Source organism: Myodes glareolus, chromosome 18, assembly GCF_982192425.1.
Source record: "Myodes glareolus chromosome 18, mMyoGla1.1, whole genome shotgun sequence".
In the NCBI taxonomy this organism is placed as follows: Eukaryota; Metazoa; Chordata; class Mammalia; order Rodentia; family Cricetidae; genus Myodes; species Myodes glareolus.
The window spans coordinates 20,283,917-20,336,889 of NC_142043.1; the positions used below are offsets into that span (position 1 = coordinate 20,283,917).

At 43.3% G+C, this 52,973-nt stretch overlaps 1 long non-coding RNA gene and 1 pseudogene across 1 annotated transcript; one reads left to right on the top strand and one right to left on the bottom strand.

Annotated features, from left to right (window-relative positions):
* Window positions 1–20,265: 20,265 nt before the first annotated feature.
* LOC146890739 (uncharacterized) lies at window positions 20,266–52,039 on the bottom strand. The gene is made up of 5 exons (XR_015735443.1): window positions 51,276–52,039; window positions 50,782–50,879; window positions 36,996–37,061; window positions 35,795–35,869; window positions 20,266–33,363 (listed from the first exon to the last, which is right to left on the bottom strand). It is a non-coding gene; the product is annotated as an uncharacterized LOC146890739 (long non-coding RNA).
* Window positions 52,040–52,181: 142 nt separating this feature from the next.
* On the top strand, window positions 52,182–52,700 carry LOC148119098 (protein tyrosine phosphatase type IVA 2 pseudogene; annotated as a pseudogene).
* The last annotated feature ends 273 nt before the right edge of the window (window positions 52,701–52,973 follow it).

Consider the following 52,973-nt stretch of genomic DNA (forward strand, 5'->3'; position numbering starts at 1 on the left):
AAGACCTGGAGCCCTGTGTAGGAAATCCCGTGTGAGAGGCCCTTCCTGATGCACACAGAAAATGGTTCTTTTCATGGGTTCTGTGTCTCCCTCCTTACAGCTATGAATGTCCGGAGTGCATTCAATTTCTTGGGCTTCTATGCACAATTTACTTGCTATAAAGATACTTTTAGGGGTAAACTCTTGTATTAAGACACATTTAACTCCACAACAGAGCAAACCCAGTGACCTTGCTGTCTGCCATCGTCAGAAGGCAAACTGAGCACACCCAGATGTTTCTGTCTGCCATCTTGTCCTTGTCAGCATGTATTCCTTGAGTTTAAGCTAAAGGATAACAAAAATTGTGTCCTTCATTTTCTCTTCTTGAGCTCTAACGCTAAACTAGGCATGCTCAGAAATGTGTTACTGTGTGTGCTGAAGAGCGTGCCCATACTCAAGAGTTGTCCTACATGAATATGCAGAGACTCAACTATAAATCCTGCACACTTCCTTCGTCTCAGGAAGACCTTCGACTCCACACCCCAGCAGTAGATAAGAAATCTTAGACTTTTAGTTATTTTTCTGATCTGCAGTGTCTTAAATTTCCTGACTTGATTGTCTACACACAGATGAAGTTGGTCCATTATCTGTGCATTTCGGTACTATCTACACAGTGTAGTAGATACTCTGTACTGCCAACCTCTCCCTCCCCACACCGTTCCCAGGCTCTGGTAACATTTTATCTTTCACGTGTAAGTGAGAACACACAGATTTGTCTTTCTGTGCTTAGAATAGCTGATGTGTATTGAATGCTCAGTGTCTGCCAGAGACTATTCTGGAGCTTGAATTCATTTTTTAAGTAGCCAGAAGAGCTAGACATTTATAGTTTCCTTCTGTGAAAATGGAGCAATTGAGGATGCACCATGGGATCAGCTTGATGACCTGGTATGTGGTCCAGCGTGGCTCATCCCTACATAGTACTAGGGAGGATTCAGTGTGCACTGTGTATGGGGCAGAAAAGTGTGAGTCACCAGGTGGATGATGCACTGTGCTCACAGGTGTGGGGCCATTCAGGAGATAAATTCATGGTGGAGAACTCTGAAGCACATCTCTTCCTCTGCCTGTTCACCTTGTTCAGCCCAATGACTCAGTTCTCAGGGATGCTATGACATAGTTTCCAACAACAAGACGTCCCTGGCTTTGAAATCTTTGCTCTTTGTGGTTTGGACTTTGCTTGCCCTCTCTGTGCCTGTTTCCTCACTTGGAACATACATGGTAGCACTTCCCTCCCACGTCCGCACAGTGATTGACTGGGATGGTGTGGAATCAAATTCTAGTAGCCCAGAATTATATTTCCCACCACCCCTCTAAATGTTTCTTTTTAATATTTTTCATTTGTCTATTTGTTTAATTCTTAAAAGTTTAATTAGTTCTATATTCCCCACTCCCACAGGAGGGTTCATACAGCACTGATGGCTTAGAATTCATCATATAGTTCAGGCTGGCTTCAAACTCACATAGATCCTGACTGAAATTTAAGGCATATGCCACTATTTCCCAGCCAGTGCCTTCCACATACAGTGTGTGTCTGTGTGTGTGTGTGTGTGTATCTGTGTTTGTGTGTATATGTGTCTGTGTGTCTCTTCTGTGTACATGCGTATCTGTGTGTGTGTTCATATGTGTCCGTGTGTTTGTGTGTGTGCTTACACATTTCTTGTTTTTGTTTTTTTTTCCACATCACAATTCTTCTCTAGTTTTCTGGGGGGTTTTGTTTGTTTGTTTGTTTTTTAATGTTTTGGGGGTATTTTGTCTGAATGCATGTCTGGACACCAAGGGAATTCCTGGTGCCCATGGAGACCAGAAGAGCGTGCCCAATCCCCTGGAACTAGAGTTACAGATAGATATGAGCTGCCCTGTTGGTGCTGGGAATTGAACCCCAGCATTATGGAAGAGTAGGCTGTGCTCTTAATCACTGAACTGTCTCCAGTCCCTGCTATTATTTCTTCATCTCTTTTTTCAGGCATCAACTATTTTTGAATTCAGGTCCTTCCTACATGTTATAGACCTTGGTGACACTTCTTGGGTAAAGATGACATCTACTGGATTAGTGCTTCATGTCACTGTGAGAGTTCTCTCCATGTTGCCTCTCTCTCTCTCTCTCTCTCTCTCTCTCTCTCTCTCTCTCTCTCTCTCTCTCTCTCTCTCTCTCTCTCTCTCATGTTCTTTCATGCGTAGTCGAAAGAAAACAGCAAGGTACAAACAAACCCACTTGTATGACTTTATTAGGGAGGGATGGGGACATGCCAGATTGTGAAGGGGGGGGGGGCAGAAAGAAGAGAGCGGGAATGGTGCGCCTGGCTTTTTTTAGAAGGACACCCAGGGCAGGAGCAACAAATGGTGTGTTCTGCTTCTGCACGCCTAGGGGGCGGTGGCTTTGCGTTGGACGCTGGGTGCGTGTCCTTCTGGGAAATGAAGTCTTCCGAGTCAGGCGGACTATGTTGTACTCTGTGCCTGCGCACAGGCGTGCTCCTGGGAAATGTAGTTCCCCAGGGAAATAACTCTCTCTCTCTCTCTCTCTCTCTCTCTCTCTCTCTCTCTCTCTCTCTCTCTCTCTCTCTCTCTCTCCCTCTTTTGTGCTCTCTCTCTGTGCATGTCTCTCTCTCTTTCTCTGTGCCTCTCTCTCTCTCTCTCTCTCTCTCTCTCTCTCTCTGTGTGTGTGTGTGTGTGTGTGTGTGTGTGTGTGTGTGCGTATGTGTGTGTGTGTGTTTGTTTTTGAGGCAAACTCTCATGACTGGCCAGGAATTCACTGTGTAGTGAGGTTAACCTGGAACTCCTGGAAATCCTCTTGCCCCAGGCTCCTATATACTGAGATTGCAGGCATGAGCTACTACATTTGGTTTACAGGACAGTTTAAGTGACTCTGAGATGAGTTTCGCACCTAACCTATTCTGAGTCAGTCTCATAAAACTGGTTAATCTAAAGGGGAGCAGTGAGAAAATTAAAGGACCACATAGGTGAGCCAGAGATACAGCTCCATAGTATAGTAGTATGTGACGACCTGGATTAGCTTCCCCATTAGAACATGCATGTTCTTACATATGCCCTAACACATAAATGCACAGAAAACCTCAAACACTATTACCCTTTTTATATTTATTAACATAAGTATTTTTCCTATGGACAAATAGATATAAAAATGGTAAAATATAAAAATGTAAAGATCCCGTGCCTGGATAAGTCCTAGGTCTTAGGGAGAGCCTCCTGCTATTACTCTGCTGAATGGAAACTGTATGGCAATGACTCCTCATAGCCTATTGCTGAACCCATACATTAGTGTGGTTTTCAGTCCTCATCAGAGAAACTCCCTGCAGTGGTCAGAGACTTCCAGTTGGTCACCATCCCGAAGATATGTGACCTGTGCTAAGCACTGAATGGGTTGCCTGTTGTACCCCTCCCTGCAGGCTCAGGAGTCATCCAGGAAGAAGGGGCAGAGAGACTGCAAGAGCAAGAGGTTGTAGATGCTGACAGTGTTCTCTAGACACAGCCGGGCACGTGTGAACTCACATCGATTCTCACAGGGTGCTCAAGGTCACAGCAGGGCATGTGTGAACTCACATCGATTCTCACAGCGTACACAAGGCCCATGCAAGCTCCAGTCTGACAAACCCCAGGATAGAGATGGGGAGATGGACACAAATTTCCGCCCTTACATGAGGAGCTCTTAGTATCTGATTGTTGTGTTAGAGGGAAGGTTAGTTTTCTAAGTATATGACCCCTGGCAGGTCTGCCACTGTCTAGGCCCCACATCCAAGAGCATTTTAGCAACACAAATTGGACTTTGTGGGAGAGAGAGAAGACAGACAAAGAGAGACATAGAGAGCTTAAAGCTGTGTGGTTAGGGAAGTGGGGTATGTTAGCCTTCTGCTGCCACTTTAAGAACTAACCACGCCCACCCAGCCACCTCTGACCTCCCCCTTCGCCATCTTTCTCTCTCTCTTGTGTGGTTGTCTCCTGCCCTGTGCACATGTTTTTCTCTGTCTCTGTGTCTTTCTGTCTTTATATTTGTCTATCTCTGTCTCTCTGCTTTTCTATTTCTTTTTAAGTAATAAATGTTTACCCTTATGTTTATTTACTATGTCTTGTGAGCCTTTTATCCGCCTTAACCGCCCGCCTGACTCCCCCTGCCGCATGGCACTGCAGGGACTCACGGCCATCCTTGCCGGACTCCGCGAGCCGCCTGGGACTTCCCCTCATCATATTTATCATAAAAGAACAAAAGGGTGGCTCTGGGGAGACTTGGGGGAGGTAAGAATATGTTAAAGATACATTATCTGGAATTCTTAAAGAATTAATAAAAATATTATTTAAAAATCAATCGTCAATTGAAGAACTACACATCATCTACATCGTCACTTTGGGGACATGGGGAGATGAAGGGGCCTTACCTATGGATCTACGACCACCTAGAGCAGTGGTTCCCGACCTTTCCAACACAGTGACTTTTAGCATAGTTCCTCATCTTGTGGTGACCCCAACCCTTTCATTGCTATTCCATAATTGTGATTTTGCTAGTGTTGTGAAACTTAATGTAAAGATCTGACATGCACATGGTCTTAGATGACTCTGTCAAAGGGTCATCTGCCCCCAAATAGTGTAATGACCCACAGGTTGGGAACAGCTGAGCTAGAGGCTGATTCCTTACCCCCTGGGGCTATCTCTCTTCTGTTGCATCTTGGGAGAATGAGGACAGGGTTTCACTGGAACTTCTCTCCATCACTGAGGGTGCTGTACTGGTCCCATGATTCACAGGACAATAAATTAATTCTGGGGAAGGGCATTATAATGCACAGTGATTTACTATTGGCTGCAAGTGGATGTCTTGCCCACTGGGATGTTGGTAACAAAGCATGTGGTCAGCGTGAACCCTCCTTTAGAGGAGTCAGAAGCCACCACTGCTGAGCCCTCTCCAGACAAAGTCCAAAGAGTCGGTGAAGAAGTAATTGAGAGCAGAGGCCGGGGAGATGGTGCGGAGGATGGTGGGCACAGGGCTGGCTGTGTCTCATAGGGTGAGGGGAAAAGGCCTTGCAGACCTGGAGTCGAGGATTAGTGGTGATATCTAGACTGCTGACCGGAGAGGAAGTCTCATTTAAAAATGAAACAGCAGAGGGTATGGCAGGTCTTGAAGAGGGCATCACAGAATAAGCTGACAGGTCCCCACTGCACATGCGTGTTTGGAGTGATGAGATGGGGGAGAGGAGCTGGGTGGTACAAGAGAGAAGATAGAGCTTCCTTTCTGTGGTGGGCCAGTGAAATCCCACAGCAATGTGGGATACCTATCATGTGTACACACATTTCTTCTCCAGAATGTTATATCATGTGTCCCTCTCCCTTTCCTTAGACTTGAATCCCCACCAATGGACCTGGTTGGTTGTGGTTATGCAGCCCTGTGACAACTGGAAGTATTTGGGATATAAGTGAGGAGATAAGCCAAAACTTTCCTGCTTTCCCACCCTCCCTCTCTCCCTCTTTTCCTCCCCGTCCCCGCCCCCCCAGCTCATTTCCCAACAGTGTTCCATGTAGCACAGACTGGCTTCAAACTCACTGATCTGCCAAGTGCTGGTATTGTAGGTAGGTACCACCATGCCCTGCACAAATTCAACAAAGGAACTTAGTGGGGGATTTGGTAACTGTAGTGAGGATTCGTTGGCTATAGTGGGGAGTTGGTGGCTGTAGTTTGGGTGGTAACTCTAGTGGGGAGTAGTGACTGTAGTGAAGAGCTGGTTGCTGTGCTGGGATCTCCTGAAGATATGTGAGCAGGACAATAAGCTGTAGATGTCTTTGTGCTGACTGAGAACTACATGCCTTGGGAGAGATTTATGGAAAGGAGGGAGTTATTTGGGACCAAGCATGGTAGATCCTTCTGGACTTCTGTCTTTCACAAAACTAATTTTACCAGCGATTATGAACTACAGAATGAATTAACCTTCTTCAAGGCAACTTATTCCTCCCACTTACATAAAAAGAAAAGATTTATTTAAAGATATTTAATTAAAAACAAAGAGTTTGGGGAAGTTAGATCTTGCCTGAGAATGTTCTATTCCACAATGTAGGGATTAGTTATATTATTGTTTTTGTAATAATTTATTATATACTTACTTATGCAAGAAAATATAAATAGATCGCTCAGTTTTTGAGGGACAAATCATAATTTTCCAACCCCATCAAAAATAACAAGGATATAAAGTACTTTACTACTTAGGTTTTATGGTTATAAATATTTAGGCTTTTCTGAACTTCATAGTCAAACTTCTATTGTTTGTAGATAAAGTCTTATTTTATTTTTAAATTTTTTTATTGATTTTATTGTGCTAGACATTTTTCTCTGCTCCTCTCCCTACTTTTCCCCCTCCTTCAACCCTCTCTCATGGTCCCCATGCTCCAAATTTACTCAGGAGATTTTGTCTTTTTGTATTTCTCATGTAGATTAGATCCATGTACATCTGTCTTAGGGTCTTCCTTGTTTTCTAGGTTCTCTGGGCTTGTGATTTGTATGCTTTTTTTTGCACTATGTCTAAAAGCCACTTGTGAGTGAGTACATATGCTATTTATCTTTCTGGGTCTGCGTTACCTCACTCAACATGATGTTTTCTAGCTCCATCCATCTGCCTGAAAATTTCAAGATGTCATTATTTTTCTCTGCTATGTAATACTCCATTGTGTAAATGTACCACATTTTCCTTATTCATTTTTTAGTCAAGGGGCATTTAGGTTGTTTCCAGGTTCTGACTATGACAAACAATGCTGCTATGAACACATCTGAACACATGTCCTTGTGGTATAATTCAGTATCCTTTGGGTATATACCCAAAAGGAGTATTGTTGGGTCTTGAGGAAGATTGTTTCCTACTTTTCTGTTCCAGTGGTAGGACTGGTTACCTTCGATTGAGTTATTGTCCATTAATGTCCCCAAACAACCTAGGCTGATTCTAGGACTCAGGTCATCCTCTGAAAGCTTACAATGTGGCTCCATTGCCAGGGACAACTTCCATACAGCTCACTGAATGCAGTTATGTTGAGCTGGTGAGGATTTGGAGCTTTCATCCCAAGGTTCTTTCATCTTTGGCATCAAAAGGTACTCTGTAGGCTATGAAAAGAGAAACCTGGACACCAACTGAGTCATAAAAGTCTGAGCATACAGCCTGTCCTGCCGGCAAGATATGCTGGAGCAATGGAGGCACGTAACTTGTGAGAGTGGCCAACCAATTACAGGTGTATCTTGAGGACCACACCACAAGAGGGAGCACCTCTAGGGAAACTCCTGAATGGCCAGAAGCCAGAGACTGAACAGCCCAGAGACCTACAATACAAACAAACACAACTGGCAAAAAAAATGATATGATTCCTAATTCCTAATATTGTGCTATACCCATAGATCAGTATCTTGTCCAGTTGTTATCAAAGAGGATTCCTCCTGCAGTCAATGACAGTGAATAGAGTGACACACAGTTAGACATTATTCAAAGAGAGAGTCTAAACTAGAGATCTCCATCTGGTTCAACCTTTTAGTGATTAGGAAACACCAAAGAAGAGAGGGAGTAAGACTTTCAGAGTCAGAGGGCATGGAGGACACCAAGAGAACATACAGCCTACTGAATCAACTAAGCAGAGCTCACATGGGCTCCCAGAGACTGAAATGGCAAACATGGGACCTGCAATGGTCTGAACCAGGTCGTCTGTGTATGTTATGGCTGTTAGTTTGGTGGGTTTTTTTCTGGGACTCCTTATAGTTGGAGAGGGAATATCTCTGATTTTTCATAATGCTTTTGGTACTCTTTTCCTCCTATTGGGTGCCCTTGTCCACTCCTGATATGGGGGCTTTTGTCTTGCTCATTGTTTCTTATTTTGTCCTTTTTGACTGTAGTCCCTTAGAGGCCTGCTCTTTTCTGAAGAAGAAATGGAGAGTGGATCTGGGGGAGAAGGGGGGATCTGTGGGGGAGTTAGAAGGAGCAGAGGGAGGGAAAATTGTTCTTTGGATGGATTGTATGAGAGAAGAATCTATTTTCAGTTAAAAGAGAGAGAGCAAGGTGGATGGTTAAAATAGAACTTCTTGCTTACTTGCATACCTTCACTCATCACACACACACACACACACACACACACACACACACACACACACACACACACTGTATACTGTAGTGTTTTGTTCTACAGGAACACATAAGGCTCCCAGCTAGCATACTTTCTTCAAAGTAATGTTGAAAACCAGAATTCCAGAGACAATGCCCCCTTTTCTGCCACTCTACTTTCCCCCACCATAAACCAAAATAAGACAAAGACATCCATCTGGTGCTGTTTGTGTGGCCAGATACCCTCTGTGTAAGTGTTCCCACAAAACTCATTCTGAAATAAATTTCCATTCTTAGCTACTTAAGAGGGTACAATTGCAATCTGACTATGGTTTTGTGGAAGTCAGACTTTTTGGGAATAATGATTAATAAATAAGACCATGAGTTAGAACCATTGTCCCAAGGGGCTGGTGGCTTTACAAAAGACCTAAACTGGAATGAAAGGGAGAGAGAGAGAGAGAGAGAGAGAGAGAGAGAGAGAGAGAGAGAGAGAGAGAAAGAGAGAGAGAGAGAGAGAGAGAAACTAGGCCTGTTGAGCATTTGAAACCCTAAGTAGCACCTCCAGTGACACACTTACTCCACCAAGGTCATACCCCTTCTTCCCTGTCAAGTAGCACCACTCCTAAATACCAGCATTCAAATCTTTGAGTCTGTGGGGCCTTCCCTATTTAAACACAAGGGGAGTCAGTCAGAGACACGGAATGTAATCAATGCTCGGCATAGTTCTCTTCAGTCAGGGTTCAGATGCTATCACTGAATAACAGGACACTCCCAACTGTAGGGTCCTTCAAGTGGATCCCAACAGTTAGCAGCTATGATTGTGAGCCTACCTCATCTGGGACTGAAGAATTTGATCTATCCTGTCTTCTCTCCACCCACCCATCCATCCATCCATCCATCCATCCATCCATCCATCCATCCATCCACCCACCCACCCATCCATCCACCCACCCATCCATCCATCCATCCATCCATCCATCCATCCATCCATCCATCCATCCATGCATCCATCCACCCAGATTAGTTAAATCTGTGTCTCTATAACCAGGCACTACCACGGGGAGGAAGGATTTGTCTTGGCTCTTAGTCTCAGAAGGACCATGCACTCAGAACATGACAACAGAAAGAATTTGTGGTGAAGGATCTGATCATTTTTTCAGACACAGAGCTGGGAAATGGGGAAATTGGGAACTAAACATAATCACATGTTCCAATGAGGTGTGTTTCTCCAGGGATTTCTCATATACACAGGTATCCATAGTCTTCCCATACAGCCCTGCCAGCCAGCAACTAGAGACTATGGGGAACATTTTAATTTTTTATTTCTTTTTATTTCTTCTCTTTTTTCTTTTTTATTACTTTAAAAATAATACCAATCAAAATTTCTACTTCCTCCTCTCCTCCCACATCCCTCCTGCTCCACACACATACCCTGTCCCCCACCCCCTCCAGTCCTAAGAGAGGGCAAGTCCCTGACATGTGGAAAGTGCAAGGCCCTCCCCACCACACCCAGGCTGAGCAGGGTATGCACCTAAAGAGAATAGAATCCCAAAAGCCAGTAAATGCAGTAGAGACAACTTCCAGTGCCTTTGTCATTGTCCCCTCAGTATGTCCCAACTGTCAATCACATTCAGTGCTACCAGTTTGATCCCATGCTCTTTCATTTCCAGTCCAGCTGAAGTTGGTGAGCTCCCATTAGCTTAGGCACACTGTCTCAGTGGGTAAACCATCCCTCCTTGTCCTGACTTTCTTGATCATATTCTCTTTCCTTCTGCTCTTCAGCTGGACCTTGGGAGCTCAGTCCAGCGCTCTGATGAGGGCCTCTGTCTCCATCGATGCCGGACGAAGGTTCTATGGTGATATTCATGATAGTCATCAGTCTAACTACAGGACAAGGCCAGTTCAAGCATCCTCTACTCCACTCCCCAGGATCCTAGCTGGGGACATCCACGTGGACTCCTGGGAAACCCTCCAGATCCAAGCCTCTTGCCAACTCCAAATTGGCTCCCTCAATTAAGCTCCTTCCTTGCTCCTATATCCATCCTCCTCCATCTCAACCATCCCACTCCCCCAAGCTCTCCCCAACACTCTCTTTCTCCCTTCCCACTTTCCCTCTACCCTCCACTCCTATGCTCCAACTTTTACCAGGAAATCTTGTGTGTTTCCAATTTCTGGGTAGATCTATATATGTTTTTCTTTGGGTTCAACTTATTACTTAGCTTCTCTAGGATCATGAACTATAGGCTCAGTGTCCTTTGTTTATTGCTAGAATCCACTAATGAGTGAGTATATACCATATTTATATTATTGGGTATGAATTATCTCACTCAGGATAGTGTTTTCTATTTCCATCCATTTGCATGCAAAATTCAAGATGTCATTGCTTTTTACCACTGAGTAGTACTATAGTGTGTAGATGTGCCACGCTTTCTTTATCTATTCTTCCATTGAGGGGCGTCTAGGTTGTTTCCAGATTCTGGCTATTACAAATAGTGCTGCTATGAACATAGTTGAACAAATGTTTCTGTAGTATGATTGGGAATCATTTGGGTATATTCCCAAGTGTGGTATTACTGGATCCTGAGGTAGGTTGATCCCCATTTTCCTGGGGAAACCGCCACACTGATTTTCAAAGCCCGTTGTGCTGCGGGAGTGCCTTCTGCTCCTTCAGCCAATAGCCACTGAAATACCAGCCCACTGGGGCATGGTCTGTTTCTCTTTTAAAAAAGAGCGGCAAGCCTCAGCTAGCTCTCTTGGTTCTGGTGCTTGGTTCCAGCTCCTGCTCCAGCAACTAGACTCCTTTCCTGACAGTTGGTGTTTTGTAAGTTTTACCCCTAAAATAAATACCCCTTTAAATCCTAACTGGTGTGGGATTGTTTCGCGCACTACTTATCGCGCATTACTTTACCCAGTCTGTGCTATTCTGTTACCCAGCAGGACACAGAAGCAGCTGGTCCCAGCATGCCAAGGATGCTGTGTGAGAGGATGGAATTGGGCTGGTGGAAGAACTCTGTGACGAGAAAGCGATGCATAGGAAGTAAGTGAAAAGTTCTCGTCCTGAATCTTCCTGGAGGGAGTTTTAGCCCTGAATGAAGACTGGAGACACAGGGGCTGCCTGGAACTCCATGGCTGCGTACCAGTCTCCTGAGCCCAGATGATCCGAGAACCAGACTGCCTGGCTTTCTGGAAGGATTAAACGGTCTCCAAACAGGAAGAGCTCTTTCCTAGAGCACACCCAGACCACAAAGGCATTGCCACCAATTGTGTTAAAAATAAAATAATGACATTTCTGATAGCAAAATGCTTTCTTTCATACCTGAGGGTGAAAGTTTTATTGGAAATTTATTAAACTATATGAAATAAATTAAAACGCTGGGATCTTCTGGCAAATGGAGGGGCCACCACCTTACCTGTGGATGTCTTGGCTTTGTACTAAGAAAGTGTCACATGTCATTTGGGTCAGAGAATGTAGCTATAGACCACCAAATGCTTATTAATAACCTCATATTGGATTAGTTCTGCCTGATAGTTTCATTAGGGAAAATAAATGAAAATGTGGAAAACGGTAAAAAAAAAATGGTAAAAGAAGAAGAAGAAGAAGAAGAAGAAGAAGAAGAAGAAGAAGAAGAAGAAGAAGAAGAAGAAGAAGAAGAAGAAGAAAGAGAAAGCGTCACTGAAAAAGACTTTTGAGGAGGAAGACCATGCTGTGCTCAGAGCTGGTGTGTGTGTATTTGGGCATGCAGGCAATAGTAGGGTCCCTGACCATAAAGATCAGTGGTGATAACTTGACAGAGTCTAGATTCACCTGGAAAGGATTCTCAGTGAGAGACTGTCTAGGTTAGGTTACTCTGTGGGCAAGTCTTGGGGTAGGGGTGGGGCATCTTGATTGTGTTAATGTGGGAAGACCCACCGTCTGCGGGCAGCAACATTCCCTAGGCAAGGGATTCTGAACTGCATGTGTGAAGAAGTAAGCTGGTCACAGCACACAGGCATCCTTTGCTCTCTGTCCTGATAACAGATGTGATGTAACTAACTCCCCAAGCTCAAGCTGCTATAGCAGCCTGGCTGGGATAGACTGGAACCTCAATCCTGATGGAAAATAAATTATTCTTCTTTGTATTATTTATTTTTCTGTTGCTTTGATAGAATAGCATGACCAAAAGCAACTTACAAAAGAAGGATTTTATGCACTTATGGTTCCAGAGGAATGAATTCATCATGCTTGGGGGAAACGGGAGCAAGCAACAAAAGACAGAAGCTGAGAGCTCACATCCTCAGATGCAACTGTGAACCAGAGATAGCACTCTGAAGAGGGGCAAGATTGGAAAACGTACAGCCATCGCCAGTAACAGACTTCTGAAGGTTCCATAAGCTCCCCAAACAGTGCCATCAACTGGGAACCAAATACGACAATTCTCAATTAAATATTATGGTGTTGACAGAGGTTTCTGTCCCACCAGGTCCCACATCCGTTTAGTCCCAAATAAACACACAGAGGCCTACATTAATTATAAACTGATTGGCCTATTAGCTCAGGCTTCTTATTAATGTTTATAGCATATATTAGCCCACATTCTCGTCTTTGTTAGCCACGTAGTTTGATTTCTTTTTTCAGTGTGGCAGTCACATCTTGCTTGCTTTGTGTCTGGCTTCCTCTGTGTCTGGGTGACAACTGCCTTTGTCTGACCTTTCTTCTTCCAGAAATTCTCTTTTTCGCCCCGCCCCACTGATACTTCCTGCCTGGGCTACTGGCCAATCAGTGTTTTATTAAAATACAATTGACAGGGTACAGACCATTGTCCCACAGTAATACAAGGATATTCTCATTCAGACCACAAGACAAACACTTAGCAAACACTTCCACCCCGATGCCCTGTGATTTTTGAATGTTGTGTTAGGGCTGGGGTGATGACTCAGAAAGTAACATTTGCTGTGGGAATATGAGGCCCAGAGTTCAAATCCCAGTACCCGTGTGAATTCCCGGTAGCTGTACTACCCCACCTCCAATCTCTCTGTCAGATCCCAAGACAGAGGATCCCTGCAGCAAGTTGGCAGCTAGGCTAGCCAAGTCCTTGAGCTCTGGGTTCTAGTGAGAGACCTTGCCTCAGTTTGTAAGGAGGAAAGCAATTGTGGAAGACATTCATCATCAAGATCTAGTCTCCAAATGCAGACACATGTACATGCACTCCCATACGTGTGCACACACACTCACATGTACAGTACACATGAACATACCAAAAGAAATTGGGCTTTGTTGTGCCCTAGCTCAATAATGTAAGGCTTGATAGCTTTTAGAAACTTCTATGGGTGCCTGCCATTTTTTATCTTCATGAGTTTTATGCATTTAAACATTAAACTTTAAGTGTTTAGGTTCAGCCCTGAGCTGGTCAACTAATCCATAAGAGAACTGTTCAAAGGGCTAAAGTTAGCACAGCAAGCTGCATTCTTGTGCTGTGTCTCACTATCCCAATCTGAACATATACTGTGTCCTGGAATCACAGTGAATTTTTCTTCAATTCTTTTAGTATTTTGTATTCTTTCCATACTGGCAAGCTTCTCCCTATTCTGTTTCCAGTGTGTGGATTCTTTATCTTCAAATTTCACCAACTTATCCCTATGTCACTTGGTTAATTCCCACTCACACAGTTGTTGTAGAATATCACCTTCTGAAGTCACTACCATGTTCATCAGAGCAGCTGTGACCACCCACAAGAGACCCTCGGTGTCACGCCTATTGACAGGCCCTTATAAAAGGGGGTTACAAGGAGGGTCATTGAATCCTCACTTTTGATTTCAGCCTTCCTCTCTTGTACCTGGCAGCCAGTGGCATCTAATTCTTCCCCAGCTTCATGTGACCTTAGAAGATGTTTATCCATATGGGGTGAATAGTTAACCCAAAGGTATTGGGGAACAGATGACCTCAGCATTGGGGAAATTATTATCGAAGGCAAGAAGGGATTTTCTGGGGAAGTGGCTGCCTTGGGTTCACCCGAGCCTCTGCTATAACCCCCACCCACTATCTGTAACTAAGCCCAAAAACTTAATAGTTCACCAAGTTACACTCAAATGAAACCATCAGTTTGGTCCGTGGTTGGTGCCTTATCTTGGATGAGTGGCCATTTGTTGACATTTCTCCAGAGCAAGAGTACGCAACATCTTCAGGTTTCAGCTTAGCTTAAATGTCATTCTTTCTGGCAAGCCTTCCTCCATTAATCCCAGGCACCAGACAATGGAAGGAGGCCCCCTTCTGCTTTCCAGAGTCAGGGAGATGCTATGTATCTTCTTCCTGAGGTAGACGCTGGTTAGAATCTTTGTCGGTAAGCCACTGCCACATGGCAATATACAAATTAATAGAAATGGGTTAAATTAATATAAGAGTTAGCCAATAAAAGGCAGAGCTAACGGGTCAAGCAGTGTTCTAATTAATACAATTTCCATGTGATTATTTCTGTTCTGGGCAGCAGGGACAAACAAGAGGGTCCTCCTCCAACAAGCACTGGGGTTGTGACAGCTCTGTGACTGCGTTTCCAGTGACCTCAGATCCTTAGGACTCTGACCCAGTCAATGGCTTAATCTCATGGCAGATCCATAACACAGTGGTGTTACTGAGAGTGGGGTTTACTAAGGCCAGTATGTCAGTGGGGACACGTCCTTGGGGGCTACCCCTCGCCCTGGTCTCTTCCGACATGCTCCTTGTTCGGCTTCTTTTCCACCATGAAGCCTCAATGATCTCCCTCCAAGCCTAGAAACAAAGGGAACCAATGACCATGGGATAAACCCTCTAATGCCATGAGTCAAAATACACATCCCTGGCAGTTCTTTGGAATGAGAAAGCCTATGGGAAGAAGTCCTGGTAACTTTTTACAGCCTATGTAGGAAAGCATTGCTCATTCCTCGGCTTCCTGTGTCTCTGTTGCTAGACTGCAGGGCTGTGTCTCAGAGATCCCCACAGCTGTCACACTAGCAGCCATGACACCCAGACCAGAGCGACCCAAGAGACAGAGTAAGAAGAGAGACTTGACAGCAGTTGCCTCTGGTTTGACTCCAGGATGTCAAATCGCTTACAGACACAATATGGTTGTCATGATTTATTTAATTCCTATGAGTGTGTGTCTGTATATGTGTTCCCCGGAGGCCAGAAGAGTGTGTTCAATCTCCTGGAGCTGGAGTTACAGGTGTTCATGAGTCACATGTAAACGCTGAGAACCAAATTCAGGTCTTCAGCAAGAGCAGCAAATGCTGTTAACTGCTGTGCCGTCTGTCTCTCCAGTCTACCTACAAATTAATTTATATCATTTTTTTAAAGATATGTTTTTTCTGTTGATGCTGCCTGCCTTGGAATCTGCTGTATACACTAGGCTGACTCCATACGTGTGTCATTCCTCCCATCTCTGTCTCCCAAATGCAGAGGTTCAGTTTCTCTGTCAATAAAATGAAGATGATGTCCAGCAAGGACACATGGAACTGGCTGATGTGTGTGAGGTCCATTGTGGTTCAGAAACCACAGAACTTCAGAAAATGGGCAGGTGTGTTCAGGTGTCTCTGGATGACTTCACTTCTTCACAGTAACTCAGTGCCAATGTGGAAATGGTGCCATTTCTTCTCCCAGTTGGCTGATTGGGACATGGGTCGTCAGGTAAAGGTCACTTTACCTGACAACTTGGCCCCAAGCCATTCATTTGTGATTAAAAAAAAAGATGAGTCTAAATGGTCTCCACAAACCCTGCCATTTCTCTACACGTGCTCAATGCTTGCTAAAGTCTTACAAAGCACACAAGCTGTCCCTGTGCTCAGAGGTAAGAAACTCCACAGAGGCAGGTTCTGGATGGTGCTGGGGAATTTGAGAAGTAAGTAAACACATCAGACTCTCTTGACCTGTGTGAGAAGGTTCATAGAACCTAAATGATTATTTTCTAATGATGAAACCCCCTTGCCAGTGTGTGTGTGTGTGTGTGTGTGTGTATCTCTGTGTGTGTCTGAGTGTCTGTCTGTGTGTGGGGGGGTTACTGGCCTTCTAATCAATCAAATTTGCAAAGAATCTTTTGAGAGTGGAATTGCAAGCATGAACCGCCATGTGAAAAACATTTTCTGATATGGAAGCAACCTTTTCTGTGCAAACTTATAAGAAATTTGACCTCTGAAGGTATGGAGCTGGAAAAAGTTTCTACAAAGCCAGCAAAACGAAGGAGTGAAGTGGGGCTTTAGGGTACAGACAGCATCTCTCCTGGGTTTGCTAATCAACAGAAAGAAGATAAAAACAAACAGGCAGACAGAGAGACAGACAGACAGACACACATACATAAATACACACATACACAGAGGGAGAAAGAGAGAGAGAGAGAGAGAGAGAGAGAGAGAGAACTGTAATTTGGGGGGAATGCTCCAGAATTCTTTCCTTGGGGAATGATGCATTGAGTGAACATAAATTCTGTCACCGAGAAGAAAGAATCCATACCTTCTTTTTTTTAATTTTTCCAATAAAAAATTTACACTTCCTTCCCTCCTCCCATTCCCCTCCCTCTCCCCTACTCACTCTCCTCCCTCTTCCTCCCTCCTTAAGAAAGGGCAGGGAACCCTAACCTGTGGGAAGTCCAAGGTCCTCCTCCCTCCATCCAGGTCTAGGACGGTGTGCATCCAAATAGACTAGGGTCTCAAAAAGCTAGTATATGCAGTAGAATCTAGTCCCACTGCCATTATCGATGGCTTCTCAGTCTACCCCCATTGGCAGTGACATTCAGAGAGTCTAGTTTGATCACATGCTCGTTCAGTTCCGGTCCATCTGGATATGGTGAGCTCCCATTAGATCAGGAACACTATCTCAGTGGGTGGACAAACCCATTGTGGTCCTGACTTCTTGCTCGTCTTCTCCCTCTTTCTCTTCAACTGGAGCTTGGGAGCTCAGTCCATTGCTCTGATGAGCAACACTCTTTCATTGCTGGTGGGAATGCAAACTTGTGCAACCACTTTACAAATCAGTGTGGCAGTTTCTCAGGAAATTGGGAATCAATCTACCTCAGGATCCAGCAATTCCACTCTTGGGAATATACCCAAGAGATGCCTGATCATACTACAAAAGCATTTGTTCAACTATGTTCATAGCATTATTTGTAGTAGCCAGAACCCGGAAACAACCTAGATGCTCCTCAATGGAAGAATGGATAAAGAAAATGTGGAATATATACACATTAGAGTACTACTCTGTTGTTAAAAAAAGCAATGACATCTTGAATTTTGCATGCTAATGAATCCATATCTTCTTAAAATACATGTGGTAAGGTCTTCAGTCACCCCCTCCCCAGGATACTACTGAGAATATCTAATGGACTGACTGAAGTGGCAAGGTTAAAGCTCCTCTTGTTCCCTCCCAGAAAGTCTTGCCTTTGAACCTATGATCTCCAGCCTCACTAGCTCTCTGGACCTGGGCTCTAGAGACCTGGAAGACTGAAGCCTAGGGCTGTGTCTCACAGTTCCTGATAACACTTCTACTAACAAGCATGGTTTAGTCAAAGAGAAGGACCCAGGCTCTCTCGCGGCAGGTGAAGGAAGAAGTTCCCAGTGCGGAGCCAGAAGCAGCCAGCAGCAGGCTCACCTTGGTACCGGACTTGTTGAAGACATTGATGGTCGATGCTGAGAACAGGAGGGGCTCACAATAGAACCGTTCTCTGCATGTGCCAAACGGCACTCAAACACCTCATCTCCATCACTCAGAGGCCACCTCCTCCATACCTTATGTGGTGACTTCCACATGTCCCAGACTCGGCACTAGGCACAGAGCAGGCAGATGGCAGAAGTGTCTCCTGTCACCTGCGAGGTCAAGGACAGTGGCGATGTAAGGAAAAGGGACTCCAGACCCGAGGTCACAAGCAGTGACCAGGTGGATGGAACATTACATTCTTCCACGGCTTTGCTAATGTCCTCTGAGTGAGTGAGTGAGTGAGTGAGTGAGTGAGTGAGTGAGTGAGTGAGTGAGTGATGGGTGTGCCAGTGAAGACAGATGTTCACCTGAATGCTTCCAAGGACCCAAGAACACAAGGATGACAGCAGTCTTGTCACTGTCACTATTTGGAGCAATGGAAGCTCTCCGGTTCTCACTGAGACCAGAGAAATCACTAACCACGGATAAGACACTAACTGGTGTCTCTGCACCCTCCCTATAAGCCAGGCCCCTGTCTGAGCTCTTGGTTATCCTACACCTGTGATCCTCATGGTGCCTTTAGATCCTCATGCCCATCAGCTACAGCTGCAGACTCAGAACCCGAGTGGAGAGACGACCTGCAAGAGGGAAGGTTGGGATTCGAACCCACACAGTCCAGCTCCAGAGTCCAGGCTCATCACACTGCATACTATAGTGGGTTTTAAAATCATAATTTGCTCATTCTCTGTGTTGTGTTTCTGGAGATTCTGAGAGAAGCATATTCAAATGTACAACTGGCATGATCTAGAAACAGTGGATACTCCCCAGCCCAGGGAATAGGGGGACACTGACATTCCCCAGCCCAGCGGATGGGGGGGGGGGACGCTGATTAACTCTCCACCCTGGGGGCTACAGGGACACTAGCTCGGGGGACGGAGGAGGGACACTGAAAGCTCCCCAGGTTGTGGTCTGGGGAGGGGACACTGATAACCTGGTGACAGAAACAGTCATGAAAGCTTCACCTCCAGCCTTCACTGTTGGTGTCAGGATGGTGCCCTCCATGTTGATGGTGATCTGATTCTTCCAGGCAGAGAACTACCAGGTTTGATCTCCACCAGAGCCTGCCAGAGTCACTGTAGAGGGAGCTGAGGGGCAGAGAGAGAGCCAGTCCTTCCTCCTTCAATGGCAGTCTCAGGGACCAGATGTGTCTCTGCTGACCCCTGTGCAGCCTGCAGATAAAGGAGACCCATGGTCTCTTGGGGCTTGAGTGGAGAAATGCTCAGAGTCATAAATCAATCCCCACCTACCTTCCCAGGCTTCTGTCTCCAGCTCAAGCTCCCAGCAGGGGAATCAAGCAGACAGGGTTCTCCTGGCCTCAGGCTGGGAAGGACTAATGGGTCTCTGCACCCTTGCACCTCCTCAACTCCTGCTTTACTTTAAGACTAGGGCTGTGCAGCAGGAATAATAAAATCTAGATATTGTTTTTGAGGTCCAACCCAAAAATCAGAAAAGCAAAGCAGCCAAGTCAATAGAGAAGTCTTTCTTATTCCATGGCTGGGCAGACTAAGCAGATTAAACCTCTCTATTCTCCCATTTTATATTCCCTCTAGTGCAGGATTAGAGGCATGACTCCCTAGTCCTGGGATTAAAGTTGCAGGCCACCACCACCTGGATTTGTTTCCACATTGATCTTATGTACTCCAGAGTAGCCTTGAACTCACAGAGATCCATCTGTCTCTGTCTCCCATATTTTGGGATTAAAGGTGTGTCATCTTACCTGACCTCTAATGGCTTTAGCTTTGCCTCTGGTCTTCAGGAAAGATTTATCAAAATACAAATAATATACCACTGTATAGCTGTGTTAAAGGGAAATCTGGGGATTGTGTTACCTTTTATTAATATCAAAATCCATGCATAATGATTACAGGACAAAAAGAAGATTTCAGGCCATGTCACCAGCTGCTCTGCAATCTCGTTTCCAAAGCATGGTGGTGAAGCTCCAAGCCATGGCTAGATGCCAGCTCAACCACCTTCCAAGAAAGCCTGACCCCTTGCTTCCAGGTCTTAGAGAAGACCATGCCCATTGGGCCAAGCTGCCACAATACAACTGGCTAAGGGAACAAATTCCCACAACACTGTCTCACATTTCTGGTAACAGCCACACTGTCCAGTAGCATTGGAGCTGCTTTGCAGTTCCTTTCTGGTAGCAATGGACCTACTGCACTCAGAAGGGCACAGTGTTGCAGTCTGCAGGGCTTGAAGACAACAAGGGAGGCGCCTTTCGGGAATGAGGGTGCAGAGCAGCAAGTGGAGAACTGGGTGTCTGGATTCTGTCTTCCCATGTGGGGTGGTCATTCTCTCACTCACGGGGGAGCCTCTGGTTCCCCTCCCACAGTGTTCCCCAGGATCTTAGACCGTCCCTCTGCCACTGAGCACACCAGCCGGATTGGGGTTTCTTGGGACATGGTTCCTGGAAGACTGGGTGGGTAAGGATTCGGCGGTGACAAACAGAAGCAAACACCGAGGCAGTTTGAATCTGAGTGTATTTTGCAGCTCTCAAGCAGGGCTTTATATACAAGAAAAACAGGTATTACAATTCTAAAAGATGTCTCCAGTGAAGTTGTCACAAAAAATAATTGTCATAATCATTTGGCACAAGAAAACACAAAATCAATCAGGTATTACATTTTATAACAGTGAGTTCAAAAAAATCAATTATGAATGGGACAGGTACCATCATAATCACTAAACAAAACAAAATACAAAAAATCACTTATAGTTAATAGCAAACTTTTAGAAGTGAGTTTAAAAAGTCTTTAAGGCACTTGGTTATGACCCCTAGGTCCTGATCAAGTTAATAAATTTCCATGAGTAATCCTTATCTAACATCTAGCTTCTGTCTCATTAAAAATCCTCAATGTTCAATTTAAAACTATACTTGAACAATTTTTTCTATACTACAATGTCAAAGCCAAACTCATCTAAACATGCACAGCCATACAAATTCATATATTGTAGGAGGATTTTCTACCAAAGTATTATTTTGTAATGATGTAAATGATAATGAAGCAAAGCATTGAATCTCTCAGAGAAGAGGTCATGGCCAGTGATCCCTTTTCAAGCGGTGACTTCTTATCCAATTTTCTTGCTTAAAATCGTTGCCCAGGCTATCAAGAACATCTCATAAATATAGAAAAGGAGTAGTAGATAAAGCAGACAAATGCCATGAGAACTATGGCTCAATATTTTTCTCCAGCAGGAGGGTTCCACAACCAATTCCAGAAGACCTCACCCCTTTGGAGTCTAACGCCTCAGTCTGAGGAACTTGTCACACAGACATACTCTCCTGGGGTTGGTGTGGCATCCCTTCATACCACACAGGCCTCTCTTCTGCTCCCCCTAGAGCTTGTTCTGTGTGCTCACCTGTAGGTGTTGCCCCCTCCAGTCACTGCCATGTGTATCCTCTGTGCTGTAGATCTAGCTACAGGGACAGTGGCCTAGTATCTGTGTGCTGGGTTCTCTATTTTGCCCTGATCTCAAACCCCACAAAGGTCTCCATTTCTGTGCTCCACAGAGAGAGGGAGTATAAATGTCAGAGGACATTTTATAATATTTCTGGAACTTTTTTTCTCTTTTTGAGTTCCCTTGTCCACTATTGATATGTGGGTTTTTGCCTTGATTATTGTTTCTAATTTTGTCCTGTTTGGCTATCATCTCTTAGAGGCCTGCTCTTTTCTGAAGAAGAAATAGAGCGAGAGTGGACCTGTGGGAGAAGCAGGGATCTGTGGGGGAACAAGGAGGAGTGGAGGGAGGGAAAACTGTGGGTGGGAGGGATTGTATGAGAGAAGAATCTATTTTCACTTAAAAGAGAGAGAGAGGTGAATTTTTCAAATACAACTTCTTGCTTGCTTGCGTTCTTTCACTAATCTCACACACACACACACACACACACACACACACACACTGCATGCTATAGCACTTGGATACAGAAACACATAAGAGTTGAAACCACCGACTATCAGAATGGCTCCCAACTAGCATGCTTTCTTCAAAGTAATATTGATAATCTAAATCTAGAATTCCAGAGACAATGCCCCCCTTTCTGCCACTCTACTTGCCCCCACCATAGACCAAACTAAAAAAAAAAAGACATCCATCTGATGCTGTTTGTGTGACCAGATACCCTCCGTATGCTTGTTTAAATGAATATATAAATATGGGGTATGAGGAAACTGTTCCTCACAAAACTCATTTTAAAATAAATTCCCATTATTAGCTACTTAAGAGGCTATAACTGCAATCTGACTATGGTTCCTCGGAAGTCAGACATTTGGGGAATAATGAGAATTAAATAACATCATGAGTTGGAACCCTTGTCACAATGGACTGGTGGCTTTAATAGAGACCACAGCTACAATTAAAGGAAGACAGAGAGAGAGAGAGAGAGAGAGAGAGAGAGAGAGAGAGAGAGAGAGAGAGAGAGAGAGAGAAACTGGGCCTGTTGAGCATTTGAAACCCCAAAACCACCTCCAGTAACACCAGTGACACACTTTCTCCAACAAGGGCATACCCCTTCTTCTCTGTCAAGGAGCACCACTCCTAAGTCCAAGCATTCAAATCTGTGAGTGGGGATATCGCTATTGAAAGCACAAGGGGACTCAGACAGGAACAGGGAATGTAATCAAGGCTCAGCATACTTCTCTTCAGTCAGGGTTCAGATGTTATCACTGAATAACAGGACACTCCAACTGTAGGGTCCTTCAAGTGGATCCCAACAGTTAGCAGCTATGATTGTGAGACTACCTCAGCTGGGACAGACAAAGGCTATCTAGCTAGTCATCTGTCTGTCCATCCACTCACCCACCAACCTACCCATCTCCCCCAACTACTGCTCCCGCCAATCCATCGATCCCTGCCTCCCTCCCTCCGTCCTTCCCTCCCTCTCACCTCCCTCCCTTCATTCATCCATTCATGCATGCATCCCTCCAGATTAGCTACTTCTGTGTCTCTATGACAGACACTACATTCAGGAGGAAGGATTTGTCTTGGCTCATAGTCTCAGAAGGGCCATGCACTTAGAACACAACAGCAGAAAGAGTGCGTGGTGAAGGATCTGGTCATTTTTAATAGACACAGAACTGGGAAACAGGGAAAGTGGGAACTAAACATAACCACGTGTTTCTATGGGGTGTGTTTCTCCAGGGACGCCCCATGGGCCGAGGTCTCCATGACCTCGTCAAACAGCTCTGCCAGCCGGCAACTAAAGACTACGGGGAACATTTCACATCTAACCCATAATACTGTCTATTTATGGATCTACAGACTATCTTGCCTCCAAGCCATCCAGGCAGTCTTTCCTCTTTTCTTTTTTATTATTGTTTACTCAATTTGGCTTCTAGCGGACAACAAGAGGGTGGGCATCAGAGGACAACCTGAGGTGATCAGTTCTCTCCTTTCACCAGGTGGGTGCAAGGGATCAAACATACGCCCTCCATTTTGGCAGTAAGTGTCTATACTTACTGAGCCATCTGGCCAGTCCTCTAAACTGACTTTTTTGTTCTTCCAAAGGCATCTTGATCATGAATAATGATCATTTTAATGTGTCACATACTGAGAAGTAATGATCCAGTACACTCCTTAAGGATAATCCCATGTTCTTAGTCAATGACCCTTTGAGATACTCAACCCATTTCAAGGTGTCTTTACTTGGCTAAAATGTAAGGGCTTTATAAGAAGAGTTTGTTTTGTAGAAAGATTTGAAAGTATGCCTTTCCTCAGTTTTATGAACTACTAGAATATTTGTAGATCTTAACAGTTATTTCTTTAGATTGTGGGATTCATCAGTGAGTTTTCCCGGTAACAATACAAGAGAGGGTAATCCCAACGGTTCTGTCAGATTATGTTGCTAAGTTTTCTATTTCAACTTTTAAGTTTTCCACAGATTCTTATAGCTTTTCTTGATATATAAGTATGCAGTTTTAGTAGGGAACAAGGAAAGTTAGAAGCTAAAGAGGGACCATGATGCTAGGAGAGATCCTCCATCCAGGCACAAGTACTCTGGCAATGATGGCCACGCATTGGGAGCAATTTCATTCCTGTCAGACAAAGTATGTCTCCACGGAATTCCTGGTTTCTGAGGGAAAGAGAGGTCCTATACCAACAGGAAGCAGGCTTATTTAGTATGATACCTGTGCTACAACTTAGAGGGCAAAACCTGGATTTCAGGCTACTTGAAGGGGTCACTCTTTATTTGTTGAAGCACGATGGAATAGACTGTGACAGCAGTGAGTCTGCATTGGCTTTGGCCAACATGGGTAGGGAGCAGAAGGGGAGCAACCAGTCTGCTAAGAACATGTTTATTGGCTACCATTCTGTTGTGATAAAAAGTTTATAAACATGGCATCTTAAGAAAGAATGGGCATAACTGTCTCTCTTAGTTTGTAGGGCTTAGAGTCCATGGGGTTGGGTCAGAGGCCTGGAAGCTAGCTAAAATTCTGAAGGCAAATGCAGGAGATTGAGATGACACAAACTCAAGCAAGGAGGAGGAGAAGACATGAAGACAGGAATCTAGGTGATTCGAACTCTGGCAACATGACAAGGACTAACTCTCATGGGGTCTCAAGCAGAGGACATGTAGAGCCAGGTCTACAGGTTCATGCCTGTAATCCTTGTCCATGGGGGCTGTGGAGGATTGCTGCAACCCTGAGGGCTACACAGTGAACTTGAGGCCAGCTGAACTACAGAGTAAGACTCTGTCAAGGACAAGAGGGGAGGAGAAAGAATTTAAAGAAAGTGGAGGGAGAGAAAGAGAAAGACACTGAAGGTGGTCAAGAGAATCTGTAAAGTGAACAGAAGCAAACATTAAATGTATTGGTCCATAAATAATGAGTTAATCGAGGCTTCAGGGATGAGCATTGGGCCAAGCTCCTGGAATCCAGTCGAAGACAGAGAGGAGGGATTACATGAGCAAAATCGTCAAGATCACAATGGGGAAACCCACAGAGACAGCTGACCTGAGCTAGTGGGAACTCTTTGATACTGGACTGACAGATGGGAAAACTGCATAGGACCACACTAGGCTCTCTGAAAATGGGTGACCGTTCTGTGACTTGAGCACAGTGGGTCCAGGATTTATCCCCATTGCATGAACTTGCTTTTTAGAGCCCATTCCTTATGGAAGAAACCTTTCCCAGTCTCAGTACAGGGGAGGCTTTGTCCTGCCTCAACTTGATATGCCAGGCTTCGTTCACTCCCCACGGCAGGCCTGACCATTTTGAGGAGTGGATGGGGGGCTGAAAGAAGAGATGGTGGGGGAGCAGGAGGAACTGTGGTTGTTATGAAAAATGGAAAAACCTTTTGAAATAAAAATTATATTTAAATGAAATTGAGACGGGAAACAAGCACAATAAAAACAGTGGTTTTGTCCAGGCATGATTGGCCCAGGGAAAGTGACATCACAGGGAGTCATTGTGAGGTCAGCTAGAGAACAGCCATGTAAGGCGCTATGTGGCACTGGGTTTTGTCCTTGTACTCCAGAAGAGGAGCTGTTTGCTGGATGAAGATTTGGACTCAGTTATTTCTCATAGACTTGGACATTTCAAAGTGGATGGATCCTGAAAAAGGGAGTTTTCCTTGTTTCCTGTTTGCCTTTCAGTGTTTGACACTTATTTATTAATTCTGTTTGATAAAATTCTATTTTGTTTTAAAATGTGGCTGTTATTTCTGTTCTTTCAATGACTGAGATTTTCATTTTTTTATCCAATATTATTTTTCATTCTTAGCAGTGCTCTTTTTTTTTTAAAAAAAAAGAAAACTTTGCCTGTTTGTAGGCACACAGTGAGAAATTTACTGAACTGTACTATAAGATTCGCCATCCGTGAGTCAGCTCCCTGCCCAAGTAATGTGACAAGTGCTTGTATTAACAAGAAAGAGTGAGCACATCTGTCTCCCTTAGTTTTGGAGGGATAAGAGTCTTTTGGTATGGGTTAGAGTCATGGAATCTAGCTGGATTCCTGAAAGCAAATGCAGGAGATTTAGATGTGACCAAGAAAGTCAAGCAAGAAGAAGGAGAGGGCACAAAGTCTGTGATGGGTCATCAAAAGACAGTTTCACTAATGGAGTTTTGTCACTAAGGTCCCACCATATAAAAGTCCCAAACTGGACCGTCAAGTGACTTGTATGTCCAAGTGTTCAAATGCCACATTTGTTTGAGACATTTCTAATTCAAATGACCACAGTATGATTGTTGAATGTATGTCAGATGTTCTGAGAACTTGGGTTCTAGTTTGGGAAATTGTGGAACACATAGATGTGAGGGAGCCAGAGGAACTGTGGACTTGGGAATTGACACCTTCTATTCAGTGTCAGCAGCCACCTAGTACCAGCTCTATTGGAAACAAGATGCTCCCCAACCATGGTTCAGCATATCTTGAAAGCACAGACACAGACACACACACAGGCACACACAGGCACACACACACACACACACACACACACACACACACAAACGCAAATCCTTCCTCTCTGGAGTTGATTTGGTACCAGCCATTAGAAAAATACTCAGGGCACTGGTTATGGTACAGAACCTAGTCTAACCATTGTCAGTAATGATAAGCCATGATTGGGCGACTCCTTGTGGTGACATCACAAGAAGGCATTATGAAGTGTGCTAACAACTACTCTGTTTCAGGCACTGCCTGCATTAGGCTCCTGTCCTTTTATCTCTGAGTGGCTGTCAGGAGTCTACAGAACAGTGTACTGAATATTGGCTATGATAGATTATGAATCTCCAATCTAGTGGACTCTGCTACAGTGAGTTCCTTTCCAGTTCATTGGTTTTAGTTACAGGGTTCTGTTTTGCTATTTCATGTTTATATTTATGCTATTAGCTCTCATCCTAGGTTTGATTTGTGAATGCCTTATCTATTTCTTTATTACCCAACTTCCTATTTGAAAAATTCATTTAGCCTTCATTTTTTCTACTGTGGTTTCAATTTTTTTCAGATAGAACACGTGTTACTGTAAACTACCCATAGCAACTTTATTATAGCATTCTATCTATGCTTAGCCAGCATTTTGGTCAAACTCTCCTACTTTATCACTTGCTCCACTCCATCTCTGTGACTAATACTCTTTCTTTGTTAAAGGCTCAGCTCTCTTCTTTCTCAAATGCACAGCAGAGGAAAATATCATATTTCCCTTTGTAGAATTTGTTTCTCTTAGATGAGAGTTTCTCTACTTGCAGCTACTTCTCCAGAGCAGAACAGTTCAGTGGCCATTGTGTCTGAGTATGGGCTCCTCCCCTGAGTCTCAACAGATGCTGCTACACTATTATTCAGTGTCTTGATGTGAATTATCCTCTGAATGATTCGTGTATTTCTTGGGCTTTAAAGGCATCCTTAGGTTGTTTAGGATTTCTCAGAAATTGAGACAGAGAATTCATATCTATAAACTTCCATCTTAAAACTTAATCATTTTTCCCCTAGCTTCGTGTGTCTCTAAATTTCCAAGGAAATACAGAGAATGTAAGGTGAGCATCATGGCCATTCACCGGGAATAAGACATCCTCGAGAAGGATTTTAAAATCCAAACATCTGTAGGTTGTGGTTCATTTCGGGAGATGATGCTTGCCAAAACCCTTCAAACATATTCATAGGGGCTGTCAAGGCACTCCAGAAAGCACATCATACTGTGGCAGATATCAGATCTTAAGTAACCATGTATAAATCTTTTCAACACTAACATCATTCAGTTCTTCCATGCCATTAACACTCTGAACAGCACGCATGTGGTTATGGAATATATTGAAGGAAAGACCTGGAGAAGTTCATCAAGGAGGAGGCTGTTTAAAGGAGGACAAGGCTAAGCTGATATTCAGTCATTTGTCATCTGCTGTGCACTTCCTGCACCAAAGAAGGATCACACACTGTGACATCAAGTTAGAGAATATCCTGCTGGGTGAACTTGGCCAAGTCAAACTTTACGATTTTGGGTTTGACACTCAGCTTTTGGAGGGCCAGATGCTGCAGGATCTCTGGGGATACTTACCATATTGGGCCCCAGACATCTTAGCAAGGAATTCACATCATGGTATGGCAGGGGACATGTGGAGCTTGGGCATTGTTCTCTATGCAATGGTGACCAGATACTTCCCCTATGAAAACTCCACCACGGAAGTTATGTAGCTCCTTATCACCACCACCGTGTGCCCCATTCCAAATCATCTTACTAAACCCTATTAGATCATCTTGGCAAGATTGCTCACGGTTTATGTCTGGTCCAGGCTTCCATCATCAAGGCTTGTCGAATGACCATGGATTGGCCATATTGAGAACACATAACACCTGACAAGGAAATCCTCACCAAGGTCATGGAGGTGTTGTGTAACACTGGCTACACCTGCAAAGAGGCTGCATTATCCCTAAAACATCAGCAGTCAAATAACTTAACACCAATCATGAACATCCTAAAATTCAAACTGAGCTCTGGGGATAGCAGTCTGCAAAATAATATCCCTGCAGTTGCTAGTAGCCTCCCTGACACCATGAAGAGGAGACATAGCGGTTTGGCTCTGCTGATCAGATGCAGAAGCAATGCAAGGCAACAAATATACAGCTGCCCAGAGGCGATGCACTACTCAGGTAACAGGGTTTCAGAAAAAGAGTCATTGTCTGTCAACACCACTAACCGTGCTACAGGGGACAACATGAATTCACTGAATAGCCTCTCTGAAAAGTTTCAGAAGATTCATTGGCCTCCAACACCATCAACCCTGCTATAGGAAACAATGCATTCAACTTGAATTCAGTGGATAGCCTTTCTGATAACAAAGTCCCAGAAGATTCATTGTCTGCCAACATCATCAACCCCACTACAGGGAAGAATGCATTCAAGGTGAATTCAGTGGATAACCTGTGTGAAAATTTCTCCACCCCTAAGCCACCTTTGAGAAATGCATAGAGTTTGTAAATTCAGCCTTCACTGAAGAGGAACAATTCACAGAGTAAGATATACCCAAGGAGCAGCCCCAGGTTGTACACACAGCCTCTGGAAGCAGGCCACACGGGGCTGGAAGCTGATGAAGAAGTGAATTTCCTCTGCACTCAGAGCACTGTGCTGCTGCTGCCTGCCCACCCCACGTGGGAAAATGGAAGTAGCCTGGGAGAATTCCAGGCCTGATAAGGAGTGCCTGATGCACAAGGGAGCCAGGACAGGAGCTCAGTTGCTGCGGCCCTGCAACCCAGAACAACAGGTCCCTGCATCCATACTCCAGCTCCAGGTTCTGAGCTGCCAGTCCATTTCTCCTTTAGCTTACTGCTGCCTAGGCACTGCTTTTCAGTTTCAGAGCTGGACAGAGGCACATCTGTCCACTATTCCTCTCTCTCCGCATCTTTGGTTGTGCTGTTAAGACCAGTACCCACAGTGCCTAAAACACATCCCTCGACAACCTGCAATGACTTGGATGCATAACTCATGTCTCATCATCTCGGTCACTTCATCCTCTCCAACTTAATTTGGGACTGTCTTCTGGACAGAACTGCAAGAATGCTCTTAATTCATCCAGGGTGTCAGTGTTTCCAGCAATTTCAATCCAACCTCCTTCCATTCTTTTGCCCAGGTCACAAAAGGATTCATAAATTTCATCTGACTGTCTTTAACATTGTTCAGTTCTAGTGTGGAAAGGGCAGCTTCCATTTAGGGTTCAGCTTTCTTAGTCATAGAAGTCTCCATATAGAAAAGAAATCCAGGTGCCCATTCTGTGTTCACTCTGGACCTGATAAGAACCTACTCACAATGTGTGAGGAACGTGCATCCCTTTAGATTTGTCTGCAAAAGAACAATGTCTGAGACACTAAGAACAGCACTCTCTGTGCCACACATCCCCATGATGAATGCGGACATTCCTTCTCAGCATTGGAAAGGAGTTCCACGTCCTTGGATCTCATTGAGTGGGAACAAAGTGTGCAGATGTGGAATTTTAGCTTTTATATCTCTAAAAAACTGTTTTCATTAGTATACCTTAGAAATCCTCAAGTAAGTTTAATTTAAATAGAGAAAGTAGTGCATATATGATTTCCCCCTCTGTTGATAATATTTCATTTGAATATTAGACACTCATTTGTAACTTTGAAAGTCCTACATAGATAATCAAATTTAATGAATAACTCAAAAAGAGAGAAGCTCCTGGTTCAGACTTGCAAGAGAAACTTCGCTCAGCCTCCCCAAACCTCAGTTACCCTGCAAAACGAGCCAACATGAGCATGCATGACAGGAACTTCCTCCCTGAGTCATCCTAAGGACTGCTGCTATACCCAGAGACTGCTGACCAAGAGAAACCTGACCAGAGATGCCAATGAAGGAAGGACAACACAGCAGAGTTGGCCGCCTGAGCCAATGGAACCTTGGGATAGTATATGAGAGGCCTGCCCATACACTCAACAAAGGTGTTGGCCTTTGTAGTTACCTGACTCCCAGAGTCTATGTGTCTGACCCCAGGCCTTTTGCCCCCTCCCACAAGTGGTGTCCCTTCAGGGTCACGACCAACACAGGTTGATCTTGGCTCAATTTTTATTCAAATCTCTCTCTCTCTCCCTCCTCCTCTTCCTCTGTATTTTCTTTTGTGGCCTCTGTTCACAGGAGGCTCTCAGAAGCTCCCCATCTCTGACTTGTCCCGATTTAGTAGGAGCCCAGGAAACATCAGCCCACTCTGTCCTCCCAGGTCACCTATGAGAAGAGGATATTAAGTCCCAGTCAACCGTACAATAAGTCTTATCAATCACTGAGTATCTTCAGCTCTAATTGCCCAGATTAGTCACGTGGCTATTATTGAGCTAATCATTGTATCCTAAGTAATGTGATGCTCTGATTGGCCAGGCTTGAGACATATTACCACGTAGGCTGAAGATGAAATTAATTTCTTTAAAACCATAGACATTGAGAGTTAAGGCAAAGCAAGGGACAGGAAAAGAAGGGCAGTTATCAGATGTGGGTGCAGGCCAGCTTCCTACCAAAGAAGGGAGCAGTCACAGGATACTAGTCACAGGGACAGAGGGCCGATTAAGTTGGAATGCTGTTCACACCAACTCCACTGGGAGACTGACACAAACCTTTCTGCCCAGAGAACACTTAAAATTTCTTTCTTCTTTTTTTGAGAATTTTAATTTCACATGTATGAAATTTATAGAATAAATGATCACCAATTCTCTCCTGCCATGTGTGCCCCAGGCCTTCACTTTGGCAGCAACAATATATACCTGGGGAGACTAGGGGCTCTGCCATGTGCTTGTAGCTCTGCCTTGAGCAGGAGAGCTTCAGTTTAGGTCACAGTTATCTCAGTTTTCTTTCCTAGCTACCCGAGAGGGGTCTTTTGTGACCACACATGGTTTAAGAACTACCCCTACTTTTTGTTAGATAAAATCTCTGGTAAAGATTGGAGGTTTATGAAATTAGAACTGTGATTAAAATATAAGGAATAGATTTTAATGGGCCAAAATGACTATGCTAAAACAAGCGACATAAATGAAGATACACTTAATGAACTTATCTCCCAAGAAAAGGAAAAAAAATGTCATCAGCCAGTCCTGAGCTCAGTTGAGGATGGAATAAAAAGCAATCCAGATAAATCAAACCATTAGGGAATCAAACATGAAAAGACATCTTTGTTCAACCGTGGCCTAATTTTTAGTCTCTAATTGTGAGGCTCCTGGGGGCAGCAGAATAATGTAGTCTTCATCTTCAGGTAGCAGAATGGATGGAGACTACACAATTGCTGATCCGGGACTACGTGAAACAGGTTTTACTTACTTTGAGACTTGATCTATGGCTAAAGGTGTCTCCAGTGTCTGCAGTATTTCACCAGTAAGAATATTGGGGATGTGAATACCAGATATCTGACTTTATTGGTTGAAACGAAGGGGTGTGTAGGAATTGCTTTTCTTCATAACAAAATTCTAAAGATTCACGTGATATCCCTAATTTACAGCTCATAATTTTGGCTTTTTCTTCAAAGTTTATAAGATGGCTACTTCAATAGCACAAACCATCACCAACTTGCTTTCTGCTTCTATGAAATCTTGTAGACCTGCGTGCAAGTCTCCAACCTTAATGTAATGTCAGAATCATTGGTTTGCGCATCTCTGATCCCAGCACTCCTACAGCAAGATGGGAGGTAGAAACAGGACAATCACAGCAGATCACAGACCACTACCCTGTATATACAGTGGCCATGAAACCCTGTCTCAAACAGGTGGAGGAACAACACACAAAGAGGTCCTTTGACTTCCACATGTGTACTGTGGCACACATAGCTCTGCCTGTACTCACTTATATTCTTCACACACACCTTCTCTCTATATTTGTCTTTCTCTGTGTCTCTGTCTCTGTTTTTCTTTCATACATGTACAGACATACACAGACATACACAAACACACACAGGCACACACACATACACCACTAAGAAGCAAAGAAGTAGAGAGAGGAAGAGGAAACACGTAATCAGAAAACTTCATTCTGCCATGGTGAGCTTATGTTTTGCCCCTCACCTCCATGTGCAATGTGACTCAGGGGAAAGTGTGAGAATGTGGTTTACCAGTTCTACCCACAGTTTCTGCATCACCTCCAATACCCATCTATGAACAAGATGTGGACAAGTTTTTTTTTTCGTAGCTAATGCATCCCAGGAATATCTAGACAGCCTCTATCAGTTTCAGTTTTCCAAGCCAATTAACCATTCACAGTTGGTCCTTGTACTTGTCAGCATTCTCCAGAGGAAGAGTTGTGCATGGAAGGAGATTTACTTATCTTTCTTGCTATTAATATGTCAGACAACAGTTTAATTCTTATTAGTATTTTGCTATTGTGTGTATGTAAGTTCTGGAGATCAAATCCAGGACATCAGGCTTGGTGACAAGCATCTTTACCTAGTGATCCATCTCACTGCCCCTGAAAATTTATTGAACTGGGAAAAGGTTAACAGAAGGGTTGGCATAGTCCAGCATTGATAATAGACATGCCTAATGTGGAAGCTGGATGCCTCCACAGTTCCAGTCCTCTGGATACATAGAATCTCCCTCATACTGAGTTCCCATTGAAGGAAAAAGGAGTTGGAATGATGTCCTTGGAGGATTGGTACAACACTGGGCAAATTCCTCAAAGAAGGGGCTTGCATACCCAAGTCTTCCTCTTCCCCTAATCTCCGCCCTGGCCTCCCAGCCCTTTGGATGGTACCATTCACAATCAGGGTGTGTCAAATCCAGTCACTGTACCACATGCCAACCCTCTGGAAATTCCCCTACAAATGCACAAGTGTGTGCTTCCCATCCTAGACACTCTTCCAGCTAGGTTGAGAACCAATATTTCTGCCTATTAGCTTGAGAAATTATTACCCACAAACTCTTGGTGGCAATGATTACCACAGAAAAGATCCATCCACGGGACTGGACACATGACCTGAAGTCCTAGTAATCTGAAGACCTGGTCCTGGTTCTGATCTTCTAGAAAGTCAGGTGGTCTGGGCAGGCCAATCAGCATCCCTCCACAAGGCTTCTGACACAGAGAAAGAGACAGATCTCCCCATTTTCGGTAGTAGATCCAGAAACAGAATCTTCTGGTAGAGAAACTGAAGCCCTAGAAGGGAAAATTGAGGGTGGGATGTTCAAGAATTGCCTGCAGTAGACAGCAGCCCATAACAGACCAAAGACAGGCTTCACCCAGGCCAGAGTGGTGAAGCAGGAGATTCCTGGGGTTATTTATGGGAGCGAGGAGGATGCACAGGCAGCTACAGTAAGCTCCGCTAGGTGCCATGCAGGCAGCTACACAACTGAAGATGCCCCACTCTGATACCCCAACAGCTGTTTGCCATTTATATGACCCCAGAGAAGGAGGGCTTTGTGGGCCTTTCCTCCCTCCTCAAAAGAAAGTGGAAAATGCATGGTCTTGTGAGGATTTTCTTTTTTGGTAAGAACAACTTCTGTGTTTCCAGATGGCATCATTCATGTTCAAGCCGGAGAAAGTAACCACAGTACCAAGGCTCCCATCTTACAGACTAAAGAATTTAAGAGAACCATGGACAAAGTAGAAAGGGCAACCTTGAATCTGATTGTGAATGGACCCTTGCAGGCCCAAAGATCCCACTTTTGACTTGTTGGTATTAAATTTCTGCGCACTGTGGATAAGAGTCATGATTGTGTCAGAATTTGTACAAACACTCTGAATGTAAGTGCAACTGATGTGGATATGAGGGGACAGGTTGTCACATGACAGCCGGGGATACAGGATGCATTTATGGTTATGCAGTTGGTGCAGGTTCAATGGTGCTACAGCACGCAACTGCAGCCTTGGTTATACTTTGGGAATTGCTCTTCCTTTCTCCAAGGTTGTTAAGGATCCCTGGGACAGCCTACACTTGCCGGATGCCCCACTGTAGCAATTGTGTACATAGTGGACACATTACTGTAAGGACTTCATACGACTTCCTGGTCCAGTGCCAACAAAGGAGCCAGGAAGTGTCTCTCATCTCTGTGGTGTTCTGTGAGGGCTGTGTTTGTGTGTCTGAGTTGCTGCCAATCTGGGCTACAGCTTTTCATCTCCTCTTTTGCAGTCAGGGTTCCTGAGGCTTGAGGAGCCTCACTCCTGTACAGTTGACCTCTTGGGACTAGCTGTTACCTTGCATGAGGTCAGGGGTCTTCTGAGGTAGGACAGTCTGGACACAGTCTCCAGGGAACGCCTCCTGACTGCCTTATAGATGTCTTGTCTGCACCAGAAAGGGGTTGCTCTACTAGATTGTTGGGACTTCCCAAGTGTGGTTGCTGAACCTGTTTCCCATCAAGAAGAATGTTACCAATGGCTACACCAGTCCCTACACAGACAACTTTTCTGTATCCACAGAGACACCCAGGAGGACAACTGCAGTCCCCTTGACACAGAGGCATGGAGAGAAGAGTGTATATTCTATAGATTCACTGGGAGGTAACATTGAAAAAAATGTGATATTCATATCCAAGGTGCAACTGGAAGGGACACTTAAAATGACCATGCGAGAGGGTGATCTGATAAGAGATGATGGACTCCTCCTTCACCCCTCACACCAATGAGGTCAGTGTGGTGAGGAAGCCATGGAGCAGAGTGAATCTGGCCACTTCTTCCCCACAGCCATGGCCAGGGAAAACCACTGTGTTCCAGTGCACATGGTCAATAGTAACAGGCAGAGTTCTCAGTGTTCCCACAAGTTAAAGAACTTGGGGTGTCTCTGTCTAAAGATGGAACCTATAGACATCCTTATCAAGGTTCTGCAGGTTTCTGAGAGCACAGGCCTCTCATTCACTGTCTAACTACATTTTAGTGAGCTGTTACCTGAAAAGAGACCGAGCCCGTGAGGTGTCTGTGTATCTGTGTTTCTGCATATGCACTGTGGCTGCGTTCTGCATCCAGGGCTGTGGTCAGAGTGGCACAGTGAAGGCTGGGATGTGTGTGACCTACTGTGACCTTCTAGACAAACACACATTCCTGTATTCTAACCACAGATCTTAAAGCCTCACCTTCTCAATACCTGCCTCTTATCAACCTTCTGTGATGAAGTAACAGGTCTCTGTGTGTCTATGTATTTGTGCGTGTATGTGTGTGTTCATATCTCTAATTGCAATCCTTTCTGTAGTTAACCTTTTGACTAACCCTTACTTACCCTCAATATCCCCATTAGAAAGATTTTCAGGGACTCTGAGGGTTTAGCCTCTGCTTAGTAGGTGTGCTGGATATTTTTATGTCAACGTGATATAAGCTAGAGTTATCTGAAAAGAGGAAATCTCTCTAAGATTTAAGGTATTTTAAAATTAAATTTCATAGGGGGCTATTAGCCAGTAGTGGGTGATGCCCCCTGGGCTGGTGGTTCTGGGTTCCGTGATAAAGCAAACTGAGCATGCTATAAGGAGCAAACCAGTAAGCAGCACCCTTCTATGCCTCTGCATCAGTTCCTGCCCAGATACTGCCCTGCCTGAATCCCTGTTCTGACTTTCTTCAGTGATGAATCACAAGGTGGAAGTGTAAATCAACAAATCCTTACCTCTCATAGTTACTGTGGTCATGGTGTTCCATCACAGCAATAGAAATCCTAACCAAGGCAGTACGTCATCTAAAACTGAAATGTATTTTGAAGATGTGACTCAGTGAATAGAAACTCTTGCAGGATAACCATGAGGCCCAAAATTCTACCCCCAGCATCCCTGTAAATCCCAGGCATGGAGGTGTGCATCTGTAACCACGACACTAGGAATGGAAACAGGTAAGTCCCTGCAGCTCACCAGCCAGCAAGTCTAGACAAATTAACGAAATCCAGGCTTAATGAGAGACCCTGTTTCAAAAATAAGGTGGCAAGGGAATGAGAATTAAGCAGGCTGTTCCTTGACCTCCCTGGTTTATCTCCTTTAGAATCACGGGGTAGACAAGCCTCTGGGTGTGCCTGTGAGGGAGTTCTATATTGGGTTGATTGACAGGTAAAACCCACTGTTAATGTCTGTGGCAGCAGTCCGTGAGCTGGAGACCTGAGCTGAGTCTAAAGGAGAGGAGATTGGAGGATGCGTTCCTACAAACTGAGGAACACTGGCTCTTAATGAGACCTGAGATCCTGCTGTAGAATATTATTTTAAGATGGGTTACATTTGTTTGTGTTGAGGAACATTTGTTTAATGATGCAAAGATGTGCTGCATTCTTTTAAGTTGCATTTGTTTAACTCCATGAAGTTGTGTTACTTTGCCCGTCTAAATTACTTGATTGATCTATTAAAGAGATGAATGGCCAATAGCTGTGCAGGAGAAGGGACAGGTGGGGCTGGCGGGCCGGGAGAATAAATAAGGGAAATGGGGAGAGAGATCAAGATGTAAGGGCTGGAGAAGGAGAGGAGGCCAGCAGGGGACATGACTTCCTGGATGTGCCTGAAGGTGAACTTGGAATTTCTCTTCAGTCCAGCATGGCTAGTGCAGGTGTTTGTTCCCCTCCCCCACTGCTGCTCAGAAGTAAACAAGAAAATGCAGAAGCTTCTGGGTCCTCCTCCAGATGTCCAGTTTCAATTCCAGCTGTCTAACTTCTCTTCCAGCCGACTCTTTCCAGCCCCATCCCTCAGCCTGTGGCCTTCTAAGGCTGTTGTGAAGACTACTGGGAAATTAACCCGAGTCCCCCATCCTAGGCCTCCCTATGATCAAGTGGGAACAACTAGAGCTCTAAGCAATTGCCCAGAGCTATTTTGCTCAAGTTTATTTTTGCTCACCTGTCTTCAGGTTTTGTGTTTAAGCATTGCTCTTCTGTCTCTCTCTGGTTTCTGTTGAGTCTAAAACTGAAAAGAGAGAATAAGTATTTTGAGATACAAAATTTCTGGGTACTCTTTATTAGAAAGCTGATTTGTGAATTCAGTTATGTAGTGACGCATATTAGAAATGAATGCAAGCTATACACCTATTGATGAGTTATTCTTATGAATCTAATTAAATGCTAGTTTTACCACTTGAGATATAGCTCAGAGGTTAAAAGTACTTGCTGCTCTTCTAAAGGTCCTGAGTTCTATTCTCAGCACCCACATGGTTGCTCACAACTGTTTAACACCCACTCCTAGTGTGCAGATGTATATACATAAAAGTATCCATATACATAAAGTACAATAGTAAGTAAATCTTTTTTAAAAACCTAAATAAATAAATGCTAGTACCTTGGAATTAGTATGGACAGTTCTTGGCTCAACCTTTGCTGAGCCATTCCCAGAAATGAGTATTGTGAACTTCAGAAGTGGAGGATGTGTGTGCAGGTATGAACAGACCATCATGGGATCTGAGATCCAACCTAGGGTCCTCTAGAAGAGAAGCTAGTGTCCTTATCATCTGAGTCATCTCTCCAGACCCCTTGTGTATGTGCACATGTATGCATATGTTCATGTAAATAGTTGTGTGTGTTTGTGAGTATGTTCAGGTTCACATGTGCCGTTGTGTGTGTAAACCAAAAAACGACCTCAGCTGCCATCATCCGTGTGTGTGTGTGTGTGTGTGTGTGTGTGTGTGTGTGTGTGTGTATGCTCAGAGGAAAAGGCATGTACATGCAGGGGAGGGTGCAAGTGTGCCCCAGTGCTCAGCAGAAGGTCAGAGGGCACCTTCAGTCACTCCTTTCCACATTGCTTAGTCCATGGTCTCTTTGTTGTGTGCTTCTGTAAAGTAGCTGACCCTCAAGTTTCTAAGGAGTTTCCTGTCTCCACTTCTCTCTTTCTCACAATAGGAGCCCTGAAATTATAGGCACACCCTACTGTGTCCAGTTTTACACGAGTTAGAGTGATTTGAACTCATGTACTCCAATTGCTTGCAAGGCAAATGCTTTACCTACAGAGCTATCTGCCAGTCTGGAAAAGGCTGTTCTTGCCTTAACATAAAGGAACCTATATCTTATGAACCTCACTGAGACTCCCTAGAATCTTGTATGTGTGGACAAACTCTAAAGCGTATGGACCATGTACAAATACTGTGAATTTGGTGGCAAGAGAGATGGCACAATGTCCTGGTTGTAATTGGGAAGTTGGGTTCAGTTCCCAGCACCCACATGTTGATTCACAAATTCCAGGGCCTCCAACATTCTTTCTGACCTCTTCAGGCACTTCATACATGTGGTACACAGACATGAGTGAATGAATGAAATTTATGCCCTGGCAATGCTGAAGCATGCATGGTCAGCCTATCTATGGCCATTTTGTTAACCTTGTCCATATTGGGTTTAATGCTCTGTGTTAATGAGGACCTCTGACTAGGTCTCTTCCTCAATAGGGCATCAGATCTCATTACAGATGGTTGTGAGCCACCATGTTGTTGCTAGGAATTGAACTCAGGACCTTTGGAAGAGCAGGAAGTGCTCTTAACCACTGAGCCACCTCTCCAGACATACATGCAGGAAAACACTCATAAACAAGAAGTAAAATACACAAACTTTTAAAAGAAAAAATAGTCTGATTTTGTCTACAATTTTGCATAGAACTTTGCCTTTGTGTTTATGACAGTCATGTGCACTTAGATTGAAAATACTCTGCTCTCCACCTATGTCACCCTCAGCTTCTGTCTGCTTTCCAGCCAATGGCAGTAGTCTTTTGTCACTTGCCAAACTCAGAGCTGCAGGCTCCAAAGCCAGCCACGAGAATTCTGACTTGAAGCCATGAGCATTTTTGCAAGAGAAATATGTCTATTCTAAGGAATCCAAGACAATCCCCTCTATGATGCCATTACCAGAGGCAATGCACCTATTGGTGGTAAAACAGGTGAAAGAGGGACAGGAAAAAGACTGAGTTGAAAAGCTAAGCAATGGATGGCTCTGTGGGTGTCTTGGTGCAGTGTTCTGATTTAATAACAGGAGGTAATGGCTGCAGATCCTGGCAACTACCTGGGATTTTCTTAAAAGACTATTCATAAATAGATACATAGGAAGCTGCAAGGACCATCTGGACTTCCTGTGTCTTTCCCCGGTTTGTGCTAATGGTCACCTATTCCAAGCTTATAAACCCGCTTGAAATCTAGAAAACGCTTGGGCACATGGCATCAAGAACTTTATAGCACTTATCACAAGCATAGATCATGGGGAAAGTTAGTCAGGACTCAAGCAATTTCATCCCCGAGAATTTCACACTCCTTCCAACCAACATTACCACATGCCTTGTCCCTGACAACCACTAATTTTCTCAGTGCCTCTATAATTTTGTCATTTTGGAAATGAAATCACATAATGTGACCTTTTAAGGTTGGCTTTTTATGGATCTCAATTCTATTTGCTAAAAATTTGTTAAGAATTTTTATCTTGCTCATTTCCCAGAAAATTAGGAAACAACCTTCCTCAAGACCCAGTAATACCATATATATACCCAGTATATAGCCATAGGATGCTCAATCGTACCACAAGGACATGTGCTCAACTGTGTTCATTGGAACGTTGTTTGATATAGTCAGAACCTGTAAACAACTAAAAAACCCCTCAGCTGATTAATGAATAAAGAAAATGTGATACATTTGCATAATGGGGTACTACATAGCAGAAAAAAATAACGATATCTTGAATTTTGCAGCAAAATGGATGGAGGTAGAAAAAATTATTTTGAGTGAGGTAACCCAATGTCAGAAAGACAATTTTCACATGTACTCACTCATAGGTGGTTTTTAAACATAAAGCAAAAATAAACCATCCTACAAACCACAATCCCAGAGAACTTAGACAACAATGAGGACACTAAGAGACCTACACAGATCTAACCTAGATGGGAAGTAGAAAAAGATAGATCTCTTGAGTAAATTGGGAACATGGGGATTTGGGGGGAGGGTTGAAGGGTGAAGGGGAGAGACATAGAGGGCAGCAGAGAAAAATGTAAATAAAAATCAATTAAAAAAGAATTTTTATATTGCTCACCCCCCATTCCATCAGTTACTAACTCCCAAAAGCATTCCTTGAGAACCCCTTTGCCACGAAAACTGGTTGAAGAGCTTCAGACCTTCAGTCTCTTTCCTGTCCTGCAAATTAAACCCCCCAGTCCCATCCCCAGATCTTCAGTGTCTTTTCTTTCCTCTCTGTTGCCATTTCCAGGAGACTCAGCAGATCCTGGTGGAATGCCCTGTTTTCCACCCTTCTGTGGACATGATCAGACTTCTCTTCTAGCCCACTTCTATTCCTAAGTGTCAGTTTCTCAATATTTAGGAAAACATTCTGCTTGGAACTGGCAGTGGCCATACTTGGCACAATCTTAGAAGGATTCCCTACCAGGCAACCCAGAGCCTTCAGAATATTCTAGATATCAAAAAAAAAAAAACAACAGAAATCAAGGAACACATCACTTGTCCAGCAAAGACATGATCAGATATCAGAACAGATATCTAAACAGATGCCTAAACAGCAGCATAAAACCAATCAGTTACAGCTAGGACAATATGTCTCCACTAAAGACCAACAACCTTACTACAGCAGACTGTAAGAAATGCAATACAGCTGAAGCATAAGACAAGGACTTTGCAATAGGCTTTATGAATGTGTTAGAGGGTTTGAAAAAGAAATGAAAGACTTAAAATAGCCAGTATCTCTCAGAGTCAGACATGACTTACCAAGAGTTTTAGCTACTTAGCCTGTTATTATTTCTGAAAACTCAGCAAATAGTAAATACTCAAATGGATATATAGAATGTAAATAGGACCCTATATGTATGAAAGATCTAAAAGATATTAAGAAAACAGTAGTATCTTATGGCATGCATTCACCATATGTGAGGCACTTGAAAAGAAATGGGCTTCAAGAAATAAGCTACTCAACTAGACTGACTTCAGTGAGTCTCAGCTTTACTAGCTCATAGTCCACATCTATGGAAGAAGAGTTACCAGAGGGAGGAAGCCTAGTACCTTGAACATCAAGGTAGAATCAGAGGTTTTGAGATCTCCCAAGATCAAGTTCTTGGTGAGGGCCATTATGCAGATCCAGACAGTCAAGCTCTATACACTGAACACAATTTGTCCCTATTCCATACAGAAGCCTTGAATGCTTGGGACATGAGTTAATAACCAGTAAAAAAGAATTGAATATATACTAAGGCTATACAAGTTCGAAGAAAACAATTCAGTGTCTTTTTGCAAATAATAACTAAAGCTGTGCAAACGGGGATAGGAGATCCAGAATCTAGATAAGTACACATTGAATTTCTACTTTTTGAAAATGATAATTTTAATGTAAAAAGATAATTGGGCCCTTAAAGGTCAGATCAGCACCAATGGAGTAATGGATCCTACACATAGTCAATGTTGAGTTCTTTGGTTCTAACACTGAGGATAGGAGAGGCAATTTGAAAAGGTATGAAGAGACATCAAAATACCAAATGTTTTAATTGTGGTAGAATGGACTATCTGAGAAGGAATTGTAGACAAGGCATTTCTAGAAATGCTTCTTCTGGGAATGATCCAACCTTCTGGGTTATGCAGAAGATGCAAAAAATGCCAACAATGAACCAAGGAATGTAGATCCAAAAAGATATAAACAAGGCAACCCATTACCATTGGGAGACTCCTTGGGAGAACTCTCACCAGCCCCCAGATCAAAAGTGGTCAAGTCATTCTCAGTCACTGTGGAGGACACACCTCCCCAGGATAACTAGAAAATCCAGTGCCTGTTGTAAAAAAGACAACCCTACTGTCAATGATAGTATAACCATGGATGATGACTCAAAAATTCCAAAGGAAAATAGAATACATATATTTGGGCGGACTTCTATAAATGATCAAAGGACAAAAGTGAGAGTAAAAATATAGAATATTTTAATTAAATTATTATTAGACACAGGTTCAGATGTGACTTTTATTACCCCAGAATCTTGGTGCACAAATTGGCCTCTTCAAGAGGTAAATGTTCAGCTCCTAGGAATTGGAACCCTACCTCAGGTAAAACAAAGCAAGAAATGGGTTGAATGCATAGGGCAAAAAGAACAAAGAGGAATGCTGAGACTATATATGGCTAATATAGAAAAGTGAATCTATGGGGTCATGATCTGCACAACAAATGATAAAGCTACCTTTCTCAACCTGACAATCACAAATTCTTCTTTTCAGAATCCCCTAAAGATACCATCACCCCAAAAAGCTGAAAGTAAGTTTAAGAATATGACATCCACATTCCCAAGAGGTAGAGTGGGGAAGTTTTGGTTGTTCAATGCATTATGGATAATGGTCATTGTTTAGGAATGTCAGTGACAGGGTATTATTAGGAATGGTCAGGGAGAAGCTAAACAAAGGAAATTAAATTCAAGGATCTTCTTTGGAAAGCAACAGAGGGAATATAGATATGATAAAAGGGTAGATTATTGAATCTATTCTGGAAAGAAAATGTGACAATATAGATATCATAAAATAAGAAGTTAGGTTATTGAATCTACTTTTAAAAAGCAACTACAAGTGTTAGACATTTTACGTTGGAATATACTTTTTGCAAATGTATATAAATTTGGTAAATTGATAAAAAGGAGATTAATTTTGTTAAAACATACTGTACATATATTTCCAATCTTGTTTAAGGTATTATACATATACAGCTCATTTAAAAATATAATGCAGAGACCAGCTAGCCCTGTTGCCCTGCTGAGCAGTTCTTCCCAGAGAGGTGAGTGGGTGCTAGCCTGGGCAGCCTGCCTGCCTGTCTGGGAAGGGAGCACAGCCCTCCCCGCCTCAGCTTCTGCGGCAGGGTCTTCGGTGTTCCAAGGGACCCCTCCCCTCCCCCCACTGCTGCGGGCCCTTTGTCTCCTGAGTCCTGGGAAGACCAGCTAGCCCTGTTGCCCTGCTGAGCAGTTCTTCCCAGAGAGGTGAGTGGGTGCTCACCACTGCCCAGGAAGAGAGCACAGCCCCCCCCCCAGCATCTGCAGCAGGGTCTTTGGTGTTCCAAGGGACCCCTCCCCTCCCCCCACTGCTGCGGGCCCTTTGTCTCCTGAGTCCTGGGAAGACCAGCTAGCCCTGTTGCCCTGCTGAGCAGTTCTTCCCAGAGAGGGCTGAGGAGCTCTATCCAGAGAGTGCTGTGAAGTCCTACCCAGAGAGTGCTGAGGAGTTCTATCCAGAAAGTGCTGAAGAGTTTCATCCAGAGTGGAAGAGATGGGCAGGCGCCAATGCAAGAATTCCTCCAACAACCTGAAAGGCAACATGACACCGCCAGAATCCAGGGAGCTCGAAACTAGAAGAATTGAACACCCTACGCCAGAAGAAATAGAAGAAATTGACTCTAAGCGCTTCTTTATGAAAATAATAGAGGAAATTAAACAGGAGGTGAAAATCTGCCGTAAAGAAATGGAAGATAAGTATAACAAAAAAATTGAGGAAATGAGTAAAGAAATGGAAGAGAAATATACCAAAAAGTTTGAAGAAATGAGTAAATCCGTAAATGAAATTCTGGGAAACCAAGAAAAAACAATCAAACAGGTAATAGAAACAGTTCAAGATTTGAAAACTGAAATGGAGTCAATGAAGAAATCACAAACCGAGGGCCGGCTGGCTATGGAAAATCTGGGTAAACGAACAGAGACTTCAGAAACAAGCTTAACCAATAGAATACAAGAGATAGAAGAAAGAATCTCAGACTCTGAGGACACCATAGAGAAATTAAACACTCTGTCCAAAGAAAACAGCAAATCCAACAAATTCTCATCACAAAACATTCAGGAACTGTGGGACACAATAAAAAAACCAAATCTAAGAATAATAGGAGTAGAAGAAGGAGAAGAATTGCATTTCAAAGGTCCAGAAAATATACTCAACAAAATTATAGAAGAAAACTTTCCCATCCTAAAGAACGATATTCCTATGAAGGTTCAAGAAGCATACAGAACACCGAATAGACTGGATCAGAAAAAAACATCCCCTCGTCATATAGTAATCAAAACACAAAGCATTCAGACTAAAGAAAGGATATTGAAAGCTGCAAAGGAAAAAGGTCAAGTAACTTATAAAGGTAAACCTATCAGACTTACACCAGACTTCTCTATGGAAACCATGAAAGCCAGAAGGTCCTGGATAGAGGTACTGCAGAAACTAAGAGACCATGGATGCAAACCCAGACTACTTTACCCAGCCAAGCTATTGTTCACTATCAACGGAGAAAACAAAATATTCCAGGATAAAAACAAATTTAAACAATACGTAGCTACTAATCCAGCCTTACAGAGAATACTAGAAGGAAAATCACAACCCAAGGAATCCAACATTCCCAACACTGCCTACATTAACTCAGACATTTAGCGACCCTCCACAAGCACAACTCAAAGAAGGAAAACACATACACGCTACTACCCAAAAAAATGACCGGAGTCATCGATCACTGGTCATTAATATCACTTAATATCAATGGTCTCAACTCACCTATAAAGAGGCACAGACTTAGAGATTGGATACGAAAACAGGATCCAACATTCTGCTGTCTACAAGAAACACACCTCAACCACAAAAACAGACACCTACTCAGAGTAAAGGGTTGGGAAAAGGTTTTCCAAGCAAATGGACCTAAGAAACAAGCGGGTGTGGCCATTCTAATATCTAACAAAATCGACTTCAAACTAAAATCAATCAGAAGAGATGGAGATGGACATTTCATACTCATAACAGGAACAATTCATCAGGAAGAAGTCTCAATCTTGAATATCTATGCCCCTAATATAAAGGCACCCACATATGTAAAAGAAACTCTTCTAGAATTCAAGGCAGTCATCAAACCACACACACTAATAGTAGGAGACTTCAACACTCCTCTCTCACCAATGGACAGGTCAATCAGACAGAAACCTAACAGAGAAATAAGAGATTTACTGGAGGTACTGAATCAAATGGACTTAACAGACATCTATAGAACACTCCACCCAAATAGGAAAGAGTATACCTTCTTCTCTGCAGCTCATGGAACCTTCTCGAAAATTGACCACATACTTGGTAACAAAGCAAACTTCCACAGATACAAAAAAATATTAGTGACCACCTGTGTCTTGTCAGATCACCATGGATTAAAATTAGAATTCAACAACAATGGTACCCCCATGAAGCCAACAAACTCATGGAAGTTGAACAGTCAACTACTGAATCACCCCTGGGTCAAGGAAGAAATAAAGAAAGAAATTAAAGTCTTCCTTGAATATAATGAAAACAAAGACACAACGTATTCAAACCTATGGGACACAATGAAAGCAGTGCTAAGAGGAAAGTTCATAGCACTAAGTGCCCACCTAAAGAAAACAGAGAAAGCACACATTGGAGACTTAACAACACACTTGAAAGCTCTAGAAAAAAAAGAAGCTGATTTACCCAGGAGGAGTAGAAGACTGGAAATAATCAAACTGAGGGCTGAAATCAACAAAATAGAAACACAGAAAACAATTCAAAGAATCAATGAAGCAAAAAGCTGGTTCTTGGAGAAAATTAACAAGATTGACAAACCCCTATCCAAACTAATCAAACGGCAGAGAGAGAACTTGCAAATTAATAGGATCAGAAATGAAAAGGGGGACATAACCACAGACACAGAGGAAATTCAGAGAATCATTAGATCTTACTACGAAAGTTTATATGCCACAAAGTTGGAAAATGTAAAAGAAATGGACATTTTTTTAGATAAGTACCATATACCAAAGTTGAACCAAGACCAGGTGAACAATCTAAATAGACCTGTTAGTCGTGAAGAACTAGAAGCTGTTATCAAAAATCTCCCTACCAAAAAAAGCCCAGGACCAGATGGTTTCAATGCAGAATTCTACCAGAACTTCCAGGAAGAGCTAATACCTATACTCCTTAATGTATTCCACAATATAGAAAAAGAAAAGTCACTGCCAAACTCCTTTTATGAAGCTACAGTCACCCTAATATCAAAACCACACAAAGACACAACCAAGAAAGAGAATTACAGGCCAATCTCACTCATGAACATCGATGCGAAAATTCTCAATAAAATACTGGCAAACCGAATCCAAGAACACATTAGAAAAATCATCCATTATGATCAAGTAGGCTTCATCCCAGAGATGCAGGGATGGTTCAACATACGCAAATCTATCAATGTAATCCATCATATAAATAAACGGAAAGAAAAAAATCATATGATCATTTCATTGGATGCTGAAAAAGCGTTTGACAAAATTCAACACCCTTTTATGATAAAGGTGTTGGAGAGACTGGAGATACAAGGATCATACCTAAATATAATAAAAGCAATATACAGCAAGCCGACAGCTAACATCAAATTGAATGGAGAGAAACTCAAAGCCTTTCCACTAAAATCAGGAACACGACAAGGCTGTCCACTCTCTCCATACCTCTTCAATATAGTGCTTGAAGTTCTAGCAATAGCAATAAGACAACATAAGGGGATCAAGGGGATTCGAATTGGAAAGGATGAAGTGAAACTTTCGTTATTTGCAGACGATATGATAGTGTACATAAGCGACCCCAAAAACTCTACCAAAGAACTCCTACAGCTGATAAACACCTTTAGTAACGTGGCAGGATACAAGATCAACTCCAAAAAATCAGTGGCACTCCTATACACAAAGGATAAAGAAACGGAGAGGATAATCAGAGAAACATCACCTTTCACGCTAGCCACAAACACCATAAAATATCTTGGGGTTACTCTAACCAAGGATGTGAAAGACCTATTTGACAAGAACTTTAAGCCTTTGAAAAGAGAAATTGAGGAGGATACCAGAAAATGGAAAGACCTCCCCTGCTCTTGGATTGGGAGAATCAACATAGTAAAAATGGCAATTCTACCAAAAGCAATCTACAGATTCAATGCAATCCCCATCAAAATCCCATCAAACTTCTTCACAGACCTTGAGAGAACAATAATTAAGTTTATATGGAAAAACAAAAAACCCAGGATAGCCAAAACAATCTTATACAGTAAAGGAACTTCTGGAGGCATTACTATCCCTGACTTCAAACTCTATTACAGAGCTACAGTATTGAAAACAGCTTGGTATTGGCATAAGAACAGAGAAGTCGACCTATGGAATCGAATAGAAGACCCAGATACTAACCCTCAAACCTACGAACACCTAATTTTTGACAAGGGAGCTAAAGGTATACAATGGAAGAAGGAAAGCGTCTTTAACAAATGGTGCTGGCATAACTGGATGTCAACCTGTAGAAGAATGAAAATAGATCCATATCTATCACCTTGCACAAAACTCAAGTCCAAATGGATTAAAGACATCAACATCAATCTGTCCACTTTGAACCTGATAGAAGAGAAAGTGGGAAGTAGTCTACAAGATATAGGCACAGGAGGCCACTTCCTAAGTAGGACCCCAGCAGCACAGACAATAAGAGAAACAATGAATAAATGGGACCTGCTGAAACTGAGAAGCTTCTGTAAAGCAAAGGACACTGTCAGTAAGACAAAAAGGCTGCCTTCTGACTGGGAGAAGATCTTCACCAACCCCTCATCAGACAAAGGTCTGATCTCCAGAATATACAAAGAACTCAAGAAACTAGACACTAAAACTCTAATTAACCCAATTAAAAAATGGGGTACTGATCTGAACAGAGAATTCACAACAGATGAACTTCGAATGGCCAGAAGACACTTAAGGTCATGCTCAACCTCCTTAGCGATCAGGGAAATGCAAATCAAAACCACTTTGAGATACCATCTTACACCTGTCAGAATAGCTAAAGTTAAAAACACCAATGATAACCTATGCTGGAGGGGATGTGGAATGAGGGGAACACTCATCCATTGTTGGTGGGAATGCAAACTTGTGCAGCCACTTTGGAAATCAGTGTGGAGGTTTCTCAGGAAACTGGGAGTCAACCTCCCTCAGGACCCAGCAATTCCTCTCTTGGGAATATACCCTAGAGATGCCCAAACATACTACAAAAGCGTTTGTTCAACTATGTTCATAGCAGCACTATTTGTAATAGCCAGAACCTGGAAACAGCCTAGGTGCCCCTCAATAGAAGAATGGTTAAAAAAGGTGTGGAACATATACACATTAGAGTTTTACTCAGCGGTAAAAAATAATGACATCTTGAATTTTGCATGCAAATGGATGGACATAGAAAACGCTTTACTGAGTGAGGTAAGCCAGACCCAAAAAGAGGAACACGGTATGTATTCACTCATAAGTGGATTCTAACCATAATTAAAGGTCTTTGAGCCTATTATTCATGATCCTAGAGAAGCTAAATAAGAAGACGAACCTGATGAAGATTATTTACCTATCCGCCAGGAGGTAGGAAATAGTCAAGAGTCCCAGGTAACCTTGGGTGCATGGGGGGGGTGGGAGGGTTGATGGAAGGGGAGAGGGTTAGAGAGAAGGGAGTAGGGGAGGAATGGAGAAAGCTCGGTTGACCGGGATGGGGGGAAGGGAGGAAGGATGAATGTGGGATCAGGGAAGAATATATTTCAACTAAGGGAGTCATATTAGAGTTTACAGGAAACTTGATTATATATGGGATCCCAGGTCCAAGGAGAGATCCCCAGATTGTTCTCTGGACAGAGGAGGGGGTGCCTGAACCGGCCTTGGCCCGTGACCATACTGATGAATATTTTGCTTATCACCATAGATCCCTCATCTGGCGTTGGATGACGATACAGATGGAGGCCCGCGTTGGAGCACCGAACTGAGCCCCCCAAGATCCAAACGAGGAGCAAAAGGAGGAAGAAAATGACGAAGGACTGCGAGGGATACTATCACCCACTGATACAAGGGGTCGGATCTAATGAGAGTTTACCAAGGCCAGATGGACCGTGACTGAACGAGCATGTGATCCAACCAGATTCTCTGAATGTGGCCGGATTTTCTGAATGTGGCTGGCCTGCAGTCTTTCCGAGAAGCCATTGACAATGATACTGGGACTGGTTTCCTCTGCATATACTGGATTTTTGGGATCCAGTCTGTTTGGATGCTCACCTTCCTGGACCTGGAGTGAGGGGGGAGGAACTTGGACTTCCCACAGGGCAGGAGACCCTGACTTCCCTAGGGGACAAAGAGGGAGGAGGAGAGGGAGGGGGGGAGTGGGAGGGCGTTGGGAGGAGGGGCGTAAATGGAAACTTTTTAAAATTTAATAAAATTACAAAAAAAAATATAATGCCAACTTCTAGTCCTTGTACATTTTTATTAGCAACTGTTTAGAACAATAAGGAAATGCAGGTTAGTAATTAGTCACTTATCATAATCGAACTTGTAGTCATTTTGGCATATTTTCAAGATCAAACAAAGATAAATTTTAGATAGGTAAATCATCTTCAAACCATACAGAAATTTACAGAATATGGCATTTAAGATGCTTTATTAACATAGGTTCTTTTTTAGTGACGAGATATGCCTGCTCCTGGCAGCACCAATCTGCTTCAGAGAAGAACATCGTTATCACAAAAACTCGACATAGAGTTTACATTCTTTGTGACCAAAGTAAATCCACCGGGCAAGAAAACATCCTTGTCTCAACTGCTAACAGTATGCCGTCCTGATTGGACAAGCAGGATGCAAAATAAAGTGACTATCAACTATTGTCAACACAAGGAGAGACAGCCCTTCATAATATTCTGCTTCACACACACACACACAAAATCTGTCAGATATACTAGATCTGTTGACTGAAGACGGATGTCCTGTGCTGCAAACTTTGGGTTGGGACAGCTGTTTCTGTCATATCTCACAATTTGGAAATCCCTTGTTTGCACTACTTACTCAGTTAATATTATTTCCTTCTTGGGTCTCTGAGTGAGTTGAAGACAAGATAGCTATAGTTATAGTTTTTCTTCCTTAACAGGCACAGAAAGAATGTTATGATAGATAGTAAATTAGGTACAAGACTTTGGACTCAAAAAGAGAGGATACAGAAAACTTTCTTTGAATTTGTCTAATGCAAATGGAGTAGACATTGTTGATGTATTTATTGCCTGTATGTATATAGTTATTGTATTTTTTGTATATAGGTTTTCTTATAGTAGTGATAGGCTTCTTTTTATTTTAGACCAAAAGGGAAATGTAGTGATGTTTCACTTATATTTTAATAAATAAAGCTTGCCTAATTATCAGAGTGCAAAACAGGACACTGGTCAGCCACATAGGCCAGACAATGGCGGAACATGCCTTTAACCCCAGCACTAGAGAAGAATACAAGGCAGGAAAGACAGGAACTTCCTCTTTTTCAGTCTGAGAATTTCACAGAGTTTAGAGCTCTCCAGTGCCTTGACTGCTTTGCTTTTCTGATCTTCAAGTTAAACCCAATATCTGTCTCTAGGTTTTTAAATAATCATGTTACAGAAATAAATGGTGGTATTATGGTAGGAAGAAGTTGGCTGAACACACTGCATTCATACTGAGATATATTGGGGCAGAGTGGGAGTGGGAACACAGAGGCCGGGATCAGCAACTGCGAAAAATCGCAAATCCCAGGACCAGTGACTACAGCAAGATTCCATCTCTCAAAAGATCCATAACCTCCCAAACAGAGTCACCAGCTGGGAACTAAGTGTTCACACACAGTCACCTGGAGCTGCTTCATCGTCTATCACAAAAGGCATCATGGACTCACATGAGCGCTGGAAAACCGAAGGCAGAGGTCTGAGAAGAGCATCTCCCACATGAACCTGGGATCCACATCATATTCTGCTCTTCTCAGTCTCCCATAACCTGCAACAAAGCAGGAACATCAGAGGTGCACTGAGTGGTCCATGGGGCAGAGGGATGCTAGGAGGAGTGGTGACCACCAGGTAGGTGCTTATAATCCCAGCACCCCAAAATAGTGCGCTGTTCGTTTGTTACACTCTGTCCAGTTCTCGGGCTCCCCCTTTGCACTGCAACAGAACACAAGCTGCAGCTTTTCCTTCCCCACTGTCCACACCTCCTGTGGATTAACACCAGCAAGCATCCCCCACACATGCCCCTTTAACACACAAGTCAAGCAGATCAGTAAAACAGAGAACACGCACCCACGACATTCTGAAAATATATAGAGGAAAGAGAAACCAAGGAATAAAATACCCATGGAACCCAGACAAACTCAGAAATCATCCCAAAACCTGATACCGAGTTGGCAGCGTAAGAACAGAATCAAGGGTTGTGGTGCGATCGTCCGTGTGGTAACGGTTGTCATCTAGGAGCGACTGGAGCGGCAGTGGCTGCTGGGAAGGGCGCGAGGCAATGCCAACTGACAGTGGCGGTGGGGGGTGGGAATGCAGAGGCAGCAGAGCAGCAAGGTGGACTCGTGGACATGCACTGCTGCAGTGCCGCTATGGTGACTGAGGAGAGAGGGGTCTCTGCACTCCAACCTCCTTCAGCCTTCTATGCCCAGTCCCCACCTTGCCAGCGTTTTTTGTTGAAATATACTTTGCACATTCATGGTAATTCCGAGTTTGAGGACAGACTTATCTCAGGTTCAGCACAGCATTTTTGCTGACAAGTGAACTCGACAGATAGATGTGTAATAGCTAACCTTTCCTTGAAGACTCTGGACTCTGAGAATGGCCTCAGAAGTGGTAGACTTTGATTTTTAACTAGCAAGCAAATTTCTATTAATGACTCCAGTAAAATTAAGCATCAAGTACACAAAAGTATTACTCTTTTATTTATCTTACTATGACCTAAATGTAGTTTAAATGCTGCTTAAATTTTGTATGACGTTGGATTTTTTTTTGAGACTAAAACTATCCATCTGTAGACATTGAGACCCAATTTGAATTTGGATTGAAGTAGATTCTGAATACTTCTGCCTGTGAGAAGAGAGAAGCTTTGTAAGGAGTAAACAAGTTGATAGAGAACATAGGGATCAATAATAGGCATTTTCTGGTCTTTTAAAATGTTTTCTGCTGATAAAAATTTCAAGGTTTATTGAAGCCCCCCCACTCCATTTTCCCTACTACACTCACACACGTGCTCACACTTTTTATTTGCTCTAATGAACATCCAGCCTCTGTGGAGATCTCTTACGAGAACATGTGCCTTCTGATAACTCAAAACCCCACCAAGGCTACTCTCACCGAGTTCACAGGAACTTCAGAAGTAGAGAGTGACAACTTTGGTTCGAGTTTGTGGTGCTACCTATAATAAAGCTGCAGGTGAAAAGGAGGAATCCATGCTCTAGATTGGATGATGGTGCTCTGCTCGTTAATCAAACAGTAGATGACGGGCTAAACCTGATAAAGCCAAGTTTGGTGAAGAGTCAGGTTGCTGTGCTGAAGTGCTTTGTGTGGCAGGGTTGGGAAGGGCCCTGTGCTACTGGCGCTTGCATTGATGTGGGATGCAGTGTGAAGGTGCCGTTCAGTTTATAAGACAAAAAAGAAGGGGAACATTCAATTCCAAAGAGCAGCTTTACTTGGAAAAATACTAATCTAATGTGTGATTATTCTTCAGAGATACCAATGAGCAGTGCTGTGTTCAGTAGAAGTAAAGGAAGGCTGACTGGATTGTGGCGTTAGAGGGAACTCTTGGTAAGTGGAAATGTGAATCTGGAATCTATCTGTGTTAACAAAGCAGTGATGGATTCAGTTCTCAGTTTCTAATGATTGAAAAGAAAACAGATGATAGAGAAATCTCTATAACACAAATAAAACGTTTAAGAAAAGAAAAAGAAAGAAAAGGAAAAGAGATTAATTTAGTGAAAGATGATTTTTCTCCTAGTTGTGGAGTATTGATTTATGCCAGGATTGAATGATTTCAAAATCTCCTGTGTTTTTTATTTTTTTTCAAAATAGATGTCTGAGAAAAACCAGAAAGAAAAAAAACTCA